Genomic DNA, 60,948 nt, shown 5'->3' with positions numbered 1-60,948 from the left:
TCGTTATTGTAAAAAAAAACGGCGTTTCTAATTAACCCGCCGGGCCTCTACGACCCCACTAGTGTATTCGTTTACAACTACATGAGGTGGTTTTCGCGATGATGAAATCGCCGCGAGTACGTTCAATGCCTCACGGCCACATATCGGTGGGTCACTTAATCGCTGTGTTGGCAACGTGGAATAAAACGCCCGGGCTGAACACGCCCGGATATACCGCATGAACTCGTTTGGCGGGGCTAACCCGTATGAATCAAAATAGACGATCGCACGCGGATCAATCGCGTACGCAACCCAATGAGTTCCCGCTCCGGAGGACCCATCGAGGTTAATTATGCCTGTTTCAATATTCCTTGGTGCCGCCGGTAATTGATCCCTCATAAAAACACCTCTGAAGTTTTTTATCGCTAGCGCGTTTGCGGCGTCTATTAAATCAAAATTAGACATTGGAGTCATAGACTCTTGCGTTAATAAACGGTTCCCGGTAGTCTTAGACCCTTTCCCGAGTACCATGAATACGGGGTTCCCGGTAGTCTTAGACCCTTTCCGGCCACGGGTCGTTTTTTTTTGTAGCCTTTCCCGGTTGCCTTCTTTAATGCCATTCCCGCCGCGGTACCAACGGCTCCTAACGCCGCCGCCTTAGCCACTGCTGGTGCGGCCGCGGCAATCAACGCTGGAATCGCAGCTAACAACGGAAATATCCCACCGGTCTTTTCCATGTTTTTAATCGCTGCGGCTGAAAAATCTATTTGAACACCCTTTTTATTCTTCATCGCATTATTGAAATGTTTTATTTGACGCGCCGTCAACGATATCTTATGATTACCACCTGCCATCTGTGACGGCTTTAACGTTATTGTGGTTCCGCATTGTTTAGCCGACTTTGATCGTAATTTCTTGACTTGACCATCAGTCAACTCTACACTGACGACACTATACGACATTTTATTGTAAACGCGTTTTGTGCTTTCAATTACATGTTTTCCACTGGCGCATCAACGATTCTCATTCGTCCGCCAGCACCTTCTAGCAGCATTGATTTATCGCTGAGGATGACAGCAATAGCTCTATAATCGGCAATAACGCCGCGAGTTACATTAGCTCGGAAGTGTATATCAACGACGGATTGTCTTGTTAAATCAAGATGTTCCAGCGAAAAGTAATAGATCGGATATAGTTCTTTGAAATCATGTTGTGATATTTGCAAACCAGTGTCGACGTTTTGATCACGACTCATATACGACAGCAACCGATGGTACACGCGTGCAATATGGTTTTGACCGTAATTAAGTTGTATATCCTCAGATGGTTCCTGCTGGCCGTTTATTCTCAGCGAGACGTCAGTAACGCCTAATCGATCAAATATCATATGGCTGGATAGTTGATTATCAACTCTCGTCATATCCTGCAACGCAACAAATATATGACGCGGAGCCGAAATGCCTTGTTGTGATGCCAGGTTCCATGTAAATATACCATTGATATTTGATTGCTTAGTATCTGTTGTTGTTGTTAGCCAACTTAGTAATGATTTTCCTCCCTGCTCCATAAAAGATAGCAATCGTGCCTCTGTGGTAATGGATGGAGTCATTACTGGCATCCACAATAATATTTTAGTTAAAACGACTTTACCAGAGTCATTATTTGGATTCGCAAGATCCGCTGGAATTCTCCAAATTGCATTTCTATCATCACCTTTTCGCACAAGCACAACGGTATGCTTTGCTCCGTAGATAACTTTTCGCACGTTCCTACAAAATCCAAATATATGATGCAGTGGAATCGCGCATGAGAAAGATCTACGCGCCCCTGTTAACATTGATATGCGTGTTGCAGCTCCGATGTTAAAATTAGGATCGCTGTTTATAATCATATTCTCAACATCAGCATCAGCGTTATTAGCATTATTTCTTGGTCGCCTTACCACAAATTGCAAGTTTCCAGCAGTGTTTTTAGTATCCTTTGCAAACATCATAGATGGACCCGCTGATCTTGTATAATCGTCGGAATATCTTGCTAGCCCGATTATTGTTGTAGCAACATCAACATCGCGTTCTATAGACTCGATCTCTCGCCCGTCAATGAGTTATTTTGCGCTCTCAAATAGCGCCATTACGCCGTTATTGACTAAGCCAACTTTGGTACCATCTGGATACGGTGCTGGTACAGCAGGAGTATCGGCCTCTGTTACAAGTTCTCCTTCGATTTCAATAAACGCTTCACACGGTAAAAAATATTTACTGGTATCATGGACTTGAAGTTCAATTCGCGATCGTATGTCGGGTTGTACTGCATGATAGGAATAAAATTGATAATTACGGACAGAATCATCCTTGTGCACTGGTGCGTCCATATCAAACGCCGGGTCAGCTGTTCGTTTAAACATTTTATTTAATAATACGCTGATGCATCTAAATCATCGTCGTGGTTTTAAACCACTTCCCGCTATTATGTTTGCGATGTCATCTTGATTATTGTTTACCAACGACGCTAGTTTTTCTTCCACGGCGTTATTTATTACTTTACTGACATTCGCAGGCATCACTGTCGTTGATGGCATCACCGGTGGTTTCTGTTTTTTTCTCCTCACCAACGACATTAGTTTGTCCTTTGCTGCAGAAAGCGCCTTTCCGGCAATATCTCCAATAGCACTAATACCCTTATCACGAATAACATCAATAGCCTTCATTCCTAATTGTTTGGCTAACGGCGCTACTTTTGGGGCCATTCTTGTAAATAACCCCGCAATGGTGCTACCGAGACCATCTCCATAGTACGCGCGGTAAACAGGCAATCGCGAGTTTACCACGTAGACGAGTACTGGTTTATCGTGGTTGTAGTGTATGATCATCTTTATTATAAAAACACCGGTTTTTCAATTAGTGATTGTGATCACCAGTGATTGATCACCTCCTTCCCACCGCCGTGTGGAAAACCGGAATAAATTTTATCAAAATTTCCTGGGGTTTTTGCCCTCGATAAAAATCCGGTTTTTTTCCGGTTTTTTCTTGATTTTTGGTCATTTTTGGTCATTTTTTGTTGCCTATAGTCGTTTTTTTTCGATTTTTCAGCAAAAACATCGATTTTCTCTAAATGATTTCCTGGGCTTTTTGCCCTCAAAAAACGGTCAAAATTGACGCGGATTTACAATATTATATAATTTTGCAAACGGTTGACATGTGTGGCGGGTTAGTTTTGTAAAACATTTTTTACTCTGACCAGTTTCCATCGATGGGGGAACTGTCATAGTTCTTATGAATAATTATTCTGACATTTCCTCCTGTGGAAAACCGGAATAAATTTTATCAAAATTTCCTGGGGTTTTTGCCCTCGATAAAAATCCGGTTTTTTTCCGGTTTTTTCTTGATTTTTGGTCATTTTTGGTCATTTTTTGTTGCCTATAGTCGTTTTTTTTCGATTTTTCAGCAAAAACATCGATTTTCTCTAAATGATTTCCTGGGCTTTTTGCCCTCAAAAACCAACCAAAAACGGTCAAAAAATGGCAAAAAACGGTCAAAAAACGACCAAAAACGGTCAAAAAACGACCAAAAACGGCCAGAATTAACAAAAACGATAATTTTTTAATCATCCACGAGTTCGTCTATGAGCGTTCGATACGCACTAACGTCCATGATACCGCCCGTAAATAACCGCTTGCAAATATCAGCGGCCTCATTGATTATTTCCGGAGAGTTATTTCCGGCTCGTTTTCCTCCGATTAGTACCTCTAGCCGTGATATATCACTGAGAACACTGTTAGGACAGGTAACGCCGTAGGATTCTTTGCCAACAGAGTATCCTTTTCCTTTTTTTTGTTTTACCCTTTTTTCAACTTTCTTGTGGAATGCGTCGTAATCGGGACCACCACCACGTGGTATTTCGTCCCTGTGTATCCTCGCTAAATGCACCATTCTTGTCCAATCCTTTAACGACTTTATATTTTTCTCGTAACCGCCATTGATATGCTCCTTATCTCGTATGCTCTTAGCAAAATTGGAGACAGTAAAATCAATTAATTCTCCCCCCCCCCCCTTGCTGAAGCCTCTAATTTGATCCCTTGTGCTCTTCTTAAGTACATTACGGGGTATACTCCTCTCTTTTTCTTCTTCTGGTATTTCTTCTTCCGGTATTTCTTCTTCTGGTATTTCTTCTTCTGGTTCTCTTGCGGTGGCGCCTAGTTCTTCCTCGTCGGCCATTGTAACATAAGGTTCTTGTGGTTCGGTTATAGCGAGTGGTGGTGGCCTCCGTGTTGCAGCAGCCGCTATTTTTGCAGGGAGTGTTTCTAAAGACCTTTTTGTTTGTTCGGTCTGAGCCGCTATCTTTTCAAGCGCATCGAGGACGGGTACAGTTGCCGCCGTAACATCTTTGGTCGCTTTAGTTACCGGGGCAAAGATTTGTTCGCTTCCAACAGTAAAATCGGTTTGTAGTTGCTGCCGCGTTTGAAGTTGCTCTCGGACCCTGTCTCGTAACGGTATGAACTTTTTAAGCGCCGCTAGCCGCTCTCTGGCTAGCCGAGTAGTAAGTGATTCGCCTACCATTATTGCAATTGCGAAGCAATTTCTAATTTCTCGCCGGAGTTTTCGTCTATAATCCTTCTAATGTTTTTGATCTTGCTAGAAATCTCCCGGCGTCGTTCATAAACACGTCCGAGTTTTTTTTGTATTATTTCAACGGCAGTAAATAGTCCAATGAATGCATTTGCGTCATTGTGGTACAAGTTTTCATTAATCGTATGTTGTAATCGTTTTACAAAAAAGTACTCGCGGGCCAGGGTAAAACGTCCCCGTTTTGATTGCTCGTTAATAATTTCATAATCGGATAATATTTTTTCACTGTCGAGACCATCAGATAATTCAATTCCTTGATTTTTTAATTTTGAAATCTCGGCTAATATATTATTGATGTCTTCGATATTCATTATTCCTATAAAACATCTTGTTTTTAAATAAAAAAAAATGAAACCCCCGCGTATCAATTCCGAAGGTGTTTAATAATTCGTTTTCTTCCGGAATGGACAATTTATTGTCATGGCGACTTCGTCAGCGCCATAGGCGCCGGTGACTTCGTATCTACATATGAAAATCGAATTCTATGCCCGGTCTTTTTTGAGATTGCTGTTTGATATACTCGTTCTGCTACTTTTCGTATTGAGGCGATACAAATGTCAAAGTATCTACTGGCTTCATTCATCGACTGAAATATTTTTTCCTCGTGAGTTGTTGTATCAAATGACTTTACGGGTTTTGCTTTCTTTGGGTATTTACCGGTTTGGCCTTTTTTGGTATTTTGACTCTGCGAGACAGCTTGCAAGTTTATAAGAGAATTATCAGTCTTATTATTATTAATATGATCAATCACAAGTCCATTTTCGATTAATCCGTTGAATACCTCAAATACCGCCCTATGAACATGGTACTTCTTCTTTCCGGCACCAAACACCAGATACCCCTGATTACTTACGGTACCAACCGGCTTCTTCAGTTTGCGGTTTCTAACAATGCCGTCGCGAGATGCCTCGTAATTGACGAGCACAGGATGCGGCTGAAATTCTTGGTCCATTTGTATAATAATACTATTTGTCTAATTTATTATTTGGTTTAATTATAAATCTTTCAACGTAGTCTTGGGGGGTTTTGATGACGAAGTCGGCGGTGGGGTCAATGACGGCGTTTTTAATTCGCTTGTCATAATAGCGTTTTAGTTCCCTGTATCGCTTTCCGCCACAATTGATACACAACTGCGATTTTCCTCTTACACCGACGTGGCAAACCAAGCACGGGAGGGGACCAAGAGAACCATTACGAACGCTTTGTAAATGGTACCCGCAGAATTCACCTCTACATGATTTATTGCACGGGGTTGTCGACCCAATCATCAACCATTTGCAGTGATTCATTATACTATATTCTTTCATTTAAATACTTGTTTTAATTATATGGATGAGTTCGAGAGATTAGCAGCAATTAAGCCCCGGAAAAATATTAAGTTCAATTTCGATAGAGTCCTCAAGGACACACCAAAAGCGTTAATAAACGATAGAACCCTGTTGAGTAAAATACGCGATTGTATCGATGAATTCAAGCGTGATGGTGCATCTCATAGTTGGTCAACATTTCGAATTGATGGCGTTGTTGATGCTACCATGAACGACAACCGCGCAGCAACGATAATATCACAACTTGACGGTAAAAAGTATTTCTTCAGAGTAAAATTCATTGTCCGGGTGGAATCAGGTGATTGGATCATACGTGATAAATTTGAACCAGTTCTCAGCGAAAAGAAAACAGTCATTGTTAGCCGCGACTCCAAGCCGGGGTTGTTAACCGGAATTGACAGACCATACTATGAACGAGCGTATCCTGAAACAGCAGTTGTCTATGGAATATACCCGTTAAATAAGAAACCTGATATCGGAAAACTAGCGCCGATGAAACAGTCAACGGGGATAAATTGTGTAGCAGAACGAGTAACAGAGCATTTTACAAATGCGTGTCGAGGAAACAAGTTGACTGATTTACGACGTAGCAAAATCAACCGGTGGGAGGAGACAGTGCGCGAGCGTGGAGCAACCATCAGCGACATAGCGAGATTAGAAACGTCGTTGAGATTTCCAATAACCGTTACAACGATAACCGGTGAAGTATTATACGAATCGAAGTACAAATCAAATGGATCCCCAATCAAAATTATTGATCATAACGAACACGCGTGGACGCCCGCGATCACAGTGTTTCCACGGGATAGAACGGTAAAGTATATCCCGGGGGAATTCCTGGAAGAGAACGGGTTTCTCGCGGAGAGGAAACTATTTGATGCTATCGCTTATTTGTGTAAAAACGACCCTGTATCAGTGTGGTTACTTCGCAGCGCTGATACCTTTGATCAGTTTGTAAGACCAAACGGCGAATTATATCGCACTGAAGCGTTTCACAACAAGATGAAAAAAACCGCCATAGAATTTGAAGAGCATGATGAACAACTGCTAACAAATTGTTTTACGATTCCATCGGTTGCGGCTCATGTTGCAGCGAGGAAAAATGCGTGGAGTCCAACACGCAAGGAATTTCTACCGGATGTACAATCCAGTTGTTTGGAATACTATCACGGTGGACTATGGAACACTGAATACAACCGCGACGCTATGATTTCCGTTGATATGGTTGCCTGTTATCCAGCGAGTTTTCTCGGGTATGGATCCGCCGCTGAGTATTTCAAACGATTTGGACACCCCAGACATGAAATGACTCGTGTTGCTATTAATGGACCACTGCCTGATTTTGATTTAACCGGATTCGCTCGCATAGTATCATTTGAGTTCGCGGCAGGACTTCATCGCTGTTGCTATATTTGGATCGGTAGACACATGGCTGAAAAGAAGTGGTTGCCAATAGCGCTGCTACGGTACATGATTGATTGTAGCATGCTTGTATCGTTGATTGTCAGTGACGCGATTATATCATACCGAGCGCAGACTGAAGTCTGGTTACCAGAACCGGAGCGTCTAGATAGCATAATTGACGAGTCCAAAAAACACATCGATGCCGACGAGGAATATATCATCGAATGGTCCAGGAGGATATTCAACCAACGAAACCGCGAGGCAAAAGATCTCGGTAGAAGAATAATTGGTAAGTTCACACAAGGTGGAAAAAACTGCGATTACAAACGATATTGCTCACGGCTGATTATAGATGACGCAGAATATGATTTCGTAATCAAGGACGCAGTGGCGAAAAATAGATACGTGAACTGCGAAACAGCTTTCTTGTCCAATGGAACAAGGTTGGGTACAGTTGTTACCTACAGCGACGGAGACAGCCCGGCATACCCGCATTTGGGGGCGTCTATGCTGGGTTACGCCGCTATCAATTTATTCTCGATGATAAATAGATTTCCCGACACCGCGGTTAGAGTAGCCGTTGATTCATTTTACATAGACGTAAAGTACAAGGGAAACTTAGCCGAGTTTACTAGTCCGGACGAGAGTTGGGGTATATGGAGAATTAAAAATGAAATACGACGCGATTATTCCCCGTCAGCAAATGTCACCGTTGAAAACAATTACTTACGCGGTGATAAATTGTCAGAATGGTCTAATGCACCACCGTGTTCTGATCCAATTTGTAGACACAAAACAGTTTATTTAAGCGGCTGTGGCGGGTCAGGAAAGACGACTCGGGCAATTGAATTATTTCGAACGCGGGCAAGTATAATCGTGCTTACACCGACCCATAGACTAGCGCGAGAGATAAAACAACGAAATGTTGACGCCGTTACTTATCACAGCTTTTTTCGATACAGCGGTGGCGAGTGGACTCCTGATCGAATGGGTGAAAAATTTATTCCTGAAGTTATCATCTGGGATGAGATATGTACTGTTTCGTTAGACGTTTTACAAATGTTTCTTGATTGGTTGCTGCGCGCGAATACAGCGGTGATCATGTGTGGCGACCATGGCCAACCACCACCATTTGTCGGCGAGGGTCCACATGATTGGTTGAGCGGGTTCGTGGACTATTATGAAGAAACCGATACTGATTACCGGGCACTTGATGAACAACTGCGCGGGGTTAAAAAATTAATCAGATTACAGCCGGATAGAATTCAATGTGAAATAATCCGCGAGGTGATTCCGGAAACGCCGTTAAATGAATTCTGGGAAACATGGAGACCAAACGATTTGATTGTAGCGAGTAGAAAGATAGTCAGGGACACACTTCAGCGGAAGTTGTTTGCGTTGCATAAGGAAAAGTTTCCAACGCGTCCAGTGCCGTTATGTTATAGACCCGCGGACACACGGCGGCAGAACATTGAAGTTGAAATTCCAGGCCTGACAGCGTCGGGGACAAAAAAACAAATTCTCGTGCTGAATGATATCGTGCTCGTTGATATCAGCGTCGTCGAGGACGCGCTACGTGCTAATAAATCCCCGTGGACGCTAGGATACGCAACAACAATACATTCCTCGCAGGGACTAACCATCACGGACACAATTGTTTGGATAGTTGATAATCGCATCGAATGGTCCAATCTAGTCTATCTTGCAGTGTCCAGAGTACGGAGGATAAATCAGCTTCGAAGAATTGTTATTGACGGAGTCAGTGACGAAGCCGGTGACGGGGTCACTGACGGAGTCATCGATGCAAGCGTCATTGATAGAAAACTCTCGGGTTACCGCCAACAGGATAAAAAAAACAGCGGCGTTTTGATATTGATGCCGAATTAATAATTGCGTTACGACAACAACAGAATAATCACTGCGCGAGTTGCAATTGTATAATGAGTTGGCGTTATTCGGATAAAGACGCTCGCCAATTTACCGTGGACAGGATCGATAACAGTCTCGGTCATGTCAAAAACAATGTGAGGTTGACCTGTCTTGAGTGCAATAGACGCAACGGCGCTAGTTAAGACCACGCGGGGGTAATTGAGTATCGTCAGGTATCACTTGTAGTTGCTCGCGTGTAAATCCGCGCTGAGGAGCAGTTGAATCCAGTCTGTAGATCGGTGGTCTACCAGTTGATCGTGTTATCGTTGATATGTTATGTGTGGTAACACTCCAAATAGGATCAGTAGCCCTTTTTTTACCGCCTTCAAGCTCTCCTGGTTCATACAGATATCTCACGGTAACATCGCCGAAAATCGGCTTGGAAACGCTATCTATTTTTGATCTTCCGGGTATATACTCGTATTTAATCGCGTCGCTGGGCTTCATGTTGATTGCTCGGGTAATCTCGTTATTTAACGCGGCAATTACGCCTGGCAACCTTTTGATCCATTCACGAGATCCTTTTTCTGTGATGAATTCCTTTGCGTATTGATATCCAAATAACCGTTCAGCAAGAGTCCGATTGAATCGTTCAACAATTGCCTGATCACGATGTAGCGCAGTATGACCTCGTCGTATCGCGACGCTATGATGTTTCAGCGTTGATAAAACAGCGCCGCGAAATTCACTACCGGGATCAACTTGTAATAGATTTGGCCAGCGCAGAGGACCTCTTCGATAAATCCGCTCAAACGCAGCGGCTACTTCAGTTGCTGACTTTGTTTTTAACGGCTCCGCTTGTTTGTATCGACTCGCAACATCAACTACGGTTAGCGCGTATTTGTAACCGTTGTCATGCGGCAGAAATAGTATATCAGCCTGATGAACTTCATTAGGTACGCTGACATCAAAGCGCGAGAAGTTGATTTGTTTAGGCGGTGGTAGATAAATTTGCCATATAGCCTGTTTGGATAACCAATTAGCCGCAGTGGCCCTCGTTACTTTTGCAGCGCTTGCAAGCTTACCAATTGCGGCCTTCCCCTTCCAGTATCCTCTCGGAGAATAATAGATGGATTCCATGTTGTTATTAATTACCAGCGCCAATCATTAATTTACCTTTCATAGCCGATTTTACCAACCATGAGGCCAATTTTTCCTTGAAGGATTTATCAGGAATAGCATTTAACGCGTGAATTAATTTTACGTCCGCGATATGACGCTGTTGCAGATCGCTACTTTTGTAAGCAACATCATGAGCATGACACGCCTTATCGATAGCGTTTATTGGGTACTCACCGGGTTTGGGCTGATTTTGATCATCGAGTCTAATATCTAATCGCGTTCCGGGGCCACAGTAGCTATATCCTGGGAGGTGTTTTTCTCCTGGATACTTTGCCCACGGGGTTTCGGGGAGTTTTGATAACTTGGCTGCAATATCACCTCCTGGCTTTTTTTTAAAACATCCCCGGGTTTAATAGAAGTAAATCTAAATTTCTTTGTACCGCATTGTACACACCTACCAGTAAGCGCCCATCTATTATTTCTTGTTGTAACGGTTGTCATATCATTTGTGCCAGTACGCACTCTACACTTCACACAATATAGATCCATAATTTATGTATAGAGACATGAATATAATTGACTTTTCAGCGACTAAAACAAGAGAACCAGTTAAGCATGTTGCAGCGTTACCAAACTCGATCCGGATGATTATCATCGGACCATCTGGATCCGGCAAGACGCAATTGTTACTCAATTTAATAATGAGATGGATGAAGTGGGATAAGTTGTATTTGGTTGCTCCTAGCGTAGATGATCAACGATGCTACGAGGTGTTGAAAGATTTCAACGAGAATGCATCAGCGATCGCTAAAAAAAATGTTATTGAGTTTATTACAGATATCAATGATGCACCAGGTATTGATGATATTGATGGCGACGTTAACAATCTAGTCGTGTACGATGATGTTATGTTAGACAATCAAAAAAACCCAGCTAGGATATTTTCCAGAGGCAGGCATAAAAACACTGACGTGATATATGTCACTCAACGATACACTCAGATTCCAAAAGTAATCAGAGATAACTGTAATATTCTTGCTGTGTTCAACGGCGTTGATACACACACGCTACGAAATATTTGGCAGACATGGTGCGGCGGTGACATGGACTTTAATGTTTTTCGAAACTTTTTTAGTCATGCTCAGTCGACCCCACATGGATTTGTAACGATAAATTTACATGATCCTCGGACACGATATCGTATCGGACTTGACCAAATATTCGGTTAAATTGTAAGCAGCAGGGGGGGGCGATGACATCGACGCGGTCGTCGATGTGCTTACCGGACGCTGACGACGCTGGGATCGGCGCGCAGAAGGCATTAATTAAACCAAATGACGTCCGGACGATCCCCTCGACGACGACGTCGTTTTTTTTTTACCAGGCGCTGACGACACCGGATCCGCTGAGTGCAGAAAGTACTAATTAAGCCAAATAACGATTGGACAAAATGTCGGATTCGCCCCCCCTGCTGCTTCTACTACACTTCAACAACTCTATCTCTGCACCCTTAGTGTTTTATACAAACAGTTTTGTCTAGCTCAAACTCGGTTTGGCAACTCGGTATCCAGTGCACACGTTAATGAATCCCATGAATTGTGATTTAAAATCTATAACCAATGCTCGAAAGAAAAGTGGAAAAGATGCCGACATTTTTATTTATGAAAACAGTATACAATGTTTTAAGCGATATGGAGTTATCGAAAATATAATATGTTTCCAAACGTATTTTTTCATGTCGTTCATGTCGTTTGATACATCATGCTGCTGTGAAAACATGGTATCACATGATCAGTTGAAATGGATCCTATCTCATACCGCGAGTGACAGGACTTGATACATCTGTAACATTTTGTGACTTATGAAGAAAAGAGAATTTTGTTAAGTCTCAACACTTTCTGACAACGTCAACAACGTTGATGCTACACACTTGTCTCAAAAGAGATCAGCTGATTTTTTTTTTAAATGATCTGTTATGTATATCTGTATTGTGTATTTTATTTGGTTCATGATTATTGATTGTAAGGGTCATTTATTTGATAATATATTAAAAAATAATTTTCTTTATGGTTGTGGGTATGTACTTTAAGAAGAGGTCATTTTAGTAAACACATTTCATAGTTTGCAGATAGAGAGCTGTACTTTTATCAAGTAAATACGTTGATAGGATTTGAGTTCAAGTAGTGGGTTTTCTTGCAAACTCATGCTGACTGGTTAGCTGCTAAGTACTTCACCTTGTTTACGAGTTGAAACGATTTAGAATGAATAGTCGACCTTCATTCTGATTTTGAAACCGAGTCTTAGATGTTTACCTGAAAAATATTTTTCCTAGCATACATATCAGTCACTGAAGAATAATTTAGTTGTGATCATTTGAAAATATTTTCTTATTTATTTCAATTATTCATTGGAATTACAAAGTGCTCAGACTTTAGGTTTTAATAGCTGTTTGGCATCTACTGTGAATTCATTCAAAAACATTTTGGAATACGTCACTGTGATAAATCAAGACTATTGTCACATGAACACAATATATTGAACTTTATTCAGAATACCACTGGAACGGAGTTGGAATACTCGATACTTTTGGATTTGTGTTAAAAATTTAGGACTATGTAGGATTTCATTCGCCATGCTATAAGTTATTTTTAATCTTTCACTTTGTATTTTGGCAATATTGAATTTAGAATTTTACAAAACTTGTTGGTTTTCGCTCTTTTCTGTTAATTAGTTTAAGACCATAGAGTCGCTACAGTTCATCAATTAGATATTTCGTATGTTGTTTATTGTGATTGCTTAAAATAATTACCATACCGCACACTAAATCTCTGTGGCATAATCTACAAAAGTGTAATTGTGATATGTATGAAACATGAACATCATGGACTGTAAAAACAATTAAAAACATTCCATTCGAGTTTTGTAAGTAGTGAAAGTTGATTGATACATATTACAAATAAATCATTTACAGAGGATATGGTTGTGTTTATTTATTTTACAAATGGATGGGTAAGATAGGAAGAATAGTGTATGAAGAATTAGGACCGAAGGTACAATATTTATGCTGACACAGAGGCAAAATAGAGCATTTTAACTCACCTATAGCTTGTAATATCTATCAAAAGTAAAGAAAGACATGATGATGATCATGGCCCCAAAAAGTACTACACAGTGATCATACTCGTGACCATTGCAATTGTTATTTCAAACATCGAAAATTCACATCATTCAGCTTATCTTGTTATGAAATGCTTGTAAACATTAATCCAGATAAAGACATAAAAGTAATACGAATAGCAAGGATAGCATATTCGATCCCCTGTGTATTGTCTTTCCAAATGTAGTTATGCATTGATTTTTGTTCTAGTGTCTGTACATTTTTCTCCATGGTACTCTCAGCGTAATCTCTGTTTCTTGTATTCAATCTTTCCGGTTTTAATAGTTTGTTTTTCATTTTCCATTTTCACTATCCCTATTTTGTTGTATCAATAGCATTTCACTGCCAAAGTGGCATGTCATCTGAATATTGGTTTATTTGCCTAGATTAAATGTAATTACCATGGCAATAAAGTTCAATGAAAACTTCATATTCAAACTCTATATATCTAGATACTGTGAAAAGTTTTACCGGTTTTCACTTCATTCAGATCTTGATAAAGTTTTTCCAAAATTAATCGATTTGGGTTATTTTGTAAACGAAATTCTTGTGCATATAGACTTTATGAATGCTTTTAATTTGAGCATGGTTAACATTAATTTTGTCCAGAAAAAATGCAAAGCTAATTGATTAGTTGTTCAACTTACTGCTTTGCAGCCTTGGAATGAAATTTGAAATAGGTCAAATACTGACATGATTATATCGATAGTCATTTGACTTTCCTTACCCTTTTTGATGCTCAATGTCTCGTAGACCAACTTGTGGTCTTTACATTGAATATGCTTTTTGTTTGTAGATTTTCTTAAACAAATGTAGCGGACATTAGCTTGATCTTTTAAAAAGATGACTTTCTTTATTACCTCTGCGATGTCAGGTAGAACACTGTCTACATTGTAATCGCCTGATGATGTCTCGCATGTGAGCCATTTTGTTGCTTAACTTTATTGATTTTGCATGTACTTCCTCTTTTGTCTCTTGATCGGTTGAAGTTTGCATAATGAGTATATTTTAGCTCCTTTATGTTCTAGTACACTGTTTCTTTCCACATTTGTCACATTTTAGAAAGGCTTTCGATTTATAAAAAGAAAAACAACTAAAGTTTACATGCTCCGCGGTACAGTTTTCAATAAATTGCTCGTCCGTAATATATTTTAGCAGGTTAAATATTTTCGTTCGGTTCCCAAGTGTTACATGATTCATCATTTCCTCTTAATTTCATGAGAACATACTACCTTTTATCATTATTGTACTCAAAATCGTTGCAAATTTGTTTCTTTCTTAGCCCAAGCATATTTTTCTGAAGATGTATTTCATAGACAAAACGTATTTGCACGTATTTTTGTACGCTTGTATGTTAACAATGTCTTCCTGACACTAGTTATTGACATGAATTACATACAGCTGTCTGTGCAAAAATATTCACATGCTTGATTATGCAATATGTAGGTAGATTGTTCAACCAACGGTTTCAGGTATTTTATTTTAGTTTGTGTTTTTCTCGCTGAATTTGCTCCTACAGCTAATATATATTTGAGTAAGTAACCCTGAAAAATGTTCTTAAATACAGTTCATTGTTTAGGTTCTCCAGGTCCACTTTTGTAATCAGCGCCCTCTGTGACATCAGCCATCTTAAAAAGTAAAAATGATATAATGCATGTTTTACGTCTGGCGGATTTTGTCGCAGTTATAATAAGAGATTAGAAGATCCGTCTACAATTTACAGCATGTCTTAAGCTCTTCAGACGCATTGGTAATTTTGAAATGTATCAAAAATTGTGGAATACTTATCGTTAATTTCATGACACAACTTCATATACTGGTTCGTCAAAGTAGAGATTGCTCTCTGTGGATTTCGTTTATGTTTCAAACCAATCTCGTAAAGTTTATTGAGTTAGAATTCTTGCAGAAAGTATGTCTAGAGAAAAGTCTGAAATAAGAAGAGAATTGGTGTAGTTTTGTTTCTTCAAAGTTTTACTGAGACCCTTCGACCAGTAACAGAGATAAATGAAAGACTTGAGGAGACTCTAGCCTAGCAGAGAGTAAACGTCTGACTGGAGCCTGGACGTAACAAAAACGTTGGTAAGTATTACTACCATTAGTTCAGTTTCTTTCAGGAATTCGAAGTTATTCAATTTGCAATGGAAGAGACGAGGATGTACCAAAAGCCACGATATGTCATTCGGAATACAGTCGTGTCTTTCGATGCGAGTTTATTAACTTTGAATCTCCTAAGGAGAATCGGAGATAATCGTAGTTGCTACTTCTGAACCGGTAAGTGTTTGGCGGACGAAGATCCTATTGGATTTTCGAAGAACAGAGTTTTATCAAATGATAGGTGTTACAAATAAACATTCTACATCTAATCAATGAAATACGTATTCTTTTAATTTTTTTAAAAATTTCCAGCAGCTTTTTAATGAAACAAATTGAAGAACTCGTTCGGTTTCAATAGTTTTAAATGACTGTTAACGTTGCTGTCATGTTATCGATGATCAGAGCACACCTCCCCGCTGCTATGTAACATACACTGGCTATCCATTCGATCCAGAATCAAACACAAAATTTGTTCTCTATGCTATGTTTCACTGACTCCAGTCCAACATACCTATCTGACCTCACCCATGTGTATACACCAGCAAGATACTTACGCTCTTCTTCTGACAATCGTATACTCATTATTCCCACTTTGAAAACGAAGTCATATGGACAACGTTCTTTTGCATACCAGGGCCTAGTAACGTGGAACGATTGTCCACTGATCTTAGACACAAAGACAGTGATTCCATTCAAGAGTGCTCCTAAAACAAACCTATTTCGACTGCAAAAACAAACTTAAAAACCTACTAATGTTTCCTACTTTCAATATTTTCAGCATGTTTTATGTTTTTTAATTTCATGGTGTTTGTGTTTTGTAATAATATCATTATATGTTTTTTTTATGTTTTAGGTCTTGTCTAATGTTGCAAAGCGCTTAGAGCTTCTAAAAATTAGGCGCTATACAAAGTCCTAGTTATTGTTATTAATATTATCTAGTCATTGTGATGACAGTGACGTATGACGTATTAACAGCCAAGGAGTTGAGGATAGTTCAAAATGGTCATTGTTTATTATCTTTCTACCATGTCATGGAAAAGGATGGGTGTCGCACATGCAGGATAGGTGGTGGTATTAATTTACACTGAAATGTGTCGATGTAATCGAATTGGCTCTTCAGTAGTTTTCATATTCAAATACGGGGAAAGGTATAACCTGTAAAATGTCTTCACGTAATGTAATGATATTAAACAAGCTTTTGTGTCATTTGTGCGTGTGATTCTTTTTTTTTTTTTAAACTTTGCATCAACAATTTTAGTCTTATCGCCTGAAGTGTGACAGTTTACGGAGACGTCTAGTACTGTGGCATGGTGCCGCAGACATGTAGCATCAGGTCCCACCCAGTCATATTATCCTGACACCAGGCCGACCAGTCCTAACACTAACTCTTAATGCTGAGAGCCAAGCGAAGCATCTGCAAGTACCATTTTGAAAAGTCTTTGGCATGATTGAGGGTGGGGTCGAACCCTCGACCTCCCGCATCAGAGGCGGACGCTTTTATCACTTAGGCCACGGAGCGGTCTAAGCAAGCTTTTAATTGTATATTTGAATCAAATAAATAATAGTTTGAATGTAGTTTTGCTCAACGGTTATTACAAAATAATTGGATATACAATACATCTGAAGCTACCTTTTTTATTTAATGACGCAAATGAATTTTGAAAAAGTCCTGCATATGGTAAATTATCGATGGACGAATTCCGCTAACGCTCACATTATGGTGTCACATAATAACGGTGATGTCAGTGGAGCTGTTACGTTGTGTTGCCGGTAAAATTTTTTGAAGTCGAGAAAGAACAAGACGCTTCTTCTGGTTATGTTGAAGAATTTCTGTGACGTAATCATTCTTTAACGCTATTTGAAAACATTCGCTGTTTTCCTTTCTAGCTTTCGTTTTGAGAATATCACCTCCAGATTTTACACAATATGTGCCTCTGTCCTTGCAAACGGCAGTTCGACCGATTTTTGGTGATTTAAATTTTCAGTTCAAACCGAGATGGTGATTTGGTTAATAATCATGATCCTTGCTACGATTAGCATGGATTGATATCAGTATCGCATCGAAACGTTCTTATGAACGATCAAATATGGCGGTATAATTGTAGTCAGAAAAGTTGTGAACAGAGTTAGTACATTCAGGAATAACAATCGGTACTAAATTAACGAGTTACGAGTTTTGACACAAAATCCATACAAATTGCCAATATATATATATATATATATATATATATATATATATATATATATATATATATATATATATATATATATATATATATATATATATATATATATATATATATATATAAATATATATTCGCTTGTATCTAGAAACTATTTTATAATTTTATTTTTCAAGTTGAAATATATCTATTTATCCATTATCACTCAGAGCAAACAATTTTATTTTACTCTATGCTCAAACATATTTAGTAGCCTAAAGAGCATTACAGATAGAAGCAGCAGGTTGTTCACGCTAGTGGCAGCCGTTTACTGGTTATGTCATGCTGTCATTTGTTATGCAATTTCTCGCAGAAAATATATATAATAACTTAGTTATGTTCCTAACTCAAGATTGGATCACCCACGCTTGTAAAATAAAATTGAAATAAAGTTAATAGTGATATTTAAATGTGGCCATCTTGCTTGACATGTAGACATTAGACATGTAGACATGCTACAACTGCACCTACATATAGACAACGTGGCAGATGAAATTCTGTAGTCATAATGTTACTAGTGTCTCTGAAAACAAAATGTCTTTAGTGACAAGATGAAACTGATATTTAACTCCGGTGATTCATGAACTAGCATAAGATAAAAAAAAAGAATACATTGCCGAAAGCTTTAATGCTTGACAGAGAGCGTGACTTGAAATGGGAGGCTCGTAACCTTCTTTCCATTCGAAGCTGATCAGTTCAACATCCAAGTAATTTTGTCCCATGAGAATATGAGCATAACTTCTGGTCGTATTTTTCCCTTTAAAGGTATACTGCTATAAAACCGGAGAGAATCGAATCACCCTGCATTCGATTAACTGAGTTAAAACCATTTTATTGATTTTATTGAATTATCAATGAAATAGTTTTAACTCGGTTTATCAAAAAGTGTAAGCAAAGAAGATTAAGACCTCAGTCAGGTTTTCTTTAGCTCCATTGTACCAGATCAGGACCTTGTAAGTCTGTGACAAGTAATGTGGGATTTAATGGGCATATACGAAAAGTCTTGAGGAGATAAGATGACCACAGATAAAGAGCAAGTCGTAAACTCCTGTAATCCGTCCATTTTGTCGCTGACCTTTGCAAGAAGATGGGGATCGCTCTTCTATCCATGATCTATGTACTTCTTAATGTCTACCCCACGGAGGCTGTATATTGTAAGTAATTTACTTAGGAGAAAATATATTCCTAATTCAATGAATCAAATTGTATAAGATAATTGTATGAATGGTATTTTCAAAAGGAAAGTTCCAAAGGGAGAGCCTGAAGATTATACGAGCAATAAAAGTTTTAGTGATAAAATTGATATTTTTGAAATTTCACAGTAAGAATTTCATTGCTTATGGAAATAAAAGAAAATATATCTGAGTGCAATATTCACACGTAATAGTTTCAAAAGACTTACACTCTAGCAAAGTTACCATAAATCCTATAAGATCGGGAAACAGCGGAAGATTCCGAATATTCGTGATTAAGTTTGTAAAGATTTGCCATGCATAAGAAAATGGGAGCCATAAAACCAATTCAAATCAAGCCGTTGAAAACGATTTTGAGTTTAGATAAGACTGGAGTTTTATTATTATGACGGTGTGCCTATATGTTTGAAATTTTAAAGAGGTTTCTATGATAAGAGATAAGTTTCTGTCACTAAATGTTGACAAGATCCGATGTTACAAATACATTACTGTGAACGTATGAGTACTGAATTGTATTTTTACTACAAAAGGCATGAGTAGAACTTAATTATCAAAAGACAACGTAAACAAATCTAATCACATCATCATGATTTGGGACCGATTTGATTATTAGTTGCCAGGAGATTTTTCTATGATGCATAAAATTTCCTCCTCATATAATAATACTAAAAAAAACATTTAAAAAGCTTTGAGAACGGGATCCAAAACTTGTACCATATTGACTTGCTTGCTGACATGCAACCGAATGCATTGGTGACTACCAGTTAGTGTGTGTGTTTGTGATTTGGATTTTTAACGTAGCTTTAATAATTTTTCAGTCATATCGCTAACATGTCAACAGTGTGGCAGTTTAAAGTGATGTCTGGCACTGGGGCATCATGCCGCAGACACGTAATATGATGTCCCACATAGTCACATTATCCTGACACCAGGCCTACCAGTCCTAACACTAACTTTAATGCTGAGCGCCAAGCGAGGCAGCTGTTAGTACTATTTTTGTAAGTCTTTGGTATGACTCGACTGGGGATCGAACCCACAACCTCCCGCATCCGACGCCAACGCTCTAACCACTAGGCCACCGGATCGGTACCAGTTAGAAGCATTCCTGTAAAAAGATGTAATGACCCAGTCTCTTAGATTATGATCTGTTCCGCGTCCGTGAAAATTTAGTAGTCGACGAAATAGTAACGACAACGTGATCAAAGCGAACATTTGACTGTGACGATTGCTAAAATTAGGGAAAAATGCAAAATAATATAAAACAAGCAAACAAACAAAGAACCAAAGCAAGTCAATTATTTTATGGTATAAAATGACAGCGCAAAATGCTGATATCAAGGAAAGACAGAGACTTTTGAGGAATTTTATTCTACTATACAATGTTCAGAGGAAGAGAACAACATCCCTCATGTTTGACTGAATTTGGGCAAATGAAGACGTGCACGTGTCTTTTTGTTCTTTTACAAGGCGATAATGGAATATTCAGACGTTTATGTACGATTTTGTAAAACATGACCAATCAAACAGCGGGGCGCCGTCTTGGGACAGATAGACAGCCTGATTTGATCTGCATATCAGTTACACAGGCAGTTTACGAGTAATTATTTTTGACTCATCGAGGTGCACTACTTGATATTGTTTTCATCTTTTATTCTCAAATTTGTGTATGTCTATGTCTGCGTAAGTGGTGGAGTAATCTGTCCAGGACGCCATGCAAAGGGGGATGGCGTCGGGAGCTCTTTTATCTGAAATTTGCACAGTATTTCACCTCACCTTTGTGTAACGTAGTCAGTTCTTGACAAAGGAGGACGGAGGCAGGCAACTGACAGAAAAACTGTTATCTGTGGCAAAGTTGTTGTTGTTGTTGTGGGGTTTAACGCCATTTTTCAGCACGATAGGCTATACATGGCGGCCAGTATTAATGGTGGAGGAAGAACCCGGAAAACCCCGGAAAGAACCACCGACCCACGAGAAGCTACTGGCACTGTGGCAAAGTAGGAGTGCCATTAAAGAACATTGCCCCCGGCCGCAGGAGCGCCACTGAAGAACATTGCCTCCGGGCGCCTCAAACCATCGCGCCGCCAATGTATATGCGCCTACACTGAGGAAGCGTATTCAAGTTGCGCTTTAACCAAGGCTTTACACGCAGTTTCCTGTATTTCTTCGTATTTGTTTTTTGGTACTTGAGGTATACATGTGTGTTCTGTTAACACTGATTATTTTTCGTGAGATATGGCAGTTCAGTTCAAGTCGTGACTGATGTGTTCTACACCTTGGTATTTAACATGATATGCAGCTGATCATTTCTCATCATTATTAACGGCAGTGTGGTATGTCCGTACCATCTGCAAATACTAGTAACCACAACGTTGATTGAACCGATGGGTCGCACAGTACGGATCAGTGATTGAAGTATATGATTTGGAGCTGTGTACGAGAGAGAGTGTGTGTGTGTGTGTGTGTGTGTGTGTGTGTGTGAGAGAGAGAGAGAGAGAGAGAGAGAGATTTTGATTTTCAGATTTAAAAATGGATTTGAACAGACTATAAAAGTCAATAGCGTTCAATTCATTCCTATAATTACAAGGTTTTCTCAAATTTTATAAAGTCCATTTTATTTCAGAAACTTTCAAAATTGTCAGTGTATTTGCTATTGGTACACGTAACTTGCCATGAAGTTTGGATTCTGCTATCATATACGTTTAAAAATAATAACCAATACCGTCTATATTTTGCATCGCAGATTATCCTACCCTTATGTAGGTAATGTTACGGTGTCAACAATCAGTTCTGTCCTCGTATTAGGAAGCACATGGCCTTAATCCATGGTCGGTAGGATAGATGAGTTCACGTTGCATGCTACCCTTGTACTTGTAGGAGAGGTAATATGTGTATTTGTGCGCGTGTTTTGGATTTTTAACGTAGCTTTAACAATGTTTGTCATATCATTACAATATCTCTTGCGTGGCAGTTTTATATTGATGTCTAGCACTGGGGCTTCATGCCGCAGACACGTGGCATCTTGTATCACCCCGTCACATTATCCTGACACCAGGCTGAGAAGTCCAAACACTGATCTATTAATGCTGAGCACCAAGCGAAGCAGATGCATGTACCATTGTTTAAAAATGAATCTTTGATATGACTCGGCCCGGATTCGAAATCTACGACCTCCCGCACAGAGGCGGACGCTTTAACCACTTGGCCAGGGGAGCGGTCGAGAAATAATTTAAAAACCGAATTTAAGGCGCGCGCTTACAAAAACAATTTAAAATTTACTGCATTATATAGTGCAATGGCGATTGGACGCTTTGCAAGTACTAATCGATGCATATATTTTTTTTTTTATAATAAAATAAAATGGGACACATTTTCAAATTAAAATGTTTCTCCCCAGATTATACCAACATTTGACACAATCCTAAATCTGTATGTACTGCATGACCAGGTCATGACTTGAAGCTTGTCCTCAGACCAGGTCATGTCCAGTTAAAGATTACCAAAAACAGGTAAGTATACACCAATATGCGGTCAGATTTGACTTTGTCAGGACATCACTCATCCCACTTGTACAGGGAGCAGTTGTTGCCATCTTGAAATTTTGCTCCAGGTGGTAGATTTTGAGTGTAAGTGATAACCCTGGGCTAGAAGAGGAATCCAACAGATAATGCACGTTATGTACGTGCTCTTTAAAACAACGATTGACCTATAACCTGTTCATAGTAGCTCGACTCTCTCTTGCAGTGTGCATATCAAACCTGGCGTCACATTGCTCATCCCTGATACACAAAAATAGCAAATTCAGCGCTTCACTTTGATACACAAAAATAGCAAAATCAGCTCTTCACTTTAGTAACTAGACATCTCATTACACGTATTACAGAAATTTGTATGAAGTCCTCCATCAACCGAAATAACTAAAATTTATTTGTGATATACACAAATGCAAAATATTGATTTATGCTAGATGATTAATAACAACGTGTTCCGCGTTTATCGATTTGAGTTTGAATATATATATATATATATATATATATATATATATATATATATATATATATATATATATATATATATATATATATATATGGGGTGTAGGGGTGGGGTGTTGCCCAGATCGAATGTAATATAAAAAACAAAAACGTTTAGACTACTTTTCCAGGAATGACGTGTATTGTAAAATTAAATTTAATCTTTACACAAGATAACCACAAAAGGTTAATTCCTAATGCAAACAATATCGCTTTTACATACTGACAAGATCGATAAATAACGTTAAACAATATCGCTTTTACATACTGACAAGATCGATAAATAACGTTCACTCTAAATGTGATCTTTAATATATGTTATATGCAAATGCAACATTGAAAGTAGTGAACGCCAAATGTAATCAAACTTGAATGCAAGTAAATTAGGTGGGGGTAGGGGTGTTTGTCCTCCATAAAGTACGATTTTCCTTTACTTGAATCTTCTTAAATTTTTACAGTTTTCAGTACATACTAGTAGTCATCATAATGCATTGGGTTGTTGTTTTTTTCCGAGGAGCCAAATATGACATCCCAGATGGACTATGACTGATTCTTAAAACACTTCGTGGGGCTTTCATTTCTAATTAAAATAGGAAATATTTTGAATTCCAAGTCCTGAGTAATTGCAACGAACTGGACAACAGAGGTGAACTTTGGTGGCTACTTTAATGTTGGTTAAAATCATGAGTTGCGTTTAGATAAGGAAATAAATAAAATCTTCCACCATGACTATGGGTTATTTCTGATACGTGTTACTGAATATATTCTAAATAGGTTCCATTGTTGCATGCTGAGAAGAAAGAAGTCCACTTCCAGCAATTATAATTACATTTGGACAATATTAATGAATATTATTTTCTTCTCTTCGGCACAGACATCATCATCAGCCGCGCATAAATCGTATCTCAAGAAAAAACATTCCCCGAATAATGTCATTCAAAACTGACCTTCACTGACTGATAGATGACCTTTAGGATAATGACCTAATTTTGTACCAGCTAAGGGCGTTACGTGTTTGCGTATCACGTATTATATCTTCAACTTCGTAAATGAAAAAGGTGTTCATTTCGATACTGTCGTGTAATAAATTAAGAACGCAAACTAAAGAATCACATGTTTCGTTTATATTTTTCGGTAACGGTTATGCCATGTATGTTCTAATTAGGTACGAAGTTGAATAGGAAGTGTGCTATGGTTGACATAGAACAAAATAAAAATATGTCCATAATTTGAAGATATGCTTGTACATGCAGATATATATATATATATATATATATATATATATATATATATATATATATATATATATATATATATATATATATATATATATATATATATATGAATTGGAAACAAAGTGAAAGTTCATTTCTTTAATCCAACCATCTTCGATCTAGTAAAAGCAAACGGCAAAACCAAACTAAATAATATTCGGTAAAATAGTTTCAACCCCTTTCTTTGGCATGGTTTTTAGTCATATATTTATAAGGACGTCTTCATGAGTGATATAGTTAAAAAATATGGCATATTCAAATAAAATATTCTCAGATTCTCTTTTCTGTGTCTGTATCAGCGTGCGAGTCATTTTACCACGGGCAGTGCGTATCATTACTCGGGGGCGCGTGTCCATCAGGGTCCCTTCAAACCTTAAGCTACTGTGGATTCTTGGAGGTCTGTTGCTATGGAGGTTCGATCGGAAGTGGCGGCACTGGATCCGGGTCTACAGGATCCGGAAGTTCCAGTAGTGGTAAGTACAGGAGTCCACAGTATCAAAGAATTAATAGTACCAATTTTATAAAAGATGTTTTCCACTTTCAGGAGTTTCTTTATAATTATGTCTTTATACTCACAACAACATTAAGACTCTGACCTTGAAATTGATCAATACTTTATATGCTGTATTTATTAGGAAGGGTTTACCTTCCTAAATTTCGTGGCAAATCACTGTGACATTTTTTAAAAACTGGGTCTGACTTCTTTGGAAGTTAAATTCGAAGGGTGAGAACTTTAGAGGCTTATACTGGGTTACCTCCCTTATACCGTGAATTCTGCAAAGTGCCAAGTTAATACAGTTGCACTCGTTGATTTTCAGGACGCATTATATGTGTCTTGCTTATGTTGCATTAAATTAAGTATCATTAACGTCATACTCTGTGTATTGATGTTACATTAGTACTTTACGTGATATTACAATTGCAGCTTATAATTAAAAATTTAGTGCAAAATGTATCCAAAAACGACAAACACTTAATTTACACGGAGATACAATTGGATAGAAATACTCTCGAGGATATAAAGATAACTTACGTATGGATGTGATTAGGGTTTATTAACGATAAATAAATTTAAATAAATAGATTGCATCATGATTTTGAGGGCAAAGACGGTAATGCATTTTAAGATCCAGATTTGGTTTGGTTTCGTGTTTAACGGTGCAGCAATACAGCGAGGTTTGTTTGTGCTAAGGTGTTTGGAGTAAAGTCCATTGCCGCGGTGTTGCAGTGGTAACCGGGGTTGAGTAGATTAGGATTAGGATTAACGTAACGTAGCTTTAACAATTTTTCAATCATATCGCTAAGATGTCTGCAGTGTGGCAGTTTAAAGTGATGTCTAGCACTGGGGCAAAGTGCCGCAGACATGTAGCATGATGTCCCACCCAGTCACATGATCCTGACACCAGGCCGACCAGTCCTAACACTAACTTCTTAATGCTGAACGCCTAGTGAGGCAGCTGTTCGTACCATTTTTGTAAGTCTTTGGTATGACTTGGCCGGGGTTCCAACCCACGACCTCCCGCTTCCGAGGCGGACGCTCAGTTTATATACCCATTTCTGGGACGTCAGTTTTGGTTTTTGTTTCCGCACTGATATCAGTTAGTTTGGTAAAGAAACGTTAACGTCTGTACATCAAAACGTTAACGTCTGTACATCAAAACGTTGGTTTGGGCAGGGGGAAGGAGTGTTTCCTAACATATCTGTTTTCTTCTTTTCTGTCTTCTTTATTCTTTTTCCGCCTTGCGTATGAAGCACGCCGTTTTCATTTTTTGCAGGATCATGTGGTCATCCGATGCTGACCGGGAGTCACCGTATCGTTGGCGGATCTCTCTCCACCCCAGGGGAATATCCATGGCAGGTACTGTACATACGCTAATGAGTTCATCGGCCTTGGGTGGCATTTGTCAGCCAACTGTTGCATAAATCAAATTAAGATGTACCGATAGCCAGTCTAAATGCCACCGAAGTATAAATATTGCTGTTTTATAACTGGTGTCTCAGTGGTTGAATTTGAGCTAATGTCACACATATGTTGTTTTCGCTACATAACATATACAGTTGTCAATCACAATAAAGTCTTCATTTCTCGTCCAATTTTCACAAGGCCTCCTCTCTCTCTCTTTCTCTATCTCTCTATTAGGTTATCGATGAATAAATTGGGGTTGTCATATAATCGTATTCTGAGCATTCGCCCTTGCATTTAACCTGTTGATTCATTTTAAACTACTAGTTAGCATTTTAAGTTTCATATAATCAAGATTATTTCATAAACGTAATTATGTAGTAAGAACATGTCACAAAAACGGAAAAGAAAATAGTTCAGTTGAAATTATATGAAATTGTGTACTATTTTAAGTGACACCACACATGTGTTTGGGTCTTCTGTCACAACTCAAACCATTATACAGCTTATGTATAATAACGTAATGATTCATACAAAAGTTAAAAGACGACACAATTGGTCAACCGTTCACTGCGATCCCAGTTTGATTTTCATTGCCTTTAAATATTTATTTATACATGTAGCCGGGAAATATAATTTCATTAGCTATAGCTTTGAGCTGTCGTCCTTCTGGCATCGGCGACATTGCAATTCGTTTCATTCTCCTTCTTTCTTACAAATGATAGCTAGTGATTTTATCAGTAACATCTTTGTCTAAATGACCACATCTATCACTATTACTTCTTCAGGTATTGCTCCGTCTATTCCCTATCTTCATACTCTATCTGCTCCACTTACTGCTGCTGCTCGCTGTATTAATGCTGATTGTGTTAATATGGGTACTGTTGCTCCTTCTCGTACACATCCTGCATTGTGTTAATATGGGCACTGCTGCTCCTTCTAGTACACATCCTGCATTGTGTTAATATGGGCACTGCTGCTACTTCTAGTACACATCCTGCATTGTGTTAATATGGGTACTGTTGCTCCTTCTAGTACACATCCTGCATTGTGTCAATATGGGTATTGCTGCTCCTTCTAGTACACATCCTGCATTGTCTTAATAATGGGTACTGTTGCTCCTTCTCGTACACATCCTGCATTGTGTTAATATGGCTACTGTTGCTCATTCTAGTACACATCCTGCAATGTGTTAATATGGGCACTGCTGCTCCTTCTAGTACACATCCTGCATTGTGTTAATATGGGTACTGTTGCTCTTTCTAGTACACATCCTGCATTATGTTAACATGGGTATTGCTGCTCCTACTAGTACACATTCTGGATTGTGTTACTGTTTACTGTTGCTCCTTCTCGTACAAATCCTCCACTGTGTGAATATGAGCACTGCTGCTTCTTCTAGTACACATCCTGCATTGTGTTAATATGGGCACTGCTGCTCCTTCTAGTACACATCCTGCATTGTGTTAATAAGATCTGCTGCTACGTCTAGTACACATACTGCATTGTGTTAATATGGGTACTGCAATATGGGTACTGTTGCTCATTTTAGCACACTTCCTGCATCGTGTTAATATGGGTATTGTTGATCCTTCTAGTACACATCTGCATTGTGTTAATATGGGCACTGCTGCTCCTTCTAGTACACATCCTGCATTGTGTTAATATGGGTACTGTTGCTCCTTCTCGTACACATCCTGCATTGTGTTAATATGTGTATTGTTGCTCCTTCTCGTACACATCCTGCATTGTCTTAATATGGGTAGTGGTGCTCCTTCTAGTACACATCCTGCATTGTGTTAATATCGGTACTGTTGCTCTTTCTAGTACACATCCTGCATTTTGTTAATATGGGTAACGGTACCCATATTAACATTCTAGTACACATCCTGCATTGTGTTAATATAGCTATTGTTGCTCCTTCTAGTACACATCCTGCATTGTTTTAATATGGGTAATGTTGGTCCTTCTCGTACACATCGTGCATTGTGTGAATATGAGCACTGCTGCTCCTTCTAGTACACATCCTGCATTGTGTTAATATGGGCACTGCTGTTCCTTCTAGTACACATCCTGCATTGTGTTAATATGGGCACTGCTGCTCCTTCTTGTACACATACTGCATTGTGTTAATATGGGTACTGCAATATGGGTACTGTTGCTCATTCTAGTACACTTCCTGCATTGTGTTAGTATGGATATTGTTGCTCCTTCTAGTACAAATCCTGCATTGTGTTAATATGGGCACTGCTGCTCCTTCTAGTACACATACTGCATTGTCTTGATATGGGTACTGTTGCCCCTTCTAGTACACATCCTGCATTGTCTTAATATGGCTACTGCTGCTCCTTCTAGTACACATCCTGCATTGTCTTGATATGGGTACTGTTGCACCTTCTAGTACACATCCTGCATTGTGTTAATATGGGTACTGCTGCTCCTTCTCGGACACATCCTGCATTGTGTTAATATGGGTAATGTTGCTCATTGTAGTACACATCCTGCATTGTCTTAATATGGGTAGTGGTGCTCCTTCTCGTACACATCCTGCATTGTGTTAATATGGGTACTGTTGCTCCTTCTAGTACACATCCTGCATTGAGTCAATATAGGCACTGCTGCTCCTTCTAGTACACATCCTGCATTGTGTTAATATGGGTACTGCTGCTCCGTCTAGTACACATCCTGCATTATGTTAATACGGGCACTGCTGCTCCTTCTCGTACACATCCTGCATTGTGTTAATATGGGTACTGTTGCTCCTTCTCGTACACATCCTGCATTGTATTAATATGGGTACTGTTGCCCCTTCTAGTACATATCCTGCATTGTCTTGATATGGGTATTTTGCTCCTTCTAGCACACATCCTGCATTGTGTTAATATGGGCACTGTTGTAACGGTACCCTTCCTGCATTGTCTTAATATGGCTGCTGCTGTTCCTTCTAGTACACATCCTGCATTGTGTTAATATGGGCACTGCTGCTCCTTCTAGTACACAGCCTGGATTGTGTTAATATGGGCACTGTTGCCCCTTCTAGTACACATCCTGCATTGTGTCAATATGGGTACTATTGCTCCTTCTCGTACACATTCTGCATTGTGTTAATATGGGTACTATTGCTCCTTCTCGTACACATTCTGCATTGTGTTAATATCGGTACTGTTGCTCTTTCTAGTACACATCCTGCATGGTGTTATTATGGGTACTGTTGCTCCTTCTCCTACATCCTGCATTGTGTTAATATGGGTATTGTTGCTCTTTCTAGTACACATTCTGCATTGTGTTAGTATGAGCACTGCTGCTCCTTGTAGTACACATCCTGCATTGTGTTAATATGGATATTGTTGCTCTTTCTAGTACACATCCCGCATTGTGTTAATATGGGTACTGTTTCTCCTTCTTATACACATCCTGCATTGAGTGAATATGAGCACTGCTGCTCCTTCTAGTACATCCTGCATTGTGTTAATATTAGTATTGTTGCTCTTTCTAGTACACATTCTGCATTGTGTTAATATGGACACTGCTGTTCCTTCTAGTACACATCCTGGATTGTGTTAATATGGGCACTGCTGCTCCTTCTTGTACACATACTGCATTGTGTTAATATGGGTACTGCAATACAGGTACTTCTGCTCCTTCTCGTACACATCCTGCATTGTGTTAATATGGTAATGCTGCTCCTTCTGGTACACATCCTGCATTGTGTTAATATGGGTGCTGCTGCTCCTTCTAGTACACATCCTGCATTGTGTTAATATGGGTACTGCTGCTCCTTCTTGTACACATCCTGCATTGTGTTAATATCGGTACTGTTGCTCCTTCTCGTACACATCCTGCATTGTGTTAATATGGGTACTGTTGCTCTTTCTAGTACACATCCTGCATTCTGTTAATATGGGTACTGTTGCTCATTCTAGTACACATCCTGCATTGTGTTGATATGGGTATTTTTGCTCCTTCTCGTACACATCCTTCATTGTTTTAATATGGGTACTTTTGCTCCTTCTAGTACACATCCTGCATTGTGTTAATATGGGTACTGTTGCTCATTGTAGTACACATCCTGCATTGTGTTAATATGGGTACGGTTTGCTCCTTCTCGTACACATCCTGCATTGTGTTAATATGGATACTGTTGCTCCTTCTCGTGCACATCCTGCATTGTGTTGATATGTGTACTTTTGCTCCTTCTCGTACCCATATTAACATTCTAGTACACATCCTGCATTGTGTTAATATAGCTATTGTTGCTCCTTCTAGTACACATCCTGCATTGTTTTAATATGGGTACTGTTGGTCCTTCTCGTGCACATCGTGCATTGTGTGAATATGAGCACTGCTGCTCCTTTTAGTACACATCCTGCATTGTGTGAATATGGTCACTGCTGCTCCTTCTAGTACACATACTGCATTATGTTAATATGGGTACTGCAATGTGGGTACTGTTGCTCATTCTAGTACACTTCCTGCAATTTGTTAATATGCGTATTGTTGCTCCTTCTAGTACACATCCTGCATTGTGTTAATATGGGCACTGCTGTTCCTTCTAGTACACATCGTGTAATGTGTGAATATGGGTACTGTTGCTCCATCTCGTACTCATACTGCATTGTGTTAATATGGGTACTGCAATATAGGTACTTCTGTTCCTTCTCGTACACATCCTGCATTGTGTTAATATGGGTAATGCTGCTCCTTCGAGTACACATCCTGCATTGTGTTAATATGGGTGCTGCTGCTCCTTCTAGTACACATCCTGCATTGTCTTAATATGGGTACTGTTGCTCCTTCTAGTACACATCCTGCATTGTGTTAATAAGGGTACTGCTGCTCCTTCTCGTACACATCCTGCATTGTGCTAATATTGGTACTGTTGCTCCTTCTAGGACACATCTTGCATTGTGTTAATATGGGTACTGTTGCTCCTTCTCGTACACATCCTGCATTGCGTTAATATGGGTACTGTTGCTCATTCTAGTACACATCCTGCATTGTGTTAATATGGGTACTGTTGCTGATACTAGTACACATCCTGCATTGTGTTAATATGGGTACTGTTTGCTCCTTCTCGTACACATGCTGCATTGTGTTAATATGGGTATTGTAGCTCCTTCTCGTACACATCCTGCATTGTGTTAATATGGGTACTGTTGCTCCTTCTCGTACACGTCCTGCATTGTGTTTTTATGGGTACTGTTGCTCTTTCTCGTACACATCCTGCATTGCGTTAATATGGTACTGTTGCTCCTTCTCGTACACATCCTGCATTGTTTTAATATGGGTACTGCTGCTCCTTCTAGTACACATCATGTATTGTTTTGATACGGGTATTTTTGCTCCTTCTAGTACACATCCTGCATTGTGTTAATATGGGTACTGTTGCTCCTTCTAGTACACATCATGTATTGTTTTAATATGGGTATTTTTGCTCCTTCTAGTACACATCCTGCATTGTGTTAATATGGGTACTGCTGCGCCTTCTAGTACACATCATGTATTGTTTTAATATGGGTATTTTTGCTCCTTCTAGTACACATCCTGCATTGTGTTAATATGGGTACTGCTGTTCCTTCTAGTACACATCATGTATTGTTTTAATATGGGTATTTTTGCTCCTTCTAGTACACATCCTGCATTGTGTTAATATGGGTACTGTTGCTCATTGTAGTACACATCCTGCATTGTGTTAATATGGGTAATGTTACTCCTTCTCATACACATCCTGCAGGAACTATTTAGACTTCTACTTTTGTTAACATTGTTGATTCAACTACTGCTACCATTATTAATACTGCTACTGCTGCCTTTTTCAGGTGTCTGTGAGGTACGGAGGAAGCCACCTGTGCGGTGGAACTTTGATTGACCAGAACTGGGTCGTAACAGCAGCTCATTGCTTCGAAGGGTAAAGAGAGAGAGAGAGAGAGAGAGAGAGAGAGAGAGTCTCCTGAATGTCCTTCATGTACAACTTGCTTTTAATACTTCGACATGAAATATGATATGTCTGTCTCGTCCTGTGGTTGATCGTAAGCAGAAAAACTAAACAAAACCGTCTACGTAATGAGAAATTTCTAATATTTGAAAAGACTTTCAAACGACGATCTTCAACTAAACACCTAATGCTAATCTTTCTGAATATATGTCCAAAGAAACTTCCAACTAGCATGAATAAATACAACGAGAAGTGGAATGAGCGCAGATACAAGTACTCGTAACCGTTCCAGTGTCATGAAAACGTTTACCTGCTTCAGTGCTCATTTTGAATACCTATTGTTAGATTTTGTGAGCTATGTTTTATAAACGATGAAGAAACGAAAACAGTTTTGACGTATGAAATAAAAACATTTTTTAAAACAATTTTATTTAAGCATGTCTGGTGATTATTGGACAGTCGCTCTTGGCGTTCATGACATGTCACAAATGTACACAACCAACATCCATCGCGCAAGCGTTATCAGTGTTCATGGCAGCTATGACTCCCAGACCAATGAGAACGATATTGCAATGATGAAATTGGATAGGCCCGTAGATCTAAGCGGTATGCATGTCAGAGCAGCTTGCTTGCCGAGAGAAACCGATGATTTCACGAACAGAGTCTGTACCGTCACAGGATGGGGAGCCACACATTCCGGTAAGTCTATACACATATTCGCGTTGTGTTTTCCTGTGATTTATATGTTGAAATATTCCCAGAAATGTAGACCGAAACAACATTGCAAAATTGTAAATTGAGCACAAAAAATCTATATCCTCAAACTTACCTTGTAATAACATTTTCAGTGTAGGTAAAAACCGCATTCAGTATTAAAAGCTCTTGTCTTGGAGTCATGTGCGACGAGAAGTTGAAAAAAATCTATTAAAAATGAAGTTATCTCTTACTGGGAAAGGTATTCATCAGGATATTCGTTACTCTCATGTCGGTCATGCTGATGTGATAAAACATTGGAAATTTAGTTGTCTTTTTTAAAAAAAAGTCTTTTGAAACAGAACTATTCTGGTGTTATACATACTTACCAACCTACTTACCTACCTACATAAATACATCCTAGAAATGTGCGGTATTATCGGTATATCGGTGTACTGCGATAATTATATTTCTCAATGTATGTACCACGGCACTCTTTCGCTGTACCAGTACGTCAGTAGTTTCTGCAAGTAAATAATTGTACAGACATTCCCGAAGAATCTTATTTCGACTTAACTAATATTAGCATCGTATTTTTCTTACTCAATACAAAATAGCTCAACAAATTAACTTTTTGTTTTACAAAATGGTTGAATTTGTCACATATATTTGGTGATTATTACATATATAATTTTATTACACACCCATTTAATATTACACGGCTGATCTGGCATGCGATAGAGATATTCATTATGTGATTCCGTATCACACAACTTAAATTCCACATCGCACCCACAGCCTGGAACTAACTACCTTTACAACTTGAAATATTAAATAATGGTTCACTTATAAAATATACTGGAGCGTAACGTATGGGGCGACGAGCAGCTTATGTGCATTTCACGGTATGTAGGCCGAGAAATTAGAGTTAGTTGAGGTGGAAAACAATATCTTGGACAGAATGTATGACAATATGACAATGAATCATCAGTCGAAGCTGGTGTGTATTTCAAACATGAGAGAGAGAGAGAGAGAGAAAGAGAGAGAAAGAGAGAGAGAGAAACAAAAAAGTAAAACAAACAAGTACTTTGCTGCTGAAATCTTGTATTTAAATTTTTTAAATTCCGACGAAGTATAAAAGACTCAGGGGGTCATATCAAGATTCGTGGCATGGCTAGAAATGTACCATATTTGAAAGAAATTTTACCCCACGTTTAATTTCTGACGGCCTCGACATCGACGCATCCAACTCGCTCTTTCTGCCATTAACAACCTGAAATTTCAAGAATAGTCCACTTATAAACCATAGGGAATGATTTATTGATGTACATTTTAAACTACTAAAAGTGTCAACACGCGTCTGTAATTTTAATAATGGGTGCAAATGGTGCTTTTGCTGTTGGGGATTATTGGGGGATTATCGTAAATAACGACGAGGAGGTTATGAGCATGTCTATCGCCGAGAAATTAGAAGCAGTTGAGACTGACAACAAAATGTTTGACAATGAGTTTTCTTATGAAGCTGGTATTTCCAGCTGACATCAGACACGAAAGAGAAGGAGAGACCAAGCACTTTGCCGCTGAAATCTTGCATGGAAAGTTTTAAAATCCAGACTTAGTAAAGAAAAAGACTTAGTAAGTCATGACAAGATTACAGGCATAGCTAGAAATGTCTCCACTTTCTGAGAAAACTTTACCCCTTTTTAATTAAACACCACTACAATTTGTGCATAACGGATTACTTTAATGATTTAGGTTGGATTGTACCTTGAGCCAATCTTAATAGTTACAACATAGCTGTACACAAGTGAACTGGGTGGTGGCTGGCATAGCTGCAGAAACAAAATAAGCTAAATGTGTCGAAGGAACAGCACGACCCTAAGTTTGCAATGAATGTAACAAAATCATATTTTACGTTACCATTAAATTTGTTGAGTTATTGATTTGGGCAAGGTAAATGTATGAATATTTTAATTCAAAGATCCACAAAATGATTAACAGAGATAACAACAAAGAAACAAAAGAAATGTGGATTGAGAGATAAGAAAAAAGAACAAAAGGAATGTGGAGTGCTACGTAATGCGATTTATGAAAACAATGTACGATTTATCAACTACAAATCGGAGAGGACAGAGTTATTAAAATAACTTACATCCTGAGTGGGTAGACCAAAACAATAGCAGATGTTACATTCACCTCACATAGTTATTAAAATAACTTACATCTTGAGTGGGTAGACCAAAACAATAGCAGACGTTACATTCACCTTACAGAATTATTAAAATAAGTTACATCTTGAAATTGATATCAAAGTAAAACTCCAAAGGATATATGTAATCGTGTTTTTGTGGTACAAGTTAGTATTGTCAAAATCAATAAAACGATGAAACAGAAAATAGGTGAAAGACACTAAGTGTAACCCTGATAGAATTAAAACCGCAAAGCAGACAGACATAAAAACTAATTGAAAATTAAAATCGATCAATACAAGAAAAGAGTTTGATTAAAAAAAATAAACTTATGACTAGTTATGTATTGCTTTACGATTTTCACATTGGACTACGCCATTGCTACCCATTTCACGATGGTATTGAGTGTGAATTTAAGATATTTATTTCAAACTACTAAAGAGACGCCAACTGCTATTTGATTTAGTGTTACGTCTTTAGGCTCTAATGTACAGTAACAAAAGAAAGAATGAAAACAACAAGCTTTGAAAATGTGGCAAATAAATTATTTCCCTGGAAAAACACTGTAAACAATACATAAATAAGAACTTACGGTTTTAAAAATAAAATGCAAACATAATCCAAGAATATTTCACGAATTAAATTTTAGATGTTGTAGTAATGAAAAGTTCTACTGAATTTAAGTTTGAGTTCCGACGAAAAATCCAAATTGGACGGCGATGACGTATGCCATAACCTTTATAGTACAGATGTGTCTACAGTTCTTTGCTGATTCACAAACAATATTCCGGTGTTTGAATATCCGAATAAAATTTAAAGAAATGTCTTTGTCCAAGAATTCTGTATGAGCACTCACATATTTCCAGGAAAAAAAAACAATCTTTAAGAATCCAAATAATTTATATAAAAATTAAAATGTAACTCCAAACTGGTCGCAAACAACCACTTTCCAGTGTAAAGCCCAACTGAGATTATTTCTCCGTAGATAAAGGTTATACAGACAAATAATGCGTAAAACAGATACCCCTATAAGGGTCACGTGATCACATTCCAGAACATTTTAGAAGGTATTCACATGTCTAAGATCACGTATTCCAGTACCGCCTCGATTTCACTATTATCAATTCACACATTAAGAATAAGAAAGAAGTTGTTTACTTGATTCTCAGTCAAGGCCACGAACTATGTCAGCAAACGTTCAGTTTTAACGACTAAACAGTCAGGTCCAACTAATTTCTGGAAGATATCAAATTCTTAATAAACAAAATTATATTACTTTGACATGTTATGAAATTAAAAATAGAAATATTTTAAAACTTACAAATAATTAGATTAAGTCAAATATAAATTAAATCAAATATACATAACATCAGATAAATGTAATTGTTGCATAACAGTTGTAAAGCTGAAATTACACTACATGCATTAGAATACAGTTATGGATTTAACTATGTATAACGGGTGATTCTCAGCAGTATGTCATGAAAACTTCCAGCTTACCCTTGTGTTAACTAATGCTTCAATATGCAAAATAATTCAGCCGAAGAATAGCGAAAGAGTTTACATTTTTGCACTGTGAGAGGTGATAAAACTCTAATCGTGGTTTCATGCAAATCTGTTTCATATGGAAAATCATACATACAATCCAATGTTACCTGGTTAAACAATCTTCTTGAGGATGAACGTCAAATTACATATTCAGGAAATCAAAACGATACCTTTTTCCAAAGCATAATATTTCCGCAACTGTTTAGCTTCACACAGCTGAGGAATAATGGTAGTTCCCTACGTCAGCATATCTAAAATATTTCTTGAATTGACACTTCCAGTGGATTTTTTGGAGATAAATACGAAGATAATCAACATAGCTTATATCATGTGGCATGCATAAAAACCTATCACACATGCTGCTTCTTGAACTAAACTATATATATGGATTTATTTTGAAGAGGAAATATTTAAAGTGCAAAAAAAGAAGAAAAGAAGCACAACAGTAAATCTCATGAGCATTTGCTCCCAACAAGGTTTGGAATCATTTCCTGTTTTCTTATCCTAATCTTTCATAATTATCTTTCAGTATTGTTATTATCGTGATTTATGTCTTTATTTCTGTAAATACATCTGTCATCTTTGTTTTTTTAAATAAATTTTAAAGAGTTCTTGTTATGGGAATGGTACTGGATTTTTAATAGCCTTTTAGCCGATTCCAATTCTATAGGTTGCGATACAGATATGATTGACCCAAACAGATATGATATCAATATTCAATGTATAGATATAATTCGTATATGCATAACTATATATGTGTATGTGTGTCTATCTCAAGGTGGGAGTGCAACACGTTACATGCTGGAAGTGGATGTTCCGATCATCTCAAACGACATGTGTGAATATTACCTTGGCCGCGGTACGGTACACGATAGCAACATTTGTGCAGGATACACACAAGGCGGCAAAGACGCCTGCCAGGTAATGTTAGCACACAGGTCAACATCAATTCCTGAACTTAATGTCCAAATGATTGGCCGCATTAAATACAGGCGAAATCTGCAAATTCTTTGTTTTGGGTATGACAGCTTCTACCAGTTATTTTAATTGACAGTGGAATCCATGGTTCATCACAATCAATTAACTTCGTCAAATAAAATTAAGAGCTAACACATTATGTCCCGAAGCGGTAATAGTGTCATTTTCCATTGTAACTTTCTTGAAACAAGCGTCAGCTTAAAACTGAATCAAACTTGGACTTGTTTTTAGAGTCAAAACATAGAATATATTCAGTTTGTGTTCTTATATTGATCAAATAAACGTTCTTGTTTAATTTTAGGGAGACTCCGGTGGTCCGTTGGTCTGCAAGGTGGGAGACTCCTGGGCTCTGGCAGGTATTGTTTCCTGGGGTTATGGGTGTGGTCAGAGAAACGCCCCCGGTGTCTATACCCGTGTGGCTTCATTCATTAGCTGGATCGACTACGTCAAAAGCAGACACCCGTGAAACAATTACATTTGCAATAGATTCTACATCCGTAATTCTTAAAGAAGCATGATATAGCCTACCTCATTTGTTTGCACTCAATGACCTGAATAGTGAACGTGTTAATGTGAATTTATTTTTTATGATATATTCTTTAATGAAATAATGAAATGTATGACTGTGAAACTAATTGACATCGCCAAGGAGGCGATGAAAGTGATATCCCCGATATGGTGATACCACCGCTGGATCTACCTTCTTTCCCAATTAAGAGATACATCTGTCATTACGTTTGATAAATTTCTAAATAGCCGTCCTTTTTTTCTTCTCTCTCTCTCTCTCTCCACCCTTAGAATGAACATATTTTGCAAGATGCCAAATCTGTAATTTATAAGGCTTTGCGGAAGTGCTGAAAAAAAACAACCGAATAAGTATTAAATTTACTATTCAAATTAATTTTCCACATGAATTGTGCAAATTATCATTGGCTGAACTTGCATGATCTGTTCGTATTCAATATTCAGTGTCATCTGTACATTTACACTCCTGGACAAACCGTGAAACGTTTTAGGGCAAAACTCTGGGTTAAACATAATTGTTAAATAAGCGATTTAACTCTAATCACATCCATAGTCATGACTGGAAACGAAGGAGAAATCGGTTATGGGTGAGTGTTGGTTGCAAACTGAATTTAAGTGACCATCCAAATTTGGGTACAACCTCTATTACCAGACCAGACTACAAGCGTGCCTTGCTCATATATTTCATGTCTGAATGCACAGTTAAACAACCTAATAAAATCCAAACCATAACAGGTAAATTCACAGTCATTAAAAGGTTTTACTTTAATGTTTTGATTGATTTTGCTACCGTTACCAAAACAATTCACTGAATTAATCTGCGCACGAAATTTGTTAGTAAAAATTCGAGTCATTTGTCGTACGAATTTACCTTTTACAAAATGCCGAATATGAATCATTATATGTAGGATTTAAATATGTAAACATTTTCTGCTAAATTATTCTAAAATTTCAAAACTTATTTTATAGATGTAATAATTGTATTTACTTGTTTTGGTCGTAAAAACACTAAACGGAGAAACAAAATCAGTACAAGTTGACGTTGTTTGCCACTAAAATATATAATAAAGAAGACAATATCAGGGTTTGTTTTAGTAGATATATGGATAGATTTCACTCGTGCAGTGGATCTATAGTTTTGTACTGAATGGTGAAACCGCTATTGCCTGAACGAAATGTTTTAGTTTCGTGAGTGAATTATTTATTATTTTCTTATATCTATTCAACTAACGTAGATATTCTCTCTCTCTCTCTCTCTCTCTCTCTCTCTCTCTCTCTCTATATATATATATATATATATATATATATATATATATATATATATATATATATATATATATATATATATATATATATATATATATATATATATATAATTTTAATGTCAGAAGCAGCGCTGGATTTTGATGACAACGCCAGAAAGAAATGGCAGATGGGCTTATATCAGTTTGAGAAAAAGTACTAATTTAATCAGAAACATAGAATGGTTTGCACCTTCTTTTTATGTCCAGATAAAGTTTGCGAATTCAACTAAATTTAGAGCGGAAACTTGTAAATTTGTGTAGTAGTTACTTTTATCTATCGACTTCTCTATTTATATTGAGATACATAGATTGACGATTCAATATATATATATATATATATATATATATATATATATATATATATATATATATATATATATATATATATATATAGTAAGCACTTAGAAATCACGCGCTGTTTTTCAAAATTAGATAAAGTCAAAAAATTACTTATATAGCTTTACAGAAGCATTTATGTAAAAGGTAAAAGTTTAAAACATAGAAAACAAGTATGAAACATTTCCCTTTGCTTTATTTTTTCGCTTGTTTTCGGTGGTTTGAACTGTATTTTTAACACATTATTGGCTATATCATGCCGAGGAACTGGCAGTTAAAAATGGCTTTCCCAATGACATACAAAGGCATTCGATTCTCTTTTGATAATGGCATTATAGCTTCGCCAAACCATCAGCATAACGATGTATCTATCGAACAGTCAGAGCTATACAAGTTTCATGAGTTTTCTCTGAAAATATTTAAAATGTTGTGCTGAGAAATAATAAAAAGAGGAAAAGTGACTTTCTGTTTCTTTAAGAGTTTCGTAAAGGAAGAAATGGTATCCTAATTCAATTTTAAGGACATATATTTATGCATGTGTTAAGTATAACTTGTATTTCTCCATCGCAAAACCATACATCAAACTGTTTAAGGTTCCCACCACCCCACCTCTCTCTCTCGGTCTCTCTCTGTCTCTGTCTCTCTCTCTGGGCCCCGAGCGGCCGAGTGGTCTAAAGCGCTCACCGTTACGGATCACTGCCATCTCACTTCTGCGTGGGTTCTAGTCTCGGACTCTGCCGAGGTGGTTACGTGAGAAAGCTTGCCAGTAGCTTCTCATCGGTCGGTTTCTTTCTGGGCTTTTCCAGGTTTCTTCCTCCACCATTTATACTGGTCGCCATGTATAGACTATATAGTGCTGAAAAATGGCGTCAAACCCTAAAACAACAACAACAACTCTCTCTCTCTCTCTCTCTCTCTCGTATTGCCGAATTAATATATTTGTGTATTTAAACCCTTCGGCCCAGAATCATTGAAAAATGTGATTAAAATCCAGACACCTAAAATATATCCCGACTAAAGCTGACATTGATATTCTTTCTACTAATGATGGGCATGATCAAGGTTTGTCTGCTTGTAGAAATATTCGTGCTTGACATTCTGGAACCATATCGTCCGGCTGACGAAAATCTACATTCACTGATAATATGTCTCGAAAATAGCGAATTAAGTTAGTGTCCATTACAAAAGTAAGAAAATTACGACACTTTGGAAGAATGTTGATCGAACTATAGCAAAACATTTATACAGGTGAATGGGAAAGAACTATTTGCTGGGGCCCGAAAATTATCTTTATACATTAGATTTATTGATATTTTCCTCCGATTTTCTTTATTTGGACCCATTCGTGGGGTCGAGGAAGAACTAACAGACTTACCCAATTTCATGATTAACGATCACCCATCAGTTAGAATTAAAACTAGTATTAGCAAAGTAAGTGTAGAGACCTTAGGGGTCATAACCAGCACGTGAAATAACTTTACAAAGGGAGATACTCTGAATACCCTGGTTTATTGTAACGAAAAGGAAACATAAATCGCAATATAGATAATAGTTTCCACCACGGCATACGTCCAGAGGCATCGTCAAAACTCCAGTACTGGGCAACAATGCACAAGACTTTGAAGCCGTTTGTTCATTATTTTTTGCACGACTTAGAGTATGAGAAGGGACCTTAGAAAAATATATAATCTGAAGCATTAAAGAAGAATAAATATTCACAGGCAAACAAACTACCGTTGATTGTTGATTTCATCATATACTTAGCCCCTTGCTTGCTGAAACAATTTAATGATTTAATAATTTGAAACAAAATTTGATCTATGTAGAGCAATGTTTTAACCGCAATACTCAGTATTTAATAAAACTGAAATAATTGTACACTTTTCAATGCAGGGGCATTTCTCGTACATACGACGGACGATGTAAATAAGCAATCTGTCTTAACATTCTTGTACAAACTGATTAAGATGCGAGAGTGAATGACACTGATAAAATATCTGCCTTTGTGCAGAAGAGCGGTCAGGATGAAATCGGGTAGAAATGGATCTAGCGAGGACACACATCACGTCAACGTCAGTGAGATGTTTATTACTGACATTCAAGTTAATGAATATATAATTTCTGACCACATAATTAGAAACCTTAATTCAGTTACACAAACTACTTTAACTAAAATATCAAAGATTTAACACGCAATTACAGTCAAATAATATGATTTTAATAAAGTACTATGCCAAACAATTTCCACACCTTAACTGGCATGTATGTGATGCACAGAGCATATTCTATAAACATGATCGAAGTGACCTTGTTCCGTTCTAATTTGACTTAATTTTTCTCAAACTTGAGGCTCGTAGATAATTTTATCGCTGATAAAAAAATTTATGAAATTATTCAAATTATAAAATTGTAAATCTGCGTGACACATAATCTTAATGAAATATTGTTGAAATATTGTTGTTAGCAAATATACGAATATATCTGAACGAATGCAGATCAACAGATATGGTAAAGATACATATAGTTCGTTATCTGATATGATAAAGGCACGTTGTTCAGTAACATATGTGAACAAAAACATATAGTTCATTGACATATACGATTAGACAAATAATTCATTAACAGATATGGTAATGATACATATAGTTTATAAATAGATATGGCAATGATACATATAGTTTATAAATAGATATGGTAATGATACGTATAGTTTATAAATAGATATGATAATGATATATATAGTTTATAAATAGATATGGTAATGATACATATCGTTCATCAACAGATAAGATAAATACACATAGAGTTCATCAAAAGATATGGTAATGATACATATAGTTTATAAATAGATATGGTAATGATACATATAGTTTATAAATAGGTATGGTAATGATACATATAGTTCATCAACAGATGTGATAAATACACATAGAGTTCATCAAAAGATATGGTAATGATACATATAGTTTATAAATAGATATGGTAATGATACATATAGTTCATCAACAGATATGATAAATACACATAGGGTTCATCAAAAGATATGGTAAAGATACATATAGTTTATAAATAGATATGGTAATGATACATATAGTTCATCAACAGATATGATAAATACACACAGTTCATCAAAAGGTATGGTAATGATATATATAGTTTATAAATAGATATGGTAATGATACATATAGTTCATCAACGGATATGATAAATACACACAGAGTTCATCAAAAGATATGGTAATGATACATATAGTTTATAAATAGATATGGTAATGATACATATAGTTTATAAATAGATATGCTAATGATACATATAGTTTATAAATAGATATGGTAATGATACATATAGTTTATAAATAGATATGCTAATGATACATGTAGTTTATAAATAGATATGGTAATGATACATATAGTTTATAAATGGATATGATAATGATACATATAGTTTATAAATAGATATGGTAATGATACATATAGTTCATCAATAGATATGCTAACGATACATATAGTTCATCAACAGATATGATAAATACACACAGAGTTCACCAAAAGATATGGTAATGATACATATAGTTTATAAATAGATATGGTAATGATACATATAGTTCATCAACAGATATGATAAATACACACAGAGTTCATCAAAAGGTATGGTAATGATATATATAGTTTATAAATAGATATGGTAATGATACATATAGTTCATCAACAGATATGATAAATACACACAGAGTTCATCAAAAGATATGGTAATGATACATATAGTTTATAAATAGATATGGTAATGATACATATAGCTTATAAATATATATGCTAATGATACATATAGTTTATAAATAGATATGGTAATAATACATATAGTTTATAAATAGATATGGTAATGATACATATAGTTTATAAATAGATATGCTAATGATACATGTAGTTTATAAATAGATATGGTAATGATACATATAGTTTATAAATGGATATGATAATGATACATATAGTTTATAAATAGATATGCTAATGATACATATAGTTCATCAATAGATATGCTAACGATACATATAGTTCATCAACAGATATGATAAATACACACAGAGTTCACCAAAAGATATGGTAATGATACATATAGTTTATAAATAGATATGGTAATGATACATATAGTTCATCAACAGATATGATAAATACACACAGAGTTCATCAAAAGGTATGGTAATGATATATATAGTTTATAAATAGATATGGTAATGATACATATAGTTCATCAACAGATATGATAAATACACACAGAGTTCATCAAAAGATATGGTAATGATACATATAGTTTATAAATAGATATGGTAATGATACATATAGCTTATAAATATATATGCTAATGATACATATAGTTTATAAATAGATATGGTAATAATACATATAGTTTATAAATAGATATGGTAATGATACATATAGTTTATAAATAGATATGCTAATGATACATGTAGTTTATAAATAGATATGGTAATGATACATATAGTTTATAAATGGATATGATAATGATACATATAGTTTATAAATAGATATGCTAATGATACATATAGTTCATCAATAGATATGCTAACGATACATATAGTTCATCAACAGATATGATAAATACACACAGAGTTCACCAAAAGATATGGTAATGATACATATAGTTTATAAATAGATATGGTAATGATACATATAGTTCATCAACAGATATGATAAATACACACAGAGTTCATCAAAAGGTATGGTAATGATATATATAGTTTATAAATAGATATGGTAATGATACATATAGTTCATCAACAGATATGATAAATACACACAGAGTTCATCAAAAGGTATGGTAATGATATATATAGTTTATAAATAGATATGGTAATGATACATATAGTTCATCAACAGATATGATAAATACACACAGAGTTCACCAAAAGATATGGTAATGATACATATAGTTTATAAATAGATATGGTAATGATACATATAGTTCATCAACAGATATGATAAATACACACAGAGTTCATCAAAAGGTATGGTAATGATATATATAGTTTATAAATAGATATGGTAATGATACATATAGTTCATCAACAGATATGATAAATACACACAGAGTTCATCAAAAGATATGGTAATGATACATATAGTTTATAATTAGATATGGTAATGATACATATAGTTTATAAATAGATATGCTAATGATACATATAGTTTATAAATAGATATGGTAATGATACATATAGTTTTTAAATGGATATGATAATGATACATATAGCTTATAAATAGATATGGTAATGATACATATAGTTCATCAATAGATATGATTAAGACACATATTGTTGGTCAACATTTAATATATAATACAGCTCATCCTAATATATAATAAAGTATAATGTTGCCATTTAATGTCATTCTCCTGACAATCATGAATAATACCAATCCATTAACCACGATAAATATCTCAGGAATAAAAACACATACTGTTCATCAACATATATGATAAAACACATACAACGCATCTAAGCCTATGCTAAAACACATATAGTCGATCACAGGATATTATAAAAACTCATATAGTTCATCACAATATATGATAAAAACACAGACAGCTAATCAAAAGGTATGATAAGAAGACATATATTCCATCAAAAGATATGATAAAAACACAATAAGTTCATCACAAGATATTAGAAAAACATACACAGCTCTTCCTACGATTTAATAAAAACAAATATAGTTCATCACAAGATATGATAAAAACACACATAGCCCATCAAAAGATATCAGAAAAACACATATAGTTCATCAAACGATATGATAAAAACACATACAGTTCATCACAAGATATGATAAAAACATACAGTTCATCACAAGATATGATAAAAACACATACAGTTCATCACAAGATATGATAAAAACACACATAGCCCATCAAAATATATCAGAAAAACACATATAGTTCATCAAACGATATGATAAAAACACATAGTTCATCACAAGAAATTAGAAAAACACACATAGCCCATCAAAAGATATCAGAAAAACACATATAGTTCATCAAACGATATGATAAAAACACATATAGTTCATCACAAGAAATTAGAAAAACACATACAGTTCATCACAAGATATTAGAAAAACACATATAGTTCATCAAACGATATGATAAAAACACATACAGTTCATCAAAAGATATTAGAAAAACACATATAGTTCATCAGAAGATATGACAAAAACACACATAGCCCATCAAAAGATATCAGAAAAACACATAGTTCATCACAAGATATTAGAAAAACAAATATAGTTCATCAAACGATATGATAAAAACACATACAGTTCATCACAAGATATGATAAAAACATATATATATAGTTCATCACAAGATATTAAAAAAACACATATAGTTCAGAAGATATTAGAAAAACACATATAGTTCATCAGAAGATATGACAAAAACACGCATAGCCCATCAAAAGATATCAGAAAAACACATAGTTCATCACAAGATATTAGAAAAACAAATATAGTTCATCACAAGATATTAGAAAAACACATGCAGTTAATCAAAAGATATTAGAAAAACTCATACGCTCATCCTAATATATTAAAAAACACATATAGTTCATCACAAGATATTAAAAAAAAACATATAGCTCATCAAAAGATATTAAAAAACACATATAGTTCATCACAAGATATGATAAAAACACATATTGTTCATCACAAGATATAAGAAAAACACATACAGCTCATCCTAAGATATGATAAAAACACATATAGTTCATCACAAGATACTGAAAAAACACATATAGTTCAGAAGATATTAGAAAAACACAGTTCATCAAACGTTATGACAAAAACACACACAGCTCATCCTAATATATGATAAAAACACATATAGTTAATCAGAAGATATTAGAAAAACACATATTTCATCAGAAAATATTTAAAAAACACATATAGTTCATCAGAAGATATTAAAAATACACATATAGTTCATCAAACGATATGACAAAAACACACACAGCTCATCCTAAGATATGATAAAAACACATATAGTTCATCACAAGATATTAAAAAAAACAAATATAGTTCATCACAAGATATCAGAAAAACACATACAGTTCATCAAAAGATATTAGAAAAACACATATAGTTTCATCAAAAGATATGATAACAACTTAATCCCAAGAAATTAAATAAGCACCAAAGGATTTATTCAACAATCGAGAAGGAATGGTTGGCTTTGATATTGGCATTACAGTTCTGTGTACGTGATATAAACATGATCACGTGACCACCTTCTGATTTCGCAACTGCGTCTTATGATACAATATAACCCTTGTTTTGATCTCTCAATTTTGGGTTTTTCACACTGATGTCAAGTTAATTTGTTGTAGCCAGATTTTGAGTTAATTATTTTCAGATCATTTGGATTTCAAAAGGATTAATTCATTATTCTCTGGAAATATTTTGAGGAGTGGTCACAAAAATTTTGGAAAGACATCGCTTACAAATTTAATTTGGATTTCCAACACCGGGGTGCCATTATTTGTATTTCTACAAGGAACTGTAGATAAACACAGTACTGACTACAGCATACGCCACCGTCATCCATCTTGAATTTTCCATCAAGATTCGAACTTGAAATTATTAGAACATTTATTACTAGGACTTTTGCAATTTAATTCGCGGATTATTCTTAGATTATTTTTTGGATTAGATTCATGAAACCGTAAGTTCTACTCCTTTGTTCATTTTTAAAGAATTTTTCCAGGAAAATAAATTATTTGTTAAATTTTAAAAAGCTTGTTGTTTTCATTCTTTCTGTGTTACTGTTTATTCGAGCCTAAACACGTAACATAGAAAGTTATTATGTTTTTGTTAGTTATTTGTTGTTGTTGTTTGATTTTAGAACAACTATGTCAGGCACACCAAAGGACAACAAGGGTTTCTGTTTTTAAAAGTAGTTCTGAGCGCGTGGACACCTTGACTGAGACGACTGGTCTGATATGGCTAGACTGAGATAAGAAAAGTAAGGTTAGCAAAAAGCTAGATTTCTCTGTCGAATGGGTGAGAAAAACATATAATTCATCAAAAGATATGATAAAACATATAGATCATCAAACGATGTGACAAAAACACAGATAGTTCATCAAACGATATGATACAAACACGTGTAGTTCATCACAAGATATGATTAAAACAAGCATAGTTAATCACAAGATATGATAAAAATACATATAGTTCATCAAAAGATATGATAAAAGGATACAGTTCATCACGAAATACGATAAAAACATATAGTCCATCAACAAGGATGATAAAAACAAATATAGTCATCACAAGATATGATAAAAACACATATAGTTCATCGAAAGATGTGATAAAAACATATGTTCATCAAAAAATTTGACAAAAACACATATAGTTCATCACAAAATATGATAAAAACATATAGTTCATCAAAATATATGATAAAAACACATATAGTTCATCACAGGATATGATAAAAACAAATATAATTCATCACAAGATATGATAAAAGCGAAAAGGTCATCTATAGCTCATAAAATATATCACAAATACATAGTTCAATCACAGGAATAATAAAGACAAGTAGTTTATCAACATATATGACACAGACACATTTAATTCATTAACAGATATGATAAAGACATACAAATTTCGTGTGCAGTTATGCTTCAAAAGATATAGTTCATCAAAAGATAATAAAATGCCAGATAGCTCGTCAACATATATGATAAATATACATATACTTCATCAACAAGTATAATATTGCTATTTCATATCATTCTCATGACGATATTGAATAGTCCTTATTTGCTACCCACGATATACATTTCGGGAATGACTACACGTAACTCAATATCAGTAGGATTCGTCGGAAACCAAACTACCGTGCAGATCCATTGGTACAGGACGACTGTATGAGATTATAAAAATGATACACATTACTATAAATCTTTATAAATAATAATTTCTTCATTTTGACCTATTCGAAGAAGAATACAAATAATTTCATAATTGTTTGCACGACTTACAGTCATTAATTTAAATTAAAGCTTAATACAGAATGGAATATGTAGACTTCTTCCATGTCACAATCTACAGCGGAAATAACTTTGCAACGGGAAAGATTCCGTATATTGGGGAATATTTGAAACAAAACTGAACTTATAAGTTGTAATAGACATACTAATTATCATCAACATATTACATACAGGAGCTTTGTTAAATCAAAAATACTGAGGCTTCGACGAATTAGAAGCAATGAATAAGCCCTTCACAATGCTTGTTCATTCCTTTTCTCAAGACTACGAGAAAGACGTTACTACATCGGGAAAATTAGGAACGTAAACGCAAGCTTAAAAAAGATAGTTCCGTTTATTGCTTATTTCAATAGACGTTCAGCCTATACATCAAAGCTTGTAGACAAAAGTGTTTTTTTTTTTGTATACAACAAACGTTTCCGGAAGCTATGGGAACATTCATTTCGTTTAATGTTTATCAACGCAATAAGAGCATAGGTGATCCAAACCACAACGTATAAAAATCTGCTTGTTTGAAGTGTGATGTAAGTCAGTTCATTTAGGGATAGTATAAACCTTGAACACTTATAGAATTATAAACTAAAACATCTTTCACGTGATACACAAAATTTGATCTTTGTAGTTTATTGTTTGGACTGAAAAAAGGCACCGTGTTGGTGAAACGGGAAGAATTGTACGCTTTAGAATGCGATGGCGTGTTTTAGGACATGACAATGTCCAGATCAATGAAACCTCAGTCTTACCTTTCTTGTATAAACTTAAGTAAAGATGACTGGAGAGTGCACGACATTGAAAAAACTTTGCTTGTGTGCAGAAGATTGAAGGAAAAAAAAGAAATGCTGTGGTTAATGTTTCAAAAGCATAAGTTTCGACTTTCTACCATCGATGTAATATTGACAGTAGTCTTGTACCGTTTAATATTCTTTTCTTTTAAGACATTTTCTTATCTTTATTGTACTAAGCATGGTACTGTACCATTGGTATAGATGCATTATATCATATCTATATATCTCACTGTTTGTATCATTGTAGGTAGGTTGGTTTGTATGGATATTAATTACGAACTCAATACATCCTTTGTATGAGGTCGTAATTGTTAAACTAAACCCTTACTATTGATTTCGCCCATTCACGGACAGCCGCAACACATTTACGGTGCTTGCTAGACACCAACCACCGTCTTTCCGAAAGTATGGAAGTTCCACATTAATTACCCATATTGCACCTTGGAGGGTATGATGCTTCAAACCAATAACAACTGTTAGGAAGGGGTATTTCCTGACTGAATTTGCCATAGATACGGTTGCCTTTAGAATAACAGCATTGTATCATCAAATTAGGATATTGTGATATTGTGATTTGAGTAGTTTCCGATTAACACTATTGGCTGTCAAGTTCAGACCGTGTAGATCACGCACTGCATAGTATAATTTATTAAATTTCTCTTCTTCATTATCCAACTTAAAAATCATGTCAGTGAGAACTCAAAACGAGGCTGATCCAGGGACAAACCATATATTAAATCAGTTTGCCTTAGCATTTTACAGATTATGGGAAGAAAGGCAGGGTGTTCGTAATGATTGGTTCACAACGTTGTAGTAGACAGAGATCTCAAGGTATTTTAATGTCGAGTCATAATGAATAGTTCACAGCGTTTTAGTAGATAGAGATCTCAAGGTATTTCAATGTCGAGTCATAATGAATAGTTCACAGCGTTATAGTAGATAGAGATCTCAAGGTATTTCAGTGTTAAGACATAATGCATAGTTCACAGCGTTATAGTCTACAGATATCTCAAGATATTTCAATGTCAAGTCATAATGAATAGTTCACAGCGTTTTAGTAGATAGAGATCTCAAGGTATTTCAATGTCGAGTCATAATGAATAGTTCACAACGTTTTAGTAGATAGAGATCTCAAGGTATTTCAATGTCAAGACATAATGAATAGTTCACAGCGTTGTAGTAGACAGAGATCTCGTTGTATTTCAATGTCAAGAAAAAACGAATATTTCACAGCGTTGTAGCAAACAAAGTCCATAATATTGTAATACAAAGTCAGAAAAGACAATTTGCATTTAACCCTAATTCCAGACTTAACTCAGTAAAGCATTGAGTGTTCCTGATAATATAAATATTTGTTTTCGAGTGATGAAGCTAAAAATGTTCACAAAATACAACGAGCAAATGTATTTACTGAAAGTAGAGACCTTCTTTAACATATCTAATGAGTTGTAAATATTTTACTCCAAATTACTTCTGAACAGGCGAGTAAAATTTATTTGTAACTACTTCATATGACGATCAAACATATTTGCCCTTTAAAACACCAAGTAATTGACACAAAACTGTCGCTATTCTTATAGAATAAAATCTGGACATTGTATTTCTGTTTGTTTTACAAATACGCCTCGTTGTGAAACAGTGTCTTCCCATCGCAATTGCAAGATAACGTAAGTGCAACACAGACGGACTGTGACTGCTATTAATGTAACTGTTGATTACAATTCTGTTGGAAAAAGATTTGAAAACGTCCGACCGAAACTTGTTTAAGTTATTAAAAATTTATTTAGTGAAACGTAGATGCGAAATCGGTGTTAGTAACAGATTGGAACAGCAGTTGCATGTTTAGGAATAAAGATTGATGACAGTTTAATTTTGATGGGTTGTGATTATAGAAACATCTTCCATTGTTAAGACCCCGCTGAGACGTTTCAGTTCTAACATCGTAGTTAGTTTGCACAATTATTTTTAAATACTACTTTTAGTAGGCTCTACACGAATGACATATGGTTGATTTACTTCTGCCCAAACTTCAGATACCAGAGGGACAATTATAAAAAGTAACAATCTATAGAGAGGCGTTTTGAAAACCGTATCAAAACTGAACTCCGGTTGGCTCCCTTATAAGGATCTATAACAGGCCTTATGCAAGTATAACTATAACTAGATACCACACCAGTTTTTGCTGACTACAACACTTTGTCCAAAACACAACAGATCCAATTTTCAAAGGATGGGCAAATCTCTTGACGATAGAAGGAATATTGTTTGGATGAAAATGCAGCAACAAATGAACGCTGTTGTAATGGTCTTGTGAGGAAATGTTGCATTCGACGAAATTTTGTGAAGCAATATAACGTTGAAATTAAAACTATATATATATATACGTTAACGCTTGTTACAAAGACAGACATTACCGAAGGATATTTTGATTCCTAGCCAGTGGGATGGATCCCCGACTTACTTTTATCTATATACAGGGAATAATAAACAGGGAAAATAAAATAAAAATAAAAATATTTGGATTCCGACAGAAATTGACGTGAACGAACGTGTTCAGCAGTAGATCTGATTTTTATAACAAATTATTCAACTTTCTAATCCGACAAAAATTTCCATGGTTACAAACATTTTTTTTACATGTTGCTCTCTCCAACGACTTTATGGTGCTTTTGTTTTTGTTTTTTGTTTGGTTTGGCTTCACTCGGAAATATGTTAGCAGGTTATATGGAGTTGGTTCGGTGGCTCATATGTTAGCGCGCTGGAATCGTGACTGAAAGTGTACGAGTTCGAATCCTACCATCGGATTAGTCCAGGTTGGTTACCACGGCGTGTCCTGGAACAAGGCGCTTTACTCCTATGGCCTCAGCACCAAATAACATATTTATGTTACTCTGCCAATAAAAACCAAAGCCAACAAATCAAGATCGTTTGCAAACTATAAATTTGTAGAACAATAGTTTTAATGTAGTTATGATATTTACAAATAAGATAACTTATGAAGTATAGGTTTATCATTGTTTTTTATACTTATTAATTATATGTGATGGTTTAACAGCAATAAGGCAAGGATCGTAACTCCTGTTGATTACAGACATGGATTAAATTTTATGAGAAAAATTACTTAGAGTCAACATATTAAATTCGAAGAAAAAAAACCCACAAAAATAAACAAGAAAGGTCAAATTACTGTACACCGATTTATTTATTTATTTATTTATTTACATAAACTTAACCAAACAGATTGGATCATAAGGTTCAGGTATTGATTTCGGCATATTTCACCGAATTAGCCAAGCAAATTAGTTCCACTGGCTAAACCACACGACCCAAATTCGCCTTCTTTACATCCTGGCACCTGCGGTCCTGCACTGCCTGTTCCGAGTGACCCGGCTGTACCGCCAGCCGTGCCATCTAAATGGAGAGCTGATGGGGGAATACAGCATATGTCATTTCCACAGAAGCTGCGTGCACGACCATGAGTCATCGGGCAGTTAACTTCTGGCATGCACTCTCCATGCATGTACACCGAACATTCTAAACATATAAATGTCAGCAAAATGATAATAATGATAAGATATATGATTACCGTCTCTGAAACTTGCTATGCTAATATAAAATAATGCATGTAAACATCATTTACAATGATATTTATCTTGTTTCTGTCAGCCTAAAAAACTTGGTCGCGTCAATTTTGCAATAACACCCTACCTTTTTGGTGTGTTGTGCTGAAGGAAGTCAGTGCCTTTTGTTGAAAGCGAAAACCAAAAACGTATGATGGAAACAAATCAATATACAATTAATGCATTCTTTAAGCTCTCATTCGTGAGGATTTGAATCAATTCAAAGGTTAGGTGGTACAGATTAGGACATTGTGTGATAAGAGAAAGAATTATATGATATATGAAAGTAACCTCAAGTAACGTATCAAATCTATGGAAAACACACGCACTATAAATGTACATTTATTCAACTCAACTCAGGAATAGTGTCGCATTTTTAAATTATTGATACGCTCAAAAATGGACGCAGATATTACCTCCACCAGATTGTCCAACTGTTCCAAGTGTCCCTGATGTGCCCCCAGTGCCTGACGATCCATCCGTACCCCCCGTTCCACCGAGATTGAGAGCGGAGGCGGGTATACAACATACGTCACTTCCGCAGAAACTTCTGGCGCGACCAGATGTCATGGGGCAATTTACTTCGGGCATGCATTGTCCATGGAGATAGGTTTCACACTCTGTAAATGATAAAATTTGTTTAAGAAATACAACTTAACTATCTCATATTATGTTGATCATAATAAAATTATACATGTCGCCTTAGTTCGGATGTTGGTTTCCAGTGACTACAGAGACTGGATGAGCGACCATTTTCCCCACTGTAGTGTTAGAACCGTGGATATAGCTAATGATCGAAGTCAAAGCGAATGGATTTATCTCTGTTTGTCAGTATATTCAAAAGAAGAGCACTAAACCGAATTTTTAATTTCTTGTCACAAATTATTCGATTGTTTTACCGTACCACCTGTTGCCAAAACGAATGCACACGAATGGCCTAGAACAATTAGCAATAATTCCAGCATGACAGCTTTACAGGCTTAGAGTATAAGTCGATGACGCAGGTAAGTGACCAGTCTGCACCGTTTTATAACTCATTTGAAACGTTGATAAAGGGAAAGGTTCGAGATAACGAAAGGTTATGCGATACTGGCAGTTTATTGATAGGTCGCCAATTCTGGTAGATAGACAAGAGTTATACGTGCTTTTACCTGTAGCCCGGTACAATATATAATGTCCATACAACATAGACTGATGGTTCCTGAAAATTCTGCTCACAATTATTGCTTAGCAGACATGTAAACTATAATGTTTCAGAAATATTTCTTGTTACCTAATGCATTTGACGGATATTCCTCAGATGCCACTAACATTAAAATAAATTTGGATTTTTCCTTTCATAAAATCACAACCTCTTTAATTATATAAAACGGAGACAAAATATTCAAGATTAAATATCAACAAGTTATATTTCCTGGAAGTAATATATCCTGTTTCCCTCCATCATACACCATCAATTTGCTTTATAGTGAGTTTTCACTGCATTATTTTACGAGTGAATCATTTTCTCAAGAGGCCATATTTTAGTTGTTTGTGCCTTAATTTTTAACGTGTCTTTGACCTTTGCTCAACCGTTGGCACTTTGGAGCGAAAACTTTCATTCTGATGTTAATTCGGAATGATATACATTTTATAACCTATTTGAATATAAATAAACGTGTTATTGTTCATTAAATAATCATTAAAGTATTTTGTGACAGCGCAGTAACATCAGTACTTGGTCTTCCTATGTTCAGCTTATATTGTAAGACGAACATTAAAGAGATAGGACATGTCCAGGGTCAAGGAAAGGGAATGGGTTAGTCCAGTTGCATGAGAGTAAAGTGGCATGGAAGAGTGGGTGGGGTTGTGTTCCAAAGAAGAGTACCCAAAATGACCGTTATCCTTAAAGTACATTTCATATTTCAGAAGAGGACTGCATGTAAAACATATCTAACTTCGCCTATTTTAGTGATAAGTGAAAATATCAGGTCACTTCTGCTTTTACTGGAATAACGATAGGTTATTTTAGATCGGGTTGTGAAAGAATTAGATACAGAAATTAAAACTAAATAAAAGAAATATTAAAATAGAAGCAAATATTTTGAATATCAGAGAGAGAGAGAGAGACAGAGGTAATACATTAAATCTTTGGTTTTGCAATACCTGTAGATAACGCTGACGTGTCTTATCCTTTTGAACAGTGACATAAATGGCGCTATCGTCTCCAACTGACACACATCCCAATCCGAAGTCATGCGGTACGTAGTTCTCTTTCTGTTCGTAATCGATGTCGGCATCGAAGTAACTGCTTCAGGAGGTAAGCTACCCGCCATTGGTTTGTTTTTTTTGTTTTTTTGTTTGTTTTCTTTTCAAGGAAAGAAAATCAACTTGCCAATAATACTTTCAATAACACTGTAATTTAAAACTTTGAGGATCAAACAGTATAGTAAAAAATAAATTTTATTGACTTTTCTTGTTGGGAATACAAGAAAATTGTAGCATGATGCGCGACATTTTGATGGCATGCAGTAATGTTACAGGGAACTGGATGGAACTTCTTTTCCATGCATTTGATGCAGATTTATATTTAAGCACATGTCAGACGTTTATGATTTGAAAATGGTTACTGTTGATTATAAGTTTCCGAAAAATGTACATGCTCGGAAAATTCGTACTATGTAATGGAACATTGTTAGTTTTGAATTATCCCATGCGATAAGTATGCTTTCTGGGACTATCATTCGTAGAAAATGGAATCTTGCTTTTGTTTTGCACCATTTTTAACTATGTACTTGGCATCATACTATTGGTGGACCGAATTACCTGTCCAATGACTGTGCAGTCAAATATTCACGACGTATAGCCCAGTCGCAAATTAAGACTAGATGAATTAGGTTCTAATGTATAGTTTAACGAAAGGTCAAACCGCTGGCTTGTTGAATCGCAACTATACCAGACTGAGTACAAATAATGTAGTTAGCCTTTATAGCAATTTCTTTATAAACATATATGTGTATTTATTTAGAATGCCCACAATATCTGCACGGGCAATGCATGCCAGAAATACTCTGCCCCATGACACATGGCCGTGCCCATAGCTTCTGCGGAAATGATGTATGCTGTATAGCCCCAGAATATCTAAATGGCGGGACAAGTGGTGGTACCTCTAATGGCGGTACTGGCGGCACTTCCGGTGAAACAGATCGTAGGTATTCACAAACAATTAGGCACATTGTCAGCCTTTGTTGATCTTGCTTTTGAGGAAATGAAAATTAGAAAATTAAGATGTCATAAAATAGTTCAAGGCAATCTGCATTATTTGGCTCGATGGGAAATCCCGAAAATTACATGGTCGGTGTCGTATGTAGATAAGTTTTGGTGCTCCAGAAATTACACCGTTACAGTTGGGCCAGCCTAGAAGACATACATATATGATTAGAACAATCGTTCTGTTCATATAATCATTTGAGGAAGTACGAACAAAATAGGGGAACAATTGTCTGCCATCTTCAATCTGGATTAATATTCTGGGATATGTATTTAGCTCAGATGTACCTTTTGTATTGAAAATAAATTACTAGACAAGTAAATACAAAAATATAGATGGAAATATATAAAGAAATGAATAAGATAAAAAAGAAAGAAAGGTTTTATTGCTTGCCGATATTTATAATTAAGGCGCCACGTGCTGTACGTATGATTTTAGTTCATAAAATAAACTATTTTTTCTTTTCGCCTAACTAGAGTGCTCTAAGTACTTACATGGTCAATGCATGCCGGAGGCAAACTGTCCAATTACACATGGACGCGCACATAGTCTCTGCGGAAGTGACGTCTGCTGCATAGCCAGTGAATTTTTAAATTTAAATGGTACTTCTGGCGGAGCGTCTGGTGGGACTTCCGGGGGAGCAAATCGTATGTATTATATTGAAAGTTGTACGAAAATTAACGCTTTCAGACAGGTTTGGCAGACAGCTTATCGAAGCGTCATTCCTAACGAACATGATAATACACAGTAATTTATAAAACTATTGTAGCATGAAGCAAGTTGCATGATGATATTATTATTGTTATGTAGGAGCAAACGGAGAGGGACAAACAATCGAATAGAAGACTACCAAGTAGATGGTAACTTAAATAAAACAACAATAACTCCCCTCTAAATTGATAAGCACATCTAAACATAGAACGTCGCGTCACTATATTTATAAGTTATCAGCAGCAGTTAAAAAGAGGGACAAATTAAATTGAAATCCAGTAAAAGTCAACTCAAACAAGATGCGATATCAAACATAAAGAGCATTATTTGTTGCAAAGAGCAACCTCTGTGGCACTTAAGGATAACAGAAAAGAACGGTATAGTGACAACAGATGTGTTAATATATATATATATATATATATATATATATATATATATATATATATATATATATATATATATATATATATATATATATATATATATATATATATATAAGCAAAATGTGGTCTCACACGTTCAATAGAGCGAAATTTACTGTGTCGAATTAGAATTATTGTTGTAGCAGCTAAATAGTACTAGATCTGTATATGCATTTTGGTTAAACAGACACTTTGCTTCTTAGCTGTTAATCTTTCCTGTATTATATTTGGACAGCGTCTAATAGACGCTCACTCTGCCATCTCATTGTTTGACAGTATTAATTAATTAATTTATTTATTTATCAATTTACAGAATGTGTCAGTAGTCTGTCCGGTAGTTGTGTGTCCCTAACTGATCAATGTCCCCTTGGTTACGGTAGTACCATGAGCTTCTGTGGGTTCCAGGAAAAATGTTGCATACCTCCTTCTGGCATCCATCTGGGGGGCTCAGTTTTGGGTCAAACCGGAAGCAACGGTGGAGGATCAGGGCCCTTTGGATCGGGTGGGTCTGTGAACACGTCATACTCGGCCTCAACAAACCGTAAGTGAGAGCAATATGTCAGCTTAAGGATAGAACTGATAGACCAAAATACATTTTATGACGCATTTTTTGTCAAACATGGACGAGTCCTTGGAATGATAAACATATAAAGGAATTAAATCCCGTTGTTTCAAAATTGATTTTCTCATTACAAGGTTCTCAGCAACAGTGCGCACAGCTTGAACGGCGCTGAGTAAGATCAAATACTCAGGCGTAAGTTTGCATAATGGTCCGTATATATAAGACATATCCGTTACTAAGATTTTAATAGCCTGTATTCACTTGACTTGCAATTACTTCAGCAGAGAATGCAAATTGAAAACAATAATGTGAAAAAGGCAGGGAAGACTATTATTGCCAAATGAAAGTTCATAGCTTAAAATATATTTTGATACTCATAATATATACATATATATGTTTACATCAGAGCAACAATACTTCCTTTGCACAGGCGAAGAATGTAAATCCGTTCGTTAATGTCACTTAACAATTTGTTTGCTTTCTTTTGTTTGTTTTATACATAATTTATTATTGCTTTTTTAAACAATATCGGATTGGACATGTTGCTTCAATAATTTCCGCTACATACGTCATCTAGATTTTGCCTCCTTCGTATTATTAAGAACATAACAAAAACGTAAACATTGGAGCAATATAGCCTCTTGTAATTGCAACATTTGCACGACGTTATCTGCGGAACATTACTGCGTTTATAACCATTACGATTAGGCCTTTTTTCACATCCAGAAAAGTTGTGCACCGGTTCCATGTTTTGTTGACAGAAGTGTTTATCTTAAAGATGGAGTTTGAATTTAGTCACTCAAATTGAAGGCATAATAAAGTAATGATTACGTTATCTTTCGTAATCTGTTAAAATGTTATCATCTACCTCGATGAATGAAAACATATTCTTCAATGACGATTTCACCTTGTTTTGCTCATCTGATTCCTTTTTATATCCCCAATCAGTGTTCCAATAATTATGCGTTTATTTATGTTCGTATGGTTTACAAATTAATGTCATTACAAAAATAACCGCTTTTTTATACGAACTTAAACAAAATAGAAAAATCAGTTCCTTTACATTAAGAATTCATTTGTACAGTTAAATGAATTTGTCATCGTATAATAATTAGCGTCTGTCTTTCCTCCTTCTCCCCTCCTCCTCTCCCTTCTTCTCCTCGTCTTCCTCGTATTCCTCCCCAATACGTAACCCGATTGCATATCTTACCCAAACAATACAATATATGAGCACAGAACAGAACAGAACATTATTTAACCCAAATCACGACTGATACAGAAGAAACAGAAAGTTTGCTTACTACACTACAGATCAGTTGAAAAAATTACACAAGTTCCATTGCCAATATATTAGATTCGAGGAGAAATATTTTCCTTTCTTAATGCAGACATGCTTATGATCGTAAATACTTCATTATGTGGACTTATTTATCTAGGCATTTCAGTAAAATAAAAATATAATAAAATGGGATGTAAGCGTCTGTCGTTTTCAAACTGCAGAAAAATCACCGGGAATATTATATACAACGATTTATTCATGAACATCATATATAAATGTTCAAAGAAACATTTTTTTGTTAATTCTCAGGTCATTGTGGTATAAGTGATGTCGGACAAACCGCATCAACACACAGAATTACTGGTGGAAATATAGCTCAACTTGGAGAATTTCCATGGCAGGTGATAGAATTTGTCTTATTTCGCTACGCTGTCTGACTGAATCATCTTATTTACATTAATTTGTATGAACATTTGATGTCTCTTTCCCCACAAATTAAAAAGACTTCATGCTTTGAAGGATCCTTGTGTGTGTGTGTATATATATATATATATATATATATATATATATATATATATATATATATATATATATATATATATATATATATATATATATATATAAATGGATCCTTCAAAGCATGAACTAGACATAACAAGCATGCTCGTGATCTATATTAGACGAAAAAAAGTTGTATCAGCTTTGAAGATTGCCTCCTATACGATTCTCTACACACATTTCGTAAATTTAATTCAAATGCAGGGCCACGGGCAGGGTATGACAACTAGGACAACTAAGACAAAATATTTATGGGGGCTCAAAATGGTCAGGTGGCCCATCGATATAACAATTAGCAGTTCATTGCGGCATACTGGAGAATTTTTCTTAGGGCCTAAAAATCCTTTCCGCTGTCCTGAGAGAATGTGTTGGCATATGTGTTCCACATATGTAATGGAACTTTTAGAAAACCGATTAAATGTTAGACTATTAGTCTCTGACCAGTATTCTTAAGTTATCCGTGCTTTTTAAAAATCAAAACTAACTTTTCTGGCCTTTTGAATGCTTGGTATGGACAGTAAGACCGTATCTATCATGTACAGTCTCTCAAACTTTTAAAGTATCTTAAACGTTCGTAGTCTCATTGCATGTTGTACATTTTATTAGTGTGTGAGTGTGATTAGAATTTTTAAAGTACGATGTCTGCAGTGTGGCAGTTTATAGTGATGTCTAGTACTGGGGCATCATGCCGCAGATATGTAGCATAATGTCCCACCCAGTCATATTATCCTGACACCAGGCCGACCAGTCCTAACACTAACCTCTTAATGCTGAGCGCCTAGCGAGGCAGCTGTTAGTACAATTTTTGTAAGTCTTTGGTATGACTCGGCTGGGGTTTGAACCCACGACCTCCCGCTTCCGAGACGGACGCTCTAACCATGAGGCCTTCGAAGCGGTCACATTGTTTTAGTCATGCGAAGTCCGCATAATGCTACTACCGGTTGTATATTATATCAGCCATGTGAAGTTCATGCAGTGCTATTAC

General features: G+C 36.2%; 3 protein-coding genes across 4 annotated transcripts in view; 2 read left to right on the top strand and 1 right to left on the bottom strand.

The window, feature by feature from the left end:
- The first annotated feature begins 18,821 nt into the window (after positions 1-18,821).
- Positions 18,822-39,254, top strand: LOC149793119 (tryptase-like). The gene is made up of 7 exons (XM_089966299.1): positions 18,822-18,954; positions 24,595-24,768; positions 26,071-26,153; positions 32,018-32,106; positions 32,570-32,832; positions 37,342-37,484; positions 37,843-39,254. The coding sequence occupies exons 1-7, from the start codon at positions 18,888-18,890 to the stop codon at positions 38,005-38,007; spliced, it is 984 nt and encodes a 327-aa protein (XP_089822425.1). The 5' UTR covers positions 18,822-18,887; the 3' UTR covers positions 38,008-39,254.
- Positions 39,255-52,757: 13,503 nt separating this feature from the next.
- Positions 52,758-54,213, bottom strand: LOC149793118 (uncharacterized). 2 transcript variants are annotated; one of them, XM_089966297.1, is made up of 3 exons: positions 54,086-54,213; positions 53,598-53,801; positions 52,758-53,095 (listed from the first exon to the last, which is right to left on the bottom strand). In XM_089966297.1, the coding sequence occupies exons 1-3, from the start codon at positions 54,144-54,146 to the stop codon at positions 52,848-52,850; spliced, it is 513 nt and encodes a 170-aa protein (XP_089822423.1). In that variant the 5' UTR covers positions 54,147-54,213; the 3' UTR covers positions 52,758-52,847. The 2 variants fall into 2 exon arrangements, with proteins under 2 accessions (XP_089822423.1, XP_089822424.1); XM_089966298.1 differs by having other exon boundaries at positions 54,089-54,211.
- The window catches only part of LOC149793117 (chymotrypsin-like elastase family member 2A), a 13,866-nt gene continuing 7,004 nt past the window's right edge, over positions 54,087-60,948 (top strand). The window contains exons 1-6 of the mRNA XM_089968952.1: positions 54,087-54,185; positions 55,365-55,480; positions 56,189-56,368; positions 56,908-57,078; positions 57,878-58,105; positions 59,715-59,806. Of these exons, the coding sequence (XP_089825078.1) occupies positions 55,417-55,480; positions 56,189-56,368; positions 56,908-57,078; positions 57,878-58,105; positions 59,715-59,806 (735 nt within the window). The 5' untranslated portion in view covers positions 54,087-54,185; positions 55,365-55,416. The remainder of the gene's footprint in view (positions 54,186-55,364; positions 55,481-56,188; positions 56,369-56,907; positions 57,079-57,877; positions 58,106-59,714; positions 59,807-60,948) is intronic.

The sequence above is a fragment of the Sinohyriopsis cumingii genome, chromosome 8 (assembly GCF_028554795.1).
Source record: "Sinohyriopsis cumingii isolate HCF-2022 chromosome 8, ASM2855479v2, whole genome shotgun sequence".
NCBI lineage: Eukaryota > Metazoa > Mollusca > Bivalvia > Unionida > Unionidae > Sinohyriopsis > Sinohyriopsis cumingii.
Note: the sequence above shows the minus strand (reverse complement) of the source record. Positions and strands in the feature narration are given on the sequence as shown.

Bases quoted from the DNA above. Each gene is read 5' to 3' on its own strand.
- LOC149793119 (XM_089966299.1), top strand. From the start codon at position 18,888: ATGGGGATCGCTCTTCTATCCATGATCTATGTACTTCTTAATGTCTAC. The intron at 24,769-26,070 runs GTAAGTACAGGA...CATTTTTTGCAG, and splicing joins ATCCGGAAGTTCCAGTAGTG to GATCATGTGGTCATCCGATG. The intron at 26,154-32,017 runs GTACTGTACATA...TGCCTTTTTCAG, and splicing joins CAGGGGAATATCCATGGCAG to GTGTCTGTGAGGTACGGAGG.
- LOC149793118 (XM_089966297.1), bottom strand. From the start codon at position 54,146: ATGCTGGAATTATTGCTAATTGTTCTAGGCCATTCGTGTGCATTCGTT. The intron at 53,802-54,085 runs GTACGGTAAAAC...TATCATTTACAG, and splicing joins ATTCGTTTTGGCAACAGGTG to AGTGTGAAACCTATCTCCAT. The intron at 53,096-53,597 runs GTAATATCTGCG...TTATATGTTTAG, and splicing joins AGTTGGACAATCTGGTGGAG to AATGTTCGGTGTACATGCAT.